This window comes from Ochotona princeps, chromosome 21, assembly GCF_030435755.1.
Source record: "Ochotona princeps isolate mOchPri1 chromosome 21, mOchPri1.hap1, whole genome shotgun sequence".
In the NCBI taxonomy this organism is placed as follows: domain Eukaryota; kingdom Metazoa; phylum Chordata; class Mammalia; order Lagomorpha; family Ochotonidae; genus Ochotona; species Ochotona princeps.
Genome location: NC_080852.1, coordinates 38,876,485 through 38,947,068, shown reverse-complemented (window position 1 = coordinate 38,947,068; position 70,584 = coordinate 38,876,485). Strand labels below are relative to the sequence as shown.

General features: G+C 55.6%; 1 protein-coding gene across 1 annotated transcript; it reads left to right on the top strand.

Annotated features, from left to right (window-relative positions):
• The first annotated feature begins 27,367 nt into the window (after positions 1-27,367).
• Positions 27,368-57,758, top strand: LMCD1 (LIM and cysteine rich domains 1). The gene is made up of 6 exons (XM_058678395.1): positions 27,368-27,524; positions 43,366-43,454; positions 46,086-46,341; positions 51,020-51,355; positions 56,317-56,532; positions 57,264-57,758. The coding sequence occupies exons 1-6, from the start codon at positions 27,483-27,485 to the stop codon at positions 57,420-57,422; spliced, it is 1,098 nt and encodes a 365-aa protein (XP_058534378.1). The 5' UTR covers positions 27,368-27,482; the 3' UTR covers positions 57,423-57,758.
• Positions 57,759-70,584: the final 12,826 nt, after the last annotated feature.

Here is a 70,584-nt window from a genome sequence, read left to right as displayed (position 1 = left end):
GAGACTGAAGGAGATCATGCACGTTGCCAAAGTGCTCAGCCTGTGCCCAGGCTCCTGGTGCCAACCACAGCCACCGTGGACACGTCCAGACTGATGGGCCGGGGTCCAAAGAAGCACCATGCGCTGTTTTCACTCATGGCTCCATGGTCTCGCAATCTGCTTTGAACGCAGAGAGAGAGAACTTGCCACCCACCGATGTGCTCTGCAAATGCCTGTAACATCTGGGGCCAGACCAGACAGAAGCCAGGAGCTCCGTGTCCTGCAGGGGAGTGTCAAGAGCCCAAGCATGCAGCAGGCAGGCTGTCTCCCGGGCACATTAGCAAGAAAGTGGATCAGAAGTGGAGGAGCCAGGACTGGAACCAGCACTCTGGGAGGAGACGTGAGGGCCCCGAGTGGCAGCTCACCCCCACTGCACCCCAATACCAGCCTCTGTTGAATTACACTGGATGCAATTCCAGCAGGATGTGAGCACTCGCGTGGCCTTAGGCACCCTTCTCAAACAGCACGGATCCAGAAAAAGAGGGAAGAGAGCAGGCATGAGAACATACCCGCACCCCACATTCCCACACTAACTGGATTCCTTTCACTCTTGTCCTATGCCCTCTGCCCTCACTGCCCCCGAGTGTCGGCGTCAGCCGTCAAGTGGTCCCTGGGAGCGCCCACACATGGGGGTAGGAAGCGGCATCTGGTTGGAGCCTGGGTCAGAGATGGGCGTGTCCTCGTGTTCATCTCCCAAGTGACCCGAGTCCGTGCCAGACCCTTCCACTTTCAGAACACAAACCCTCTGTTGTCGCTTGGCACTGCCTAGAACTGCCAGGGCTTCCCGACTTCAGCTCGGGGGCTGCGTCCACTTGAAAGTCCTGACCACAGGGCCAGAGGAGCCAGACCTGCTAACTAGCCAGACTTGTTCGCTCCCCTGGTTTCTGGTGCCTCGAGTCCCAAGTACACTTTTTTTTCCAGCATTCTGAATGTGCTGCCTTTTTCAAGCCTGTTTTGGTTGGAAGATCCTGGTGTTCTCATCGCAGCCTTTCCGATTTTACCAGACCCCAAGCATGCCCTTTGAAGAGTCCACCACTGCTGATTATCTCCCATGTGCTCCCAGCAAGGCCCGGAGAGATGCCCGTGGGCAGAGCAGGGGCGGAGAGGAGGGCAGCGCGGTGGCGACAGGGCCACGCCGCAGGCCGGAGCATTCCTCATCCTGTGAGCTGCCTGCTTGCAGCGCCGCCTCCGTTCCGGGGATTTCAGGCGTGCTTTCTGATTCAATGGGAAAATGGAAGGAACAGGTCGCTGAGACCTCTCATTTTTCTCATTCCTGTCACACAGACACCCAGAAACGGCCCTCACTGAAAACGCTACGAAGTCTGGGCAGCCGAGGGATATTTCAAGCTCACGGCCCAGCCACTTCTCCGTTTTCTGTGGCTTCCTGAACTCAGATCCAATGAAAATAGTTCTTCCCATGGCAACAACACATAGAGATAGGGTAGGCTGTTTGTTGTAGCTTTTTTTTTTTTTTAAGAAATTCTATTTACCTTGAAACTCAACCAAATCCTCCCCCATTCCCTCTCATTCCACAATCACACCAGGGTTGGCAGTCTCTCCTGAGGGCATCTGGGGACACTTGGCCACCCTGACCAGAAGTGCGGCTTTCAGGGCCCCTCCATTTCCTGTTGATCCTGTGCCCCGTAATCCACTTTTAGCCTTTTGGGCATGTGTCTCAGAGGCATGCTCGTGGCCATTCGGTTGCCCTGTGTATAGGTGGCCACTACCCTTCCCCAGCTTCTACATTCTTCCTCACAGCGCTCAGCCACAGCCCTCACGACCCAAACGCGCCGGGCCTTCTGTGGTCAGGCTGCCGCTGACGGCCCTGCGGTCACACACCGCATCATCTCACACACACACCTGCTGACACACGCACACAGGAACACAGGAATACGTTCTCCGTGGCATTCAATGGTAAAGGAGAGTGGGGGAAGGAGGACAATAGCAACTGTGCTGTGCACCACCGGGCCAAGTGTTCTCAGACACATTTCACAGCATTTCTTCCAAATTCCCTCCCAACAACAAAACCGTTCTAGGTCGTGTTGTTCCTCCTCCAAAAGCAATCCGGCAGTTGATGCTCCCCCGTCCCTCCTCCAGCTCAGCGGCCGTCACGGGATGCGGGGGCGGCCAGGCAGCCTGGCCGAGGGGTTCAACAAAACCCAACCAGACAGCTCCTGATGACCCGCACCTCAGGCTAGTCTCCACGTGGGAGCCGTGAGACCAGACTCAGGCCATCCCACCACGCCCAGCCCACCGAGGGGCTAGCATCCCACGTCCTGTCCCCTCTTCCTACAATGCCACTCCCGCATGGCTAGTCAGATGAAAGCTTTAAAGTGTCAAGACCCAAGTCAAGAATTGTCCTTAAAAAAGATTGCTTTTTCTGTGAGGCGAAGAGAGAAAGGGAAGGCCAGAGCTGGAGGGGCAGCTTTCCCGTGTGTAGACTGATCCCCACACGGATGCAACCATGGCTGGAGCAGGCCAAAACCAAGTCACCAACACCACGCTGACCTCTCACATGTGGAGCAGGGACGCAAGCGCTTGGTCACCTTCTACTGCCCTTCCAGGCATATCAGCAGGAAGCTATGCTGAACACTGAGCAGCCAGCAATCAAACTAGCAGCACAATATAGGACGTATTGCAAGTGGTAGCTTAACAAGCTTCACCACCACACCAGCCAAGCATCACCACATCCGAGAAACCTTGGGGGAAATTCAGACACATTTCCTTATCCAAGGGAAAGCCCAAAGTCCTGGCCGACCGCTGTGACAGCACTGCTCATGGTCTCTGGGTTAGCAATCGCTGTTCACCCTTTGAGCTCCTAAGACCTTCAAAGCGAAGTCTGCACACACCTGACTCCCCAGAATCAGCTTGCCACACAGGCCACGCTCAGTGTGGGCCACACACAATGACAGCGGAGCAGGTGTAGTCCTAGCACGCCCACCTCACTGACAGGCCTGTTCCAGTGATCACCGGGTGACACTCATGCCATTGTGGTCTGTGTAAACACTCTAGGATGTACACACAACTGTCCCCCTGTCCTCCAATTAACAGCCTCATTGGAACATATCCCTGCCACCCTGTCACAAGCAGTACATGGTTCTATTCCCAGGCACTGCTGGGGAGACACCAGGGGACTGGGGGGTGTGCTCTGAGCACCTGCCAGACAAGAACTCCCCTGGCCATCACCGGAATCCATCTCAGTAAGTGCTACTGTCATCCTCATCTGGCCCTTGAGTTTGCCCATCAGTGGAGTTCTAGGCCCAGACCTACTCAGCCCAATAGGCCTAACCCATACAACTTCCTCCACCGAGGCCCGAGGTCACACAGAGAAGTTCAGAGTGGCTCTCACTGCCAGCCCTGAAACTAAACCAAACAAGAGGACAGTGCAGAGCTGTGGCAGGTAAAGCTGCCACCTGGCTAGGTCGGCATCCCATATGGGCTCTTGCCTCTCCAATTCCTATCCAGCTCCTGGCTAGTGCATCTTGGGAAAACAGCCAAGTGCTTGGGCCCCTGTACTCACATGGAAGACAGAAGGGAGCTGTGAGCTCCTGCCTTCCCAGCCTGGCCCAGCCCTGGCCAGCGTGGCTATTTTGTGAGTGAATCAATAAATACAAGATCTCTATCTCACCATGCCTGATGCAGCTGCTCTCCATTTATGAGGCAGCCAAGGAGAACTGACTATGGCCAGGGTACAGGTGGCCGTAGCCACGGTGGAGGTGGCCATGGCAGGCAGTATGAAATGAGTTACTATGCACCTGTCTCCAGAACACAAGATACATGCCCTGCTCCCTGCCAGGCTGGGCAGAAGCTCATGAGACCACAGCAGCAGCCACCAGAGTGCACGTGGAAGGCTGGGAAGCTGCGTTGTAGGGGGAAAAAAGGAACAAAATCTACTTTGTCCCATGCGGGCCCCATGTGTGGAGGGCATGCCTAGCCAGACAGCAGCCACTGCGGACGGGGGCCCATGCTGGCAGCTGCCTGCTCTGGGTCTGCTCTCCCTCTAGGCACCAACCAGGACCACCCAGAGGTCGGGAGCCTGCAAAGACTGTAGCTGGAGGGCACACTCACACCCAGGGCTGTGCCTGCTGGCACCCAGGCCAGCGAGATGAGCAGTGCCTGGGGATCAGGTAGGGTCAGGGGTAATGGCCGCACTGCACCAAATGCTGGGAGTGCCTGGGCCCCGAGTGTCCACTTCCCTGACCACTGGGAAAGTCCGGTGACGCTTTGCTGATGCCCCTGGGGAGCTGTCCTCATCCCTCACAGGTCATTACAGTCACAACGACTGTCACCAGGCACCAAAGCTGTTTTTGAAGAGGAAGTGCAGAGACACAGAAAGTAAACCATCAGAGCGCAGCACTCCGGGACCCATGTCCTCCCCTGGCCCATCTCCATCGCCCCCGTGGAGGATCTGACTCAGCACCCAGGCGATAACCAGTGGGTCCGTGGGGTGGACCCCAGCATTAACAGGGGGCTGCCGCTTTCTGGGGACAAGGAGAGTACAGATTGAGGACCAGCTGTCTGGGGAAAGGCAGGGTGGTTAGAGCATCAAGAGAGGAGATGGAGAGCAAGGCAGACACCAGGCAGGGTGAGCGAGCAGCAGGAAACCACAGGGAACACCAGCCCAGGCTCAGGCAAGCTAAATCCCCAAGCCCAAGCCAGCCCTACTGCTCAGCAGGGCCAGCTAAGAAGCCCTCTGGGGGCCTTGAACCCACACTCCTGGGGGTCTCCTGCACCCTGCACTGTCTCCGAGTGAGAACCTCTAGCCTCACAGGCCTACTTCCATGTTGACTGCCCCTGGACACCCCACCTGACTCCCACTCAGCTGTCCCCAGCCTCTCCAGGACCTGGGGCCCTGCACCTTGAGCCCACAAGACTGGGCTTCCTCACAGCCGGCCAGGGCTGACAGGTGCAGGGGGAGTCACCCAGAACACAGCCTCCCAAGTCCCCAGTGCCAGTGATACAAGAGGGAGAGTCTCTTGTATCCCTGCTGCTCTTGTAGTCTGCTGCTCGCTCACCATGGTGCAGAACATTCTGTGTGGGGCGCCTGAGGAGGTGGGGAGACCCCACTGGCCTCGGGCCTCCCATAGGTAGGGCAGCAAATGCAGCTCAAGCCAAGGGTACAGAAGACACCAGGGGACACAGCAAGGTGAGGGTGACAGCCTCGCCTTGCCTTGCACCCTGTCCCCAGGGGCACTCAGCAGGCCCCTCTGCCTGCCCCCTTGCCACTGACCATGGCTGCCACGTGCCTGGCCTTGTGCTTGGTGAGGCTAGGGCTGCAGCAGCCGTGCCAGGACCCAGAGCAGCCTGCTCGAGTGGGAGGCGGCCATCCAGGATGGTCTGTCTTGGTGAGTTATTCTCTCCGGAGGCTGAGCACTCCCTGCCCCTGCTCTAGCTCCAGATTCCTCTGGCCTGTCTCGATTCAGTATTCCTCAAGTGCCTTCCACGGAGGTGCGGTCAGGGCACCTCCCACTCAGCTGCCTGGGAGTCGAGACGACTCGGCGTGTGCCAGCGCCTGCGGCGCAGCCCGGCCACACAGAGGAAGCCGGGGTTACTCCCGGTCGCCTGCAGTCCCCCACCCCTGCAACGCGTCCAGGAAGGGCTGAGGCTCTTTCCCAAGCCTGAGTGACAGTCAGGGCACAGGATGCATCCTGGGATGCCCCCCCCCCCCCAGTCCAGGGAACCAGCAAGAGTGTGGCAGGTCAGCGCCAGTCCCTGGGCCCAGCCGACGGGGTCTGCCCCAGCCCTGAGCCAGAACACCGCCTCTCCCAGACTTCTCCAGGCTGCGGTCAGCCGGTCCAGAGATTAAGGAACTTGCCCTAAATCTCCCAGGAAGCAAGAAGCAGAGCCCAGATCTGAACCCAAGCCTACTTCCCAAGCTTGCCTCTCTAGCCAAGTACCCACTCCTGACACTGAGAGTGACCACGCATCTAGGCTCAGTCACACTCTTCAAGGAGAAGCTGCAACCCCAGGGCATGTGTGACCTTGCTGATGTGTGTGACCATGGCAACCCCAAGGAGAGGAACGCTTTAGGAACAAACCCAGCTGTCACACACAGTCGAGCTGGCCCTGGAGCTCACCTTGGCCAACAAGTGGGAATGAAAACAATGACAGCAGTGGATGTGAACGACTGTCCATAAAAGTCGCTTCTTGGATGAGAACCATTAAAAATATACTGCGAAGGGTCACACACCCCTAGCTCCAAAATATCCGAAAATGGAGATTGCACAGATAAACTGGAACAGAAAGAACCACGCTGCCCAAGGGCTTCAGGAGCCAGCAGAAACATGGGAGGGGCCTCTGAATGGATGGGCCACGGTGCCATCCCTGAGTTTGAACCCTAACAAAGGAAGCCAAGGACTGCTCTCTAAACACCTGCTCTTCTGTTTGCTTGGCTGGGGTTCTGCGGCCTGGTGCCTGCTCCTGGTCTCCATGGAGGCTACCAGGACTTCCTGGAGGGAAGAATCCCCAGGTGTGGGGAGGAAGGCTCTGTTCCCATGCCAGGGGACCTGACTGAGCGGTCAGGTCTCCCCACACGGCTCCTGCCCTGGGCTCATCAATGACTGGCTTGGGGATAGCAGACAACTCGGCGGATCCTCTGCTAGGGCTCAGCAGCTCTGCCCTGCGTCCTGGTCACAGGGTTGCAGGTACATGCAAGAGGAAGTGGGAAGGTATGTGTGGAGCCACTGACTGCTGACCATGCTACAGGACCTGGGTAACCGCTGCATTCCTCTAGGACCAGAAAGGCACTGTAGGAGACAGGGTCTACTGCTCCGTCAGGGGATGGCAAACACCCAACTAACACCTCACCAGTGAGGGAGGCCCGGCAGAGGGGCACACAGCCCCCAACCTGGACTGGAAATCCAGCACCATGCTCTGGCACACCCCCTGGCCCAGGAGCATGAGCCATGTAAACCTCTGCTCTCTGCAAACCGCCCAGTCAGCGGCTTACGGGGCCTGGAAGTAGACGGACACCACACTGTCAGCCATACCCATCAGGATCTGCACATGGGGTGCTCCTCTGTGATACCCCAAACTCAGACACCACACAAGACAGTGAGATACAAGGTGAGAAAAGCATCAACCTAGGGTCTATCCCTGGAGACCAGCCTCCTCCGTCCTTGGAGACTTCACGTCATCCTTTGGTGAATAATCAGCTGTTTCGGGGCACAAGAGACCTAAAAGGACAGTCTTGGCCTCATTTGTGTGTAGCCAAAGCACGGTGGAGTCCCACAGCCCTGCTCCCAGCCCTGGCTCCAGCACTCACTACTGATACTTGGAAGGAGCTAGATGCTCCATACCCAGCTTCCTTGTCCATAGAAAGGAGCTGTTGTCAGCACCACCCTCGCCACCAGGTTCTGGGAGTATTCAACAAGTTATTATGTTCAGTCCACATCCTGCAGGGCCCAGTCCCAGTCTGGGATTCCTATGTCAGGGTGTCCTATCACTGGTATCAGCACAGACCTCAAGCATCCAGCCTGAGCACAAAGCCCTTGCCAGGAGATGATGTGTCCATCTCCCTCCATACAACTTCAAGCTGCAGGTGACCTCCTTAGCAACACCGACCCAGGGCCCTCTCAGGAGATGCCACGCAGGTGGCCCTGTGTGTCTGGCTGAAATCTGGTCACACCACAGGAAATGCTGTAGGTTCTCCAAGAAGAAGAGCGGGCCTCGCTCCTAGCCATGACCTGTTTCAGTGGAAGGAAACCTGGGACACCCCTACCACCAAGTGTCGTGGGACAAACATCCCTCCCGGGAACCAGAGCCATGCAGCTCCATCAGGGCCAGTTCTCACACAGCTGGCCAGCCTCTCCTGGTGAGGACCCCTTCTCCTTGCTACAGAGTCCCCCAGCTTCCTTGTACACTGCTTCCCATCTGGCTGTGAAGAGATACAGCGCCAATCTATTTCATTTCCACAGAAGTGCTGAGAGATCAAGTAAGGAGCACGGGGAGTCTCCCACTACACCTCCATACCTGGAATAAAGGGGAAACTCTCCAGGTCCCAGGTCCCCGGGGGTGCACTGTGAGTTGCTCCTGGCCCTCAGCCAGCGTTGGCGAGGACACAACCCTCGTCCACCCCACTGGCTACAGGAGAAGCACAGAGCCAGGGAGTGGGACAACAGTGGCCCAGACAGCCTTGGTCCTGGCCTCTGGTGAGCTCACACTGCTCACTCTCACAAGCAGCCTATATCCCTTCATCTCTACAGAACAGTCCCTACATCAGAACACGGAAGGCCCTACAGATGATGATGATGGTGATGGAACAAGGATACACACCAAGGGCTGCCGCTGTCTGGATTCATTCCATGCACTCACCAAACTGGTGATACAGGGGAGCCACTCTACGGATGGGAACACTGAGAACTCACAGCTCACTGGGAGAAGACAACAGTAGACCCAGAAATCAAGGTTCTGAGCCAGTATGCCTTGCCCGACCCCATGGGAGTAGAGCAGACCCAGTCCCTGCCTACTCACTGAGGAAAGTGGGCACACAGGGTCATGGCTGGCTCCCTGGCCATGACCTGGTGCTCTGGGGGCATCCATTTCAAGGGTGGAAAGTATGGGTGTCCATCAGGCCACAGCTCTGAGTTGGAAAGTCTGCAATGTGAAAACCAGAGCCCAGGAACTTTCGCCCGTCCAAAGCCGCCAGGTCCTCCACAGTTCCCTGCCTTTGCACAGCTCTCCTCTTCATGGAAGGGTCTGGCTCGCAACCTGCCATGGGTTATCCATGGTGGCTCCCACCAGGGCAGAAGCAAACAGGGCTGAAGCTTGCCTTGAAGCCACCTTGCCTACCCACCCCTCAGCTGCCAGGCAAACATCAGAGCGAAAGCCGTGAACATGCAACTTCCAGGAGCCATCCAGGACATCATGGCCAAGAGAGGCACTGAGCTAAGGGCCTGTCTCTCTACTTCTCAAGCCCAACAATGGGTACTCCTTGGGCCCAGCCTGTCCATGCTGGGGAGACTTCGAACGGTCCCAGTGCATGGTGTGGATCCAGCACACAGTAGGCCCACTTTGGATGGTCCAGGGACATGGCATAGACCCAAATGGCAGGCCCACTCCGAATGGTCCAGGGATACAGTGTCAACTTTGCATGCAGTAGCCCCACTTTGAGCAACTCTAGTACACAGTAGGCCCTGTGTGCGCAGTCACAACACACAGTGTAGGCCCAGCACACAATAGGCCCACTCTGGAGAGTCCCAGGGCATGGCTTGGACCCAGGACACAGTAGGCTCACTCTCAGCAACCACAGTCCACAGTAGGCTCACTGTGAGCAGCCACAGCACACAGTGTGGACCCAGGACACAGTAGACCCACTCTGAGCAATCCCAGTATACAGTAGGCCCACTGTGAGCAGCCATAGCACATAATGTGGGCCCAGCACACACTAGGCCAACTCTGAGCAATCCTAGTACACAGTAGGGCCACTGTAAGCAGCCACAGCACATAGTGTGGGCCCAGCACACAGTAGGCTCATTCTGGACAGTCTCAGGGCATGGCACGGACCCAGGACACAGTAGGTTCACTCTGAGCAACTCCAGTACACAGTAGGCCCACTCTGAGCAGTCCTGGCACAGAGTATAGACCCAGCACATAAGAGGTCCACAGTCATGGCCATCCCTAAGTGGCTGATGGTCACAGATTAATACGACTCAAAGGCAGCTTGAAGTTGGCCAAAGAAAGCAGCTAATTCCAACCGAGTCAGCCCGGCGGCCACGCTGATTTTTTGAATAAATGTAGTCTCTCGCCATCCCCAACTGTCCCAGGCCCAGGCTTTCAAAACTGCAGGCCTGGTGACTTCCAAAAGCAACCCTGTTCTGGCCAGTAAGCTCTCGCAGGGGCCACGAGGTCTGCACGTCCTCTCCCTCATGAGGCACCAGCAGGCTCGGGCTCTGGCCCGTGCTCCAGATGCCTCACACCTGGCCAAGCCGCAGGGGCCAAAGCGGCGGGGGCCTCATGGATGCAGCCCTCCCCTGGGGTGTGGGTAGGAGCCGCCGTTCCCCTCCCACGTGACACAGACAGCACAGGAGCCACTGCGGCCTGCTAAATCCTGCCAGGCTCCGAATACAAGTCGCCAGCCTTGAAAACATGTTTCTGTTTCCTTTGGCAAGCGGGCACATCTGGTCCTGGTTTCAGATCAAAAGGGAAACCGGGTAAGCAGAGACACAATGAGGGGCGCCTACCTTGGGCCAGCGTCTTCCCAGAGAGCCCCGGGCAAGAAAGGCTCCTGAAGTCTCTCTCCCCACGGGGAAGGGCAGCACTGAGTCTAGAACAATCTCAGAGCTTGGCAGGTGGCAGCAGGCAGCCCTGCTCTGCACCTTCCAGAAACAAGGGGAGCCTGGTGAGCTGGGCAGCAGGCACTTACCCACCTGACCCCCAATCTCAGCATTTAGAGAGAAGGAACAGTGCACAAAGAAATGGGTGCGGGCTCCTGTCAGAGCTCTTGGAAGCACAGGCTGCCTGGACAGGCAGCTAGCTCCCCACCTGTCCAGGAAACAGAAAACCATGCCCTGGCAGCTCTCTTCCTGGTGACATGGCCTGAGAAAGTGCCTGAGCCAGGCGTGGGGCTGGGCGGGTTGGGCTGCAGAAGACTAGCCTGCAACCGAAGAGCAAAGGGTGTTTCTCTCTCATAGGAACTGACAGACCCCATGAAGCAGTAAGGGACCCTAAGATTTGGACACAAGAGACAAAGAGGATGGTTGAAGGTGGCTCCCTCTGAGCAAGCCTCAAGATTTAGGGCCCCTGGTGTGTCTGAGAGCGGGTTAAGACAAGGACACGAACACCAGGGCTGCAGGGTGCAGGGGACTCAGAATGGAAAGGGCTGGCATGTGTTTCACTTGCTGCTGCACCCCCAGGTCTAGGACGCTGGGACATACCAGGTCCCCAGGACCTATCTGTCAAGTTGTGAAGGACCCAAATGACAGCATCCGCTCCTCTGGCTTCCTGTGGCCCCCAGGCCACTGCTGCCCCTCCTGACAGCCAGTGGAGGGGCCTGGACCTTGGCAAATGGTCACCTTCAGACTTAACTTTGGATAGTCCAGGAGGTGCCCACGGCTGTGCCTGGAATCTCAAGGCAGCTCCTGACCATTTGATCTAATGGGGCTATGGCCACTGTCCCTCTGAGTCCAGCAGCAAAGCTTAGGAAGGAAGGTGTAAACCAGGACCCTGGGTGCCAGGTTTATAGAAGGCTTCCGCTGTCTTTGACGTCCAGCCTGCTTGTGGTGTTGTTGATATTGAAAGCTAATTGTGTTGATGCTGGTCTCCAAGGTAAACAAAGCTTTACAGGGGAAATGTTTGGAACTGGAGATTCCTGTTTGCTCCAAGTATGGGCTAATGGCCGGAATAAAGAGCATTTCCATTCATTTCCTTTTAAAGTGCTCCTGATAGCAGTGCTAAAGGGCCCAGCCCCAGACCGTTCCTATTGGGCAATTATCAAAAACACTCCCTGGAACACAATCAATACCTCCCACTCCCATGGGCCTTGACTTCGGGAAAATGTGAGAAGGAGCCTCGGCAAAGGACTCCTATACCCTCCGTGAGCCAAGCCCGTGCAGTGAGAGAGAAGGGAAGAGAGGAGAAGGGAGAGAGAGAGATGGGAAGCTGGCATGAATACTGATAACATACCTGACCCACGGGCACACCTGTTCAACACACAGTATCCTTGTGCACCTGTCACAGCCCCGAGAGAAAGGTCTTGTTCCCATCTTACAGACAGGAAGTCAGAGGCTCAGAGCCAACACAAGCTCCCACAACAGACGCCACCACACTGGGACTGGAGGTTCTCCCTGGGCTGCACAGCCTCTGCAGCCTGCTCTTGTCTCTCCTCCACAGGGGATCCTCCCCCACAGTGCAAGGAGGTTCCTAGGCCACACAGGAACTCCTGGACTGGAGAAAAGGGACAGAAGTGTACTATAAAGCAGCTGACAATGTCTCCATCTGGGTCCAGCAAAGGAGCTTGGGGCGGGGGAAGGGGCTCCAATGGATCTGACCTTCCGGGAGGGGCCAGGGCAGAACTTAAAAGTCAGGAGGAGCTGACTGCTTGTGCCAACTCCCCTGGGGCCACAGGAAGCCAGACCTCGCTGGGCAGAGGAAGTTGTCTAGCCCGAGACTGGCACTGTCAAAGGGCTGAGCCAGGCCAAGCGCAGCCTCCTCATAACCCAGTCTGGGAAGCTGGCCTCTGTTGGGTTTGGCAGAGCGGAGCCTGTGTGAGCTTGGAGGCAGGGAATGCGGTGTCCCTGGCTCCAAGGGCAAGGATGTGCAGAAGCGAGACCTCAGCTCCACCAGCATGCAGGGCAGTGCCTTCTCTCCAAGCTGCCTTTGGCGGCTTTTTCTAATGATTTCTTTATTTGAAAGTCAGTGTTACAAAGAGAAAGAGGGAGACAGAGAGAAATCTTCTATCTGCTGGTTCACTCCCCTAGCAAAGGCTAGGGCTAGGCCAGAATGAAGCCAGAAACAACGTCTGAGTCTCCCACACAGTTGGCAGGGGACCAAGCACTTGGGCCATCTTCTGCTGCTTCCCCAGGTGCATTAGCAGGGAGCTGGATTAGAGGAGGAGCAGCAGGATTTGAACTGACAACCACAGAGGGGTGCTGGTGTTGTAGGCAGCAGCTTAGCCTGCTGTGCACAGTGCTGGTCCTGCATTGGTTTTTTGCTTTTTTGTTTTGTTTTAAAGATTTATTTTTATTGGAAAGTCAGATATACAGAGAGGAGGCGAGACAGAGAGGAAGATCTTCCGTCCTCTGGTTCACTCCCCAAGTGACGACCCAATTGACTGCCATGGCCGGCGCTGCACAGGAGCCAGGAACTTCCTCCAGGGTCCCAAGGCTTTGGGCCGTCCTCAACTGCTTTCCCAGGCCACAAGCAGGGAGCTGCACGGGAAGTGGGGCTGTCAGAATTAAAACCGGTGCCCATATGGGATCCAGGCATGTCCAAGGCAAGGACTTTAGCCGCTAGGCCATCGTGCCAGGCCCCCTTCGTTTGTTTTCTACCATGTGTGGTGGCATCACAGCCAAGGGCCATCCTTGGTATCCGGGAGCCTGGCGCTCTGGGAACATGTGACTGCAAACAGCCTAGAGAGCACACAGGTAGCCATGTCAGCCGGCTGAGCCTCAGGGCCACCCAGGCCTGCAGGCAGGGCCTGCATGTGATCCAGACCCGGGAGGCTGCTGCCAAGCCTGAGAATCCTGGCTGTGACCACCGAGTCACAATCTCTGGGTGCCTTTCTCAAATCTAACTTCCAAGCCCCCGGAATAAATCGGAGAGGCCTTGAAGAGCAGTGAGCAGGACAGGAACCTCTGCCTTGTAGCATCTGAACCACGTCTCCCTTGTCCACCCACTCCCCACACCCAGCTGACTTAGAGTGGGCACAGAAAATCCCACAGGCTGGATTGTAGTCCATCTGCCTCTCTTCCTTCGAAGACTTCTTCTGTGTGAAAGGTAGAGTGACAGAGATAAAGTCTTCCATCTGCTGGTTCACTCTCCAGATGGAGGCAGTGGCCAGGAACTCCAGCCAAGTCCCGCAGGTGAATGTCAGGTACTTGGGCTGTGTTGGCATGAACAGGGAGCTGGACTGCAAATGGGACAGTGTTCTGAGGAAGGATGCCAACATCCCAGCTTAATCCCCAGAAGTTCTGTGATCAGCAAGAAGCAGAGCAGGTGGCTGACAGCAGAGCAGAGAGAACAATGCAGGAACTCTTGGCAAGCACCTCCCTCCACAGTCGGGGTGGGACAGAGCTTTAAACCCACACTGGGTTCACGTTACTCTTCATTTTAAATTCCTTTATACTCTATGTATTTGAAAGGCAGAGAGGGAGAGAAAGATCTTCCTTCTTGTGGTTTATTCCCCCAAAGGCCTGCAACAGCCAGGGCAGAGCCAGGCAGAAGCCAGAGACCGAGAACTCTGCTCGGGTCTCATACAAGCACTTAAGCCATTATCTGCTGCCTTCCAGGGTGGGCACTGGCAGGAAGCTGGAGTCAGAAGCAGAGGCCCCAGGACTTGAACCCAGAATCTCTGGAATGGCGTGCGGGCATCCAAAGGAGCACCTTAGCTGCTGGGCCAAGCATTCACCCCTCATGCTATGAGATTTTTAAAGATTTATTTTTTTAATTTTTGTTGGAAAGTCAGATACACAGAGAGGAAGATCTTCCATCCAATGGTTCACTCTCCAAGTGACCACAATGGCCAGCACTGTACCAATCCGAAGCTAGGAGTCCAGAGCCTCTTCTGGGTCTCCCACATGGGTGCAGAGTCCAAAGGCTTTGGGCCGTCCTTGACTGTTTTCCCAGGCCACAAGCAGGGAGTTGGATGGGAAGCAGGGCTTCTGGGATTAGAACTGGTACCCATATGGAATCCCAGAGCATGCAAGGCAAGGATTTTAGCTGCTAGGCTACCATGCCGGACCCTGTGCTATGATTTTTAGATTGTAAGGTATGTTTTATTTTGTTCCTATTTTCTTGTCAAAAAAGAGCACTTATACTCAAAGACATGGATGACTCCTTGGACTGGTCTCTGGTTCCTGGCTTGTCTCTACTTTTTCCTCCCATGCTCAAGTTTTGTTCCCATGGGTGTGGTTGCCCAAACTCCAACCATACCCCATAAACAGCCAGCTCTTGGGTCTTCCTTGGGCCTACAGGTGGATGGTCATGTGGTTCATTCTTAGGAAGAACAGAACCCAAGAAGAGGCTCAGTTATTCTGAGGGATAGAGGGATTAGGACCTGGCAGGCAGGAAATTCCCCAGTCCAGGATCCTGACTCAGAAGGGGTAGGTGATCAGAAGAGGACCAGGACTGGTAGCTGCCTGGCTAATAGTGACCGCGATGGTCTCTACTTACTGGAGTCCCCTCGGAACTGGCAACCACAGGATATTCCCATTTTCCAAATATGCTACCAGATCCTCCAAGACAGAAGCCATAGCTGTTCAACCTAGAGAAATGAGGTTTACACAGAACCTCACAGATGCCCAGGCTATCCTAGAAGAAACTGAGAGTCTGCAGCGAAGAAAGAGACTCCTGAGGGGTCACACTGCAGACAGCAAGAGCAACGTGAGAGTAGTGTTCCTGCCGAGCATTGGCAAGTAAAGCACCTGCCACAGAGGAGACCAGGAACCGAGCAAAGTCACGTTCTTCCGAGTTCGTGCTGAAGCCGGACTCCTGCCAGAGGAGGGTGGGCACCGGTGTGCAGAGGACCACATGCTCGCAGCGATGCAGCTGCCCCTCCAGCCTTCAGGGAGGTGAGACAGCTGCAGACAGACAATGTGAATGTGGTAGGAAGACACGAGCTTGGAAACATCGATGTCGCGGCGTCATGGCCAGCTTAGAAACGCCTTGGATCGGCTCAGCTCCAGCCACTGCAGCTGTTTGGGAGTGAACCAGGGGATGGAAGATCTTTCTGTCACTCCTCTCCATAAATCTGATCCATATTTCCAATAAAAAAAATAATTCTTGAAAGGAGGGAAGGAGGGAGGGAAGGATGGAAGGGAGGGAGAAAGACCTAACTTACTACTGACAAGACCTCAGATGAATTAGTTTTCTTATTTGAGACTTCTTTGTGGCCTGAACACAATGGGATCCCAGACAGCAGTGACTACAGTCAGCTGAGATAAGGGTTAAGGACAGACAGCCTTCGACGAGCCACGGGCCTCGCGTCATAGCAGCAGTGGTGACCCCATGAGAGGAGTACTCACTGGCCAGAAGAGGCCACAGTAGGGAGTAACAGGAGGTGTGGGCAGGTTAGGTGGATTCTGGGGACCCCTGGAATGACAACTGAGATACCAGGGCAGAGGGATCTATTTGGGGAAACATCAAGTGTTCAGACTAAGCCCTCGATGACCACCTCGGAACTGCCAAAGAGAAGTGATGGGCAGACCCAGGCAGGCACGACTCACTGGCACCGTCATTCAGAATGTGGCCCAGCGTCAGCAGGACCCAGGGGCCCAGGGCTGTGCCAGGCCACACGGGGGACACCAGAACGAGCTGCTAAGGGAACTCACCTGGCATTCATGGCCGTGCAGACTGCACCTAGTCACTGTGGAGACTCGGCAACAGCTCAAAGGGTCTGAGTCGTCACTCCCATGAATAACTGCCCCCAATCCTGGCCAAACTTAGATGCTACTCAATGTAGATGAATCAGTTCTAAAATCAGCATGGAGATTTCCAAATTAGCGCAAAATGATGTAACATCTGGACAGGAGCTACATGCTAGTGAGTGGGGAGAAGGGGACATAAGGAGTGGGGGAAAAAATAGAGAGAAGACTATGTTCTTTGAGAAAACAATTTATTTTCTTTTGAAATACAGGATCTATTTTTGCAATACTGGCTGACTCACTTTATTTTTCTGCTCATTGAAAAGGAAAGCGGGCGCGTGTAACGGACTGCTTTACAGCCAAATAAAGATGTCATGTGGACATGAAGCTTTAAACTTGGTTTATATTATTCCGGCCACATCCAGGATGTACACACACATAAAACTGATTCATTTTTGGATCAGAATGCCTAAGATCTTTCTACATTTAAAAGTGACTTCCCACAAGACTTTCTCGTGCCTTCTGGAACACAGGGGCAGGGCTCATCCCAAAATGCTCTCTGACCTGTGCACTCCCAACCTGGTATTGCCCCACTTTGGGCAACTTTGGGGTCTTGGCTGGTTGGGCTCTCCTTGCCAGTTCTCCTGGCCTCTAGTCATGGTTTTTCTGGTTCTGGTGCTTACACGGCCATGAGCAAGAACCCTGCAAGCAGACAGACTGGGGTTGAACTGCTGCTGCCTGCCATGGCTGTGTTGGGCTCCAGAAAGACTGCTTATCATCTCAGAGGTTCAATTCCTCACCTGTAAGATGGGGACACTTAAGAGTCCTAACCCACAGGATTACTGACGGATTAAGTGTGACTGTCTCTGCGAAGGGCTTGGCCTGGTGCCTGGCTGCATGGCGAGAGCTCCATGGGTGTCAGTTCTGGCTCTTTCTAAGGCAGGAGAGTCTGGGCTTATTTATTTAGAGGCTGCAGAGGCTAAGCCCCTGAAATCCGGTGTTTTCAGTGACAGAGAACTGTAAACTCCAGCCAGACTGAGCTGCTTTTGCTCTGGGTGCATACTGCCCGTCAACACGGCCCCGTGTATCCTCTTTGTTTGGAATCACTCGCTTGCCGTCTGTCTCCCCTAGAACATGGGTGCTGTGTGTATATGTGTATATGTGTATGTGTGTGCTCTGTGTATGTGTGTGTTTTCACCACTACACACACAGCTCTTGAAACAGGAGACACACCAGTTACCAAATGGATAAAACACCCGTCAGTGAACCAACAGAATGGCAGACTGAATCACAGACTAAATGACAGACAGAATGACTGAACAGGTCAATGAATGAATAAATGAACTAGACAACTGAAATTGGCCATCTATATCCAACTGCAGCAAATGAAGGTGCTTTGCTGGTATGATGCTCCATACTGGGTTTTGACCTGGAAGCAGCGAGGTCTTTGGGGGAAGAAATGATAACTATCTGTAGTGTCTGGAAGAGTTCAAGTTTATTTTTGTTCTCACCAATGGGGAAAAGGTGGTCACCCCTACTGGAAAGCATTACTCATGCCACTCACATGGGCCTCGACTCACACATCCCTCCCAGCCTCCACCACAAGCCAGGATGTGTCTGACAGCTTCTGATCTTCATGAGTTCGTGTCAGATGACATCACTAGCAAGCCATGCGTCTTGGTCCCTGAGAACAGCTGGGGGAATCCACGGGAAGGTTATTTCTGATAACTAAGAATCTTTCCTGCTATCTCCCACCCTCCCCCTGCTCCTGGATGACCTCATCCAGTCTTTCCAGAAAGGCTGGTCAGCGCCAAGGCATTGCCGGCCTCCATCGGGGGATTTGGTGTCTTCATACCTTATTCATCAGCCACGGACACACTCATCTCTCAGAAGCTCTGGAATTCTGCCCACAGCCATCTGGATCATACTGCATTCCCAGAGGGCCTCTTAGGACACACACACGGAGCCACAGAAGCCCTGAACTATGTTTCTAAATCACAACATGCCTTGAATGCACACTTCCAATGACCGTTGACAACCCAATCATCCCAAAAATCATTGATTGTAGAGGGTACTGTTCCCACAGCTGAGCTGCCCATGAATCATGTCAGAGTGTGTGGATTCTACACTGGGCTTCAGCTCCTACTTGCAGTTCACTGCCAACACAGACCCTGGAAGGTGGTGGCGATGGCTAGACAATTGGCTTTCTATCACCACTGTGGGAGACCTGGCTTGAGATCCCAGGCTCCACCCCAGCCCAGCCCTGGCTGTCACAGACACCTGGGGAGGGAGCCAGGGGGTTGGAGTTCTGTCATTTTGTTGACATTGTGAGGTCATGAAATAAGCAAACAGCTTATTTAATGCCATGTTTCTGTCACAGAGAGAAAAGACTATTTTTTAAGATTTATTTTTTTTTTATTGGAAAGGCAGATTTCTGGAGAGAAGGAGAGACAGAAAGACCTAAAGATCTTCCATCCACTGACTCATTCCCCAAATGGTGCAACAGCCAAAGTTGAGCCAATCCAAAGCCAAGAGCCTCTTCTAGGCCTCCTGCACGTGTACAGGATCCCAAGGCATTCCTACTGCTTTCCTAGGCCATGAAAAGGGAGCTAGATGGGAAGTGGAGCAGCCAGAATACGAACTGGCATCCATGTGGGATCCCGCACTTGGAGGTAGAAGATTAGCCAATTGAGTCATTGTGCTGGCCAAGAAAGGACTTCTAATTTCAGACTGATGAAAGCCTCAAGGATCATGAGGAAGATGTCCTAGAAGAATCACACATGCTGATCACCAGTCTAGTATCCAGCAAACACCAATCACACAGCTACACTGCACCAAACCCCTTCCCCAGAGCCAGCACAGCTGTGCCTCTGCACACACGGACCCCGCACAGCAGTGGTGTGGCAGTGATCTTCCGGCCTCAGTTTCACGGGTAGCTAAGCTGAGGTCCCAAGCAGGTGGCTGACCAGGAAGTCCCTCCAGCGTCTCACTCCAAAACAGGTGTTCCTACAGGAGGAAGAAAGGAGGCCAGCAAGCAGGATGTCATGGTGGAAGGTCACAGTCAGAGAAACAGCATCGAGGCATGCAAGCAACAAGCCGCAGGTCTCCTGAGCACATGACTGGCTTCCCAATAGATCACCTGGCCTCATGGGAGAAAGGTTTGGGGATGCACACATGCATGAGATCCCAGAGAGCTCCACGTCAGCTCAAGGTCAAGGACAGGTGGGCCTGTCTGGTGGGGAAGGAGCTCTCCGACATGCAGGGTTTTCACACAAGAGCAAGCACAGCCTGTCAGCACCTCTGAGACAGTGGATGGGTGCCCTTGACCCAGATCTCTGGTGGTTGTGGCTGGCTGCTCACCACCTCGCACGCAGCTGAGTGCTGGCCCTGCAAGAACACATGGGCGGAACTTCTGCAGGGCCAGACCAGCCAAGGCCAGCTGCTGGGGGAAGAATCAGCATGGGCAGTTGCAACTCCTGGTCTGTTCTGGACACTCATGGAAGCGCTGGGAGGACCATCAAAGGGAGGGGCAGCTCCAGAGGGGAAGGCATCCGTGGGCACAGTGTTCTGAGCCTCAAGGGCTTACACTGTACATGCAGTCCCTCATTCTAACAGGGCATCGGGTGGGGGCTAATCACTCCCATTTTACAGCTGCAACAACACCTTTTAGAGCCTCCAACACCTTTGGCCCCACAGGGAACACACAAACACACCTTCATGGCTTGGCAGAGAGCTGAGCAACTGCAGTGCCCGGGTAACAGTTTCAGCAAGTTTTAGAAAATTAAAATGAAAGTCTAGCAAACATGCAAACTGGGATCGTGCAAGAAGATGCTAATAACATGTCACTTCCCTGCTTTGTATCTCCTCTGTCCTCTCTCTCTCTCTGTCAAGCTTTCCCAGGAAACAGAGGAGTTACAGTCCTTGCCTGTACCGCTCACTAATTAGAGATTTCCTCATGAGTTGAGCAAGCCCTATTTTTCCCATTATCTGGGTTGCAGCACATTACTTGGAAATGAAATGCTACTCTCAACACTCCCCATAATCAGGCTGCTAAGGACCACCTACGGTTAGCCCATAGAATGATAGAAAAAGTAATGTTTATTCCCATGCCAAGGTTGCAGGAACACAGTAGATACACAAGAAGTGGTTGTTGGTGTTTTAGGTGTTTTCAAGTTTTGTTTATGTTAAAGGCATGCAGATACATACATACATACAGAGAGAGAGAGAGAGAGAGAGAGAGAGAGAGAGAATTGGGTGATTCACTCCCCAGATGGCAGTAACAGAGCTGGGTCAGGTCCAAGTCAGAAGCTAGAACGCGCTCCAGGTCTCCAACGTGGGGAGCAGGAGCCTGATTACTTTGCCACCCCTGCTGCTGCCCAGAGGTGTGCACTAACAGGGAGCCGGAATGGCCGGAATGGCCTGGGAGCCGGAATGGCAAGCGGAATGGCCTGGGATTGACTCAGTCCCCGGATGAGAGGAAACTTCATGGTGGAGGGAGAATGCTTGCACTGGACGTGACTGCATACGTGTGGGCTGGTCATTTGTGACACAGGCCCTGGGGTTCTCTCCTGTGTCCCCTGGGCAAACAGTCACACCAGCAACAACTCCCACGTCTTGTGTTCTTAGTGTTACTTTAGACAGGAGCCCCCCACCTGCCCACCCGCCCCCACCTTTAAGAAGCCGCAATCCAGAGAAGGGGAGCCCAAAGTACAAGGGACCAGGTGCCTGACCTCACTGTCAGTGACTGAAATAGCACCCAGGGCAAGAGCCCAAAGCCCACCATGCCACCCAGCACCCCTCACTGGCTTTCCTATTCTGATTCAATTCAAACCTTTAAAGAACTTTCAATTTACACAACAGCCAGAGAGCATATTAAAAAATGCCCAGGGCAGTCCACAGCCTAGCAGATACTGCCACAAACAGCAAACCAGCAAGCCGGGCCAGGGGAGGAATCAGTTCCACACCGTCCACTCCCTAAGTCAAGGACAGTCCAAGGACTTGGCAACTCCCTCTCCAGGACATGGGGAGAGCGCTGGGCAGGCAAAGGGTCAGAACAGCAATTGTCTAGACTCAACAAGTGGCAGAAAATGAAATATTTACAGCAGACCCAAGAAAGCAGACAATATTGGACTGATTTTCTGGTCTGTCAAAGGACTGCAAGATCGCAGTTTAAAGCAATCCTCCCTTACCTGCCTTCAAAACCTGGCTCTGCTCCCCACCCCAGCTTCCTGCTAACACTGAGCCCGCCAGACAGCAGCAAACTTCAGACCCTGCCTCTCACGTGTGAGACCTGCTCCAGCTCCCAGCTGAGGGAAGCCTGGCCCAACACGAGCATCTGGGGAAGTGAATACTCTTACATGGATGTTCCTTGGCTTAAAATGGGGTATAGTCCTGAAAAACCCATCACCAAATCAAAATAAACCAAAGAGGCCCTGAAAACCCTTAACCTGCCCCATATCACAGCCCTGTGGCCTGGTGCAATGGACAATACAGCAGCTGCCCCATGTGAATGAGACAGGGGACAGCACAGCGCCAACAAAGACCCAGATTCACCACATGGGCTTTACTCTCACGTCATCATCAACTGAAAACTACAAGTGAGGTCAGGACAAGGAGACCCCTTGAACTGTATCTGTACCAACTGAAGCGCAGACACCTCAAGCCAGGTGCCATGCTCAGGATCCTCCACGTCTTGAGTGCAGGTGCCAAGGGCCAGGAGGTCCCCATCCCAGCACCCAGGAACCTCCTCTTGTACACAGGTCGCATGGTGTCTTCAAGGCAACAAGCCCAGAGGACAGAGAACTAGCGTCTCCTCACCTCCTGACGGCAGGTGCCCTCGGGCACACATTCCTGGTGATCAGCTTAACTGTACCTGCAAGCCCCTTCACCATTTCCTTAAGAATCAACATAGTTAGAAGCTGTAAAATCCCCAACACCTACAGCACAGCCCCTCCCCCCCCAGTGGAAACAAGGCCACCCTGCCACCCTGGAGGGGAAGACACAAGGTAGAAGGCATAGGTCTTCAGGGCCCATCTTGGCACTCTGCCCACAGTAGCAAGAGAAGGACAAGAGGGTTCCCTCTTCCTTGCAGGAGGAAAGAAGTCCACGATCCTCGGAGACTCAAGTATCCTGCTCAAACTGTCCACTCCCCTACTGCCTTACAGACAAGGGCACAGCTCCCGCAGGCCACCAGGCAGGGCACCTCTGACATCCAGGGCAAATTCCTCAGACACGTTCAGCCAGGTCGAAGTTGCCAGGTGCCAGCCTCATCATCTGCTGCAGTCCAGGGGCAAAGTGCGGGTCTGGGGCACCCGACCCATGGCATCCCACAGCCGGCAGACTGCTTCCTCACCTTCCCCCACAGGAGGCTGCCTTGGGACCAACAAGCAGATGCCTCAATCCTACAGAAGGCTGTTCTACACTACAGAGAAAATCAGGTAACCAAAAAGTAAAGTTCCTGAAAAAATGGCAGGAAACCAAAAAATTTAATTCATGAGCAATTCACACATAATGGTACCTCCAAACATCTATGAATGAATTAAACTAACATTTACCCTGGGGCCCAGCGCAATGGTTTATAGTGGCTAAATCTTCGTCTTGTACAAACCAGGATTCCCTATGGGTGCCAGTTTGTGTCTGGGCTGCTCCCATTCCCATCCAGCTCCCTGCCTGCGGCCTGGGAAAGCAGCTGAAGACAGCCCAAAGCCTTGGCACCCTGCACCCGTGTGGGACGCCTGGAATAAGTTCCTGGCTCCTGCTTTGGATCACCTCACCTCCGGCTATTGCAGCCACTTGGGGAGTGAACCAGAAGACAGAAGATCTTTCTCTCTGTCTCCCCTTATCTCTGTAAATCTGCCTTTCCAATAAATACATAAATCTTTTGGAAAAGCTAACATATACATTGACTTTGGTACAATACACTTTGAAATCCATTTATTTTTTTCTCATAGGTATTCTCCAGGAACATCTGGAAAACCCCTCCTCACTGCATGGATCTCAAGCTATACTGAAATAAACTTCCTTATTTCCATTTTCTACCAACTTTTCAAAGCAGCCTGACACATATGGTACAAATGATGGTGCAAGTTAATACAAATTTGAACACATCACGTGGCCTATGGATATTTATATCAGTTAAAGAATCTGCCAGGCCTTAAGTTTTTAATGAACACAGTATGGCTTCAACAATCATAAGCAATTGGAAGCCATCTTTCACACTCACATATTGAAACCAGTTGCGCCCTGCTTGCTATACTATAACAATAAAAACGTCACTGCGAGCCATGCTCCTTGGAGATTTATGAGAGCATCTGGCATGAGACCAAAAGGTTTATGTTCAAGGTCTTCCTTGCCCCTTCTGGCTTTGTGATTCTGGCCAAATCCCACAGCCGATCATCACTTCTCCGTTCCCAGCCTCTCCATCCCAATACTGCCTGGGGTTCCGTAAGCACCTCCTGGTGTCCCCACTGTGAGTCACACAGTCAAACACTGTCACTCCCCGCTCACGCCTCTGCCACTGCCCTGGCCCACTTGGGGGCCACTAGGGACACCTGACTCCTGGGCTGAGCTGAACAGAGCCAAACCACCCGTGCACCAGGCTTCGCAGATGTCACACCGAGAAAACACCACAGAACATTTTTCAGATCCGTCACCGGGGGCAATGACAGTGTTGTCCCGATGCTGGGTGAAACCCAAGTTTGTAAGCACAAATATCACCAAGCTCAGAACCGCCAGCGTGGCTTGCACTGTGCTCCATGTGGCAGGCACGAGGACCTCACAGCCCTCTTGTTCTCAAAGAAGCCAAACACCCGAGTGTGGCTTGCAGCACCTGGTGCGATCTGGACCCCTCCCAGCAGCCCAGGCCTGCCTTGGGGTCACTTCATGATTCCCACCTCCTGGAATATTCTCTGCTAGGTGACTTTGCTGGACCTCCCAGGACCACCCTGTGTCATCCTTGGTGCCCCTGCCATCCTGAGGGCCTCATCCTTGGGCCTGGTCACCTGTTGAACACCTGTGTCCTATACTGGACCTGCATGATGACAGTGAACTTCCCTGTCTCAGTCGCTGCTGTAGCCTCAGCTCAGAGTCCAAGTCAGTTTCCCTGCTCCCTCCCTCCTTCTCTTCCTTCACGAATAGTGAGAAAAGCTGGAGACTCAGAGCCAAAAAAGCCGGTTAGGACCCACCCAGGACTGTGGCGACAGCAGCAGTGCTGCCTGTCCCCTGGCATCAGCCCTGCTCAGTCCTGGCAGTGTGGAAGGGTGAAGGGACGTGCAGTCTAGAGCTAGAAACCCTGGGATTGAATTTCAGCTCCCCAGCCTGCCAGCCACATGACCTTGTCTAAAGCCCTTGACTGCTCACAGCTCTCATTCTCTGTGAGACAGGTTGGCTCAGAGTTCAAGCAGGTGCCAGCACTGTCGCCCAGACAGGCCCAGGGTTTCCCAAGGGGAAGGATTCCTTCTACTCATCACCCAGATGTCCCCTGACCTAGCACCAGGTCTAGCTTAAAGTGGGTGTCCACACAGCTTGGTAGAGGAAGGAATGCTGAGAAATAAGCCCTAGGACCACCCAGCAGTAGATCTTGGGAAAATCAGACCTCTGCAAAACCACCCTGTTTCCTTCCCAGGGGAAGCGGGAAAGACCAGAGCTCGAATGAAGCTAGTTTCCCTCTACGGCCCCAAGAGTAACCGCTTGCCCAGACGTGCCCAGGTGGCCTGCTGAGTGTGCAGGACAAGCCACAGGCTTCAAAGGCCACAGTCAGCCCTGGCAGCTGGGAGAGGGCTTGCCTGGCCCAGGCAGGTGGGCACTCCCTGCTCACTGCCTGCATCCTTCCAGAAAAGAGGAATAGGCCACACAGTCGGCAAGTTCTGAGAAGCAAACGCAGCCTTCGCCTGCTACTCTGGACCTGCAGCCACAGGTAGAACAAGAGGGCAAGGGGGTGACATTTGGAAGTAAGCAGTGGTGAAGTGAACATAGTCAGCGATTATTCTACAAACAATGATCTCTCCAGACAGGCAAGCAGGGTGTCGGGGGAAGCGGTGGGAAATGACCTCACTGGGAAGGCTCTCGCCTCGGTGCAAGGCACAAAGCCGGCCTTTGTTACACCCCTGGCTGCTGCGCCCATCACTCCACAGAGGCTCCTGGCCAGGCAGCCTGGTCCAGCACGGGGCTCCCAGGACTTGCTCATGAAAGGAGCACTCACACAGAGGCCGCCCCTCCCCCGCAGCCCATACCTACTCTTGCTTTAGTGTCCATTCAGGTTCTGCAACCACTGTCAGAGGCCTGCTAGGACCAAGCTTCTGACCACAGCACCACCTCTCCCTGTCTTGCTGGCCCACTCACTGCCAACTCAAGACCAGAATACAATTGCTAGTCACTCAATGCACGCCTGGTCTCTACGACATAGAGGGCTGAGACTAAAGCCAGAAGTGAGCAAAGAAAGGAAATGGAGCACAACTCCAAGAAAGAGGCCCCAGGACCGATGCTGTGGGCACCTGCAGTGATAGCACCGACATCCCACATGGGTCCAGATTCGGGTCCCCACTGCTCCACTTCTGATCCAGGCCCTGCTAGTGCCCTGGGAAGGCAGTGGAAGAATCATCCAAGTGCGTGGGCCCCAGAACCCAGACGAGAGTCTCAGGAGAAGTTCCTGGTTCCTGGCTTCAGCCTGGTCCAGACCTGGTCAGTGTGGACATCCGGGGAGTGAACCAGTGGATGGAAGACTGATTCTCTTTTTCTGTAACTCTACCTTTCAAATAAATAAATAAATAGCCTTTTAAAAAAGAAAGAGGGCCCGGCACGGTAGCCTAGTAGCTAAAGTCCTCACCTTGCATGCACCAGGATCCCATATGGGCGCCGGTTCATATCCCAGCGGCCCCGCTTCCCATCCAGCTTCCTGCTTGCAACCTAGGAAAGCAGTCGAGGACAGCCCAAGGCCTTGGGACCCTGCACCCGCATGGGTGACCTGGAACAAGCACCTGGCTCCTGACTGGCTCTGCTCTGTCTGTTGCAGCCATGTGGGGAGTGAACCAGAGGATGGAAGATCTTCCTCTCTGTTTCTCTTCCTGTCTATATATCTGCCTTTCCAATAAAAATAAGTAAATCTTAAAAGAAGGAGAAAGAAAACCTGCGATGTCATCATCCCACAGGAGTGCAGGTTCAATTCCCAGCTGCTCCATTTCCAACTAAGCTCCCTGTTAAGGTGTTTAGGACAGGAGCAGCAGCTGGCCAAATGCTGGGGCCCTGCTCCCACGTGGGAGACTCGGATGATGTTCCTGACTCCTGGTTTCTCACTGGCCCAGCCCTGGCCACTGCAACCATTTGGGGAGTGAACTAGCAGATGGAAGAGCTGCCTTTCCTGTCAAATAGATAATATCGTCTTAAAATAAATACATCAATATAAGTAAATAAAAGGTGAGTCAGAGACAAACTTTTCCATGGGAACGTGAAAAGGGGATCCCTGGCCAAGATGTGGGACGGCCAGAAACCAGGATGCATCAAGAGCTAAATCAGAAAAGGGAAAAGGAGCCTCAGAAGGAAGCTTCAGGCCAGGACCCCCATCAGGGGGGCCTTATCTCCCTGATGTTCCTGCTGGGGAACCCCTGACAACACCAGACAACCGGCAGGGCCGCTGGGGCTGCCAGAGCAGACTGACCTCAGGACAGGGCAGGCACCAGGCTGGCACAAACTCAGACGGAGGGTAGCCAGAAGCCAACTTGTCCACAGATAGCCAATGTCCAAGTTCGCCAACATTAATCCTGCCCTGCGCCTCGCTGAAGAATATGCACACGGGCCACCCCCTGTGACCACTGCCCCTCCTAGGGGTCACTATGAGGCTACAGTGGGAGAAGCATGCGCATGGCCAGAGCAACCAGGGAGAAGGCACCCCAACACCTGGAGAAAATTCATGTAAAAAGCAACCATGGCTTCTGGCATCTCCTGGCCCCATGCCAGCAGATAGGGCCTAGGGTGGGCAGGGGATCCCTATTCAGTCTCTATTTCTGGACCCAGCTTACTAAAAATACTTCAGCCCTCGCGTTTGATCTCCCTTTGACCTGAAAGGATCGCAGACCCGCCCTGTCCAGGAGAAGGGCGTGGGCACGGACTGCGCTGGCCACCCTGACGTCAGCCCAGCGCTGGGCTCCCAGCCACCGGCCTGGCCCTGGAGGATGGGCGGGAGAGTGGGTCGGGGGGGCTGGGCAACCTCGTGCTGTGATTGGCTGGCCAGGAGAGGCCGCGCGCGCGGATTGGCTGGCACGATTTTAGAGGGAGTCGCGCTCGCTGATTAAAGTGGCCCAGCGGCGCCCGCGCCTAGCAGAGCTCCCAGGCGCGGTGCGACTGTGGCCCCAGAGCTCCGCAACCCCGCCTGGTGCCTGAGCAGGAGCCTGTGCACAGTCCCTGAGCCCAGCGCTCCCCGCCTCCTGAAAGATGGCCAAGATGGCCAAGGATCTTCGCCCTGGAGTTCAGAAGGTGAGTGGGGAGCAGGCTGCTGCGCCACAGAGTTTCTTTCTCTTATCTGGGCCCTATCCGCATTTGTGCGCAGAAAGCCCCTGGAGGTAAAGAGAAGCGGGCGGGTTTGCGCATCCGTGGGAATTTGGGCTCCAGCAGCCGGGGGCCCGCACCGCTGTGCGCCCGAATCTTAGCTCTCGGGAGACATGTGCATTGAAACGGAATTCGGGCAAAACTTTTATTTCCTGGCATTCCTGTGGTCTGTGGTGGGAGCTGGGTGTTTGCTGTCCCGTTGGGTTCCATGCTTTTCCCCAGAGGGCTCCTGTGCTGCTGCCAAGACAGCAGCTTCCTCGCACCGGGCAACTTTTCTCCCCAGGGTCTGCATGGTTCCAACAAGGGAGCCTTGAGCTGGCCCTGAGCCCAGAGGGTCTTGCAGAAGAGAAGGCGGGAGGGGCCTGCATGGCTTGGCGTCCCAGCAGCCAGCACCTTGCTTTACCTGCATATACTTAGGAGTGAACACAGGCTGTAGCCTCTTGCGAGCAGTGGGACTCATCTCACAGAACCCCTCTCCCAGGGCAGTCACTGTTGAAATTCTGATGGGGGGGCTGTTTAGTCCTGCAGAGCCGTCTACCACCATCTGTGGGGGCAGAATGAGTGAGCACGCAAGGGAGAGGGAATGTAATAACAGTAATAAAGCACACGCAAGCCGCCCGCTCGTGGGCCAGCACCCCTTTCCACAGCCGCTCCTTCCTACAGACAGCACGTCCCCCGCCTCCCTCACCTGGCAGAGCCGTGAGTCCTCCTCAATCTGCTACCCAATCTCTTTCAATCTGGGTGTGTCTGGGCTGTGCCATGGCCATGGCCTGTCCACAGGTGCTCAGAGCCCTCAGGGCCGTGCACCTCGGCTCCTGTGTCTCTGTGTTCTCTGGGCTGCAGCACAGTGGGCATCCAGGAGCTCAGTGGGTCCCCAAGGCTGCCTGTGCAGCGGCCAGCGGGGTGTTGGCCTGTAGCACACTGCCTGTGTGAGTAATGAGGGAGACCATGTGTCTGGATGGCCTCCCAAGCCCAGAGCTCGGGGAGGTAAGGCGACAGAGCAACAGCATGCTGTGGGTGCTGGGAGAGCTGCGAACCGGCTAAGATACCACGGGGGTCCACAGCAGTGCTCGAGGGGCTTTGTGTTCCTCCTCTGCAAGGCCAGTGCGATGACCCGGATTAGGGGTGGGACATGCTCTTCTTGTCATTCTCCAGGGCCAACTTCCTTGGCCTGCAGAGGCTTGATGGCCCGTTGAGCTCCAATTGCAGGCTTAGAGAAAGGATGCAGTGGGTACAGATAAAAGGGTGGATTTTCTTTTAATGCTCCTGGAAATGCTAACGAGTACCAAGGTCACCAGTGTGTAGAGTACCCGGTGCATACAACTGGTGTGTACAATGGGCTGGCTGTGCTGCGGGTCTTGCCTGTGGGTTTTAGGTGCCGTGCTGTTTAAAATGCTGCTTATGAGAAGGTCCGATTGTGTATCTACTCTCAGATCGCCAACAGCAGGGGGTTTATATCATCTGGTCTCATGATGCATAGTCACACTTCAACATTTAGAAGCAATTTCATAGACTCCAGGAACAGCAAATGGCGTATTTGCAAAATGATAGATGGCTTTGCATGGACAGTCTCCACTACCCAGTGCCCAAAGCTGCCACAGGACTCCCCGTAGCAGCAAAGGCATCAACGTTCCCCAAGAGAGAACGTGAAGTCCCAAACTCAGGGCAGCCTGGGAAGTCAAGCAGCCAGCCGCAGGCAGGTGGACAGACTCGTCCAGCCTGGTGGCCCTGAGAGGCAAGCTCCGAATCAGCTCCTCCAACACCCTGCCTCGTGCTCAGCCGGACACTCCTGCTGGCTGCCTTTGGGCTGTCACTTGTTTTTCTGGGTAGGAGAGGGAAGTTTACTAGCACAGAGCATTCTCTGCAAGTCATGGAATTACCAGCATTCCTGGGTGACATGGGGCTTCGAAGGCCAAATGCCGTTCCCCTTGCTGGGGCCAACCACTGCTGTGGCTGTGCCCACTGTTTGCTAAGGAGGCTGCTTACCCAGACAAGCCGCCGCCTCACGTCTGGATCCAAATCCCAGCAGCTCTCCCACTTCCTAGCTGTGTGCAGGCAGTCGAGCTCAGGAACTTGCGGGTCTGTGTTCTGGGTTTGTGGAGAAGTGGCGGGGGGGGGGGGGTCAGCCCAGCTTCTGCCCCTGAGGGGCTGAGCCATTTAACAGCCCAAGGACTACAACAGGCCAGCAGCCCCTAGGACTGTCACTGGTGATGGTGCCGCCTCCCAGCAGCCACGTGCATGTTGGAAGGATGCCTGCTCAGGCGTGTCCACACTGCAGAGCCTATGTCTGTGTGAGCCACAGCCGTGCCTCAGCCCAGATACCCCAGGCCTCGCCTTCCTCCTCTGCCAGCACACACAAACCTGCCCACAGGGAACTGGGGCCCTTTCGGAACTCAGAGCAGGGGCGGATGTGTCATCCCCGGGGTAGAGAGAAGCAGGTCTAGCAAGGGGCTTGAAGCTCAGATACCTTGAGAAGTTGTTGAGGGGTGCCAAGGAGCCCATTTCAAGAAAACTGAGGCAGGCTCAGAGCAAATCGACCCCTACACCCTCACGCTGGCTGCATGCATGCCAGCAGCATGGCTCCAAAGTATTCTGGCATGCCCCTAGCTCCCACAGCGCCACACCCAGGGAATGTTCAGCCAGCACCCCTGGCTTTCCTGGCTTCCAGGTTGATCCCCACCTCTGTGCTCAGCCCTTCCTGCCTTGGCCTCCAGTTCCTGCAGGGTGCATGGCCCTGGGCACGCTTCCCGGGCAAGCCCGTCCAACATAAACACTGCTCCTCCAGAATTGTCCTTGGCTCCCTCCTTTATCTGAAAACAAATTCAGCTGTCACGGATCATAACAGCCCAGGCACTGGAGACGCGCCCACAGGTGTATGGGAAGCTTGGCTCCAAGGAGAGCCATGTCTCAAGGAAGGGGCACGAACAACAGACCCAGCCAGGCCTTCTTCAGGGGCCTCAGGAGGACCTGCATGGCAGGTCCTTGTCCTGGACAGGGGGCTGGGGCTGAGGATCAGTCAGCTCTCACCCAGGGGTCTACCTGGCCGGTCCTACCAATCCCACTGCACCCCTTCTGCAGCACACACACTGCTTGCACTCTCCAGGAGAGATGCCTGTGACCTGAGGAGAGCTGTGCTTGCTTTCTGACTCACACGTTCAGATCAGCTGGCAGGTGACTAAACAAAGACCAGCCGTGGCGAGTCACACACCCAGGTGGCTCCAAGTATCCCCACTGTGCCTCCACGGCTGTGTTCACTCTGGCAGAGGGATGGAGTCACTACAGCGACCATGGACTGGGTAGCCTCTGGGCAGGTCCCTTGCCTTGGGAAGGGGCGTAGTATAGAGGAGACCCAGGCTTCCATCTGCCCCTGACCCACTGACCTTTCCTTTGCATGAGACAGTCTTGCAAATAGCCAGTGATCACAGCAAAGGAGACCAGAGGCCCCATGCTTGGGAGAGTCTGCCAGAACCCCTGACACCCCAGCAGGGAAGGGGAGACAGCTGTCACTCTTGATGGCCTGTATTTGGAAACATGGCCCTTTCCTTTCTGTTGACAACAGGGAAAGGATTTGGCTACCAGCTGCCCCACTCTCAGCAGGTGCGGGCCCCAGCCACTTCCATGGGAGCCCCTGGGGATGCCGGTCTTCTGTGGGGTGCAGCAGGGAATGAGCACAGAGCTGCAGAGGCTGTAGAACCTGCTTCCTGGGCAGGTGTGATGGACAGAGTCACCAGCAAGTCAGGTCTCCTAGGTCTACCAGGACTGTCAGTGGCTAAACATTTATCAGACATCTAAGCAGAATTCCTAGATAAGGAGGCCGGCACCTTCACAAACAGAACCCGCTCCATGACTCGGAGCCACTCTAGCTCCCACACACTCCACGCTGTGAGACGCCTGCTCTTGTACAAGCCGCCCCAAAAGGCGAGTGTCTGCTCTTCCTCTTGCTATCTGTGTGGTTTCTTTTCCTCCCAGCAGCAGATCAGCCAGGGAGAGAGAGAAAAGCAGCCCAGTTAGGCGGGCACAGGCCATGTGACCTGCCCTGGCATATCAGGGACCTGAGCTGCAAGGACACCTTGCAGAGCAGTGAGGGAGGGGCTCAGACGGAGCCGCTCGGTGCCCCTCCCACCAGGGACACGGCTCCACTGTGGCTTCCGTAACTCAGTGACCTCGCTGTGGCCATCCTCTGACCCAGGACCGCGTGGAGTGTGGTCAGCCGCAGGGGGTCCTGTCACCCACACCAGTCCCAGCCGCGTCCCAGGACACTACTGGCCTTGTGCCTTAGCAGCAGGGAGCTCTCTGGCAAGAGGCTTGATGAGGGTAGCTTTTTAAAGGTGTCACACAAATTATCCTGACACTTCAGACACAAGCCTGGAGATCCCAGGCGGGGGCTTCCAGGAAACGCTACGCTCAGCTCAGCCTGTGCAGCCCTGACTCGTGCCCCGCCCCCATGCTGTGTCCACCTGTAGGGGCACCCCACAGCCCAGGCTATGGGAGAATGCCCAGGGCAAAAAGATGGAGAGGCTCCGGAGGGACAGAGGAGCAAGTGCTTGTCCATGGTTTTCTTCTTCCTTTCTCACTGGAAACTTCTGTGAGATCTGTGCATGGAGACAAACTGACAAATTGCTGTATAGGAGAGCTGAGTAGGATCTGGTCTTCCTTTGGGTCAATCTCTTTCTGTTGGCAGTAGGATGTGGAGGAGAGAGGACACATCCAAACGTGTGGTATGTGCACCTTGAGTGTTTATCCTTCCCTCTTCCCCTGCCACAGACATCCCAGCCTGACCAGCTCCACAACCAAACAGCAGAGTCGGTTTGTAAGAGTACTCCTCCCAGGTAGCACGTCTTAAACAGGGCCATGGGGAAGACAGCAGAGGCACTGGGTAGACCAGTTGTGTGGGATCAGCAGTAGCATCAGAAGGCTGTGTATTGAAGTGGTGGTGTTTTGGTGGTGCTGTTGTCAGGGACAGCCTAGGACAGAGGCATGTGGAAAGGGCTCCTGCTGACTGCTGTCCTTAAGAACAGAGCAGCTATTTGGGCCATATGACTAAGTAGCATTTCTAAGTACTGATGTATTAGAACGACCACACAGGTGACTGACACGGGACATCTGGCTGGCTGAAGAGGCGGAAGGAAGGTGGGGCTGAGCTCATCCTGGGCCACAGCCACCCCAGCCAGCCAGGCCAACCCATGTACCACCCAGCCAGTATTCCTGTTCAGGGGACATGGCCTTAATGGGCTTGGCAGGTCAGCACTGGGGCACTCCTTGGGCTACAAGGACGAGAGGGAGACATGGTGGAAATCCTGTCTGCAGACAGAAGGGAGGGATTTCATCAGGAATCGACACACAGAACTGAGGTACCGAGGAGCGCAAGTGCTCACTGCGTCTTCGTCTCCCATCCTCTCCACCTGACCTGTCACGTTTGTCATGACGGTAAATGAAGGCTGGGGTTGTGGAAGCTTCCCAGCCCCTGTGCCTTCGCTGCCCACACACTCCCTGTTGTCACATCCGCTCACCTGGCCAAGCTCCACGCTCAGTGTGTGATCAGAATCCACCTGCTCTAGTACCCCTGGTTCCAGCCATGCTAGCTGCTGTCCTTAGCCACGTGGAGGCACGTGTTTCTGATCACAGACCCGTCCATGTCAGCAGTCCAGCCATGTTGGAGCACCTGAAATGCTGTCCTCAGAGACCTCTATGTAAGACAGCCAGGAGAGCTGTCTGCCCTGAAGCCCTGAGACTGCTCTCACCATCCCAGAGGGAAACAGCATGATGTCCACAAGAAAAAAATGGTCAACATGGGTCATGGTAACTGTGATGGACAGAAGCAGCCAGGCAGGGAAGAGCACACTGTAACTCCGTCATCAAAGTCAGAGAAGGAATCCACCCCGACAGAAGTAGAATGGTGTCCCCCTCCTGAGTCGGAGTCATGCTTGCCCACCTAGCGGCTCACAGCAGTTTCTGGCCACTCAGAGACATGTGTGTGTGTGCATGCACACACATGTGCATGTGTACGTGTGTGTGTCACGGGGGAAGAGAGCACACAGAATCTGTGAGCTTTTCCTACAGGTGAACTTCACCTTGCAGACCTGCCAGGAGATAATACAGCACAGTGTTTGCTGAGCTGCTGCAGAGTGAGGAGTGCACAGGTGCCAGTGGAGGGACACAGGGATGAAGTGCCAGCAGAGGGACGGAGGCCCAGCCCTCTTTGTGGCACAGGTGACTCCATACTGGAGACCCTGTCCCAGTTTCTGCGCCTCATCTTCCCCCTCAGTCCTGGAACATGCTGTTTCAACCGAGTCTTCATCCCCAGGCACAGACAGATCAAGAGAGGCCTGCTAGCCCACGAACGCGCCTGTCTTGCTCTGCACGGCCCTGGACATCGGCAGGTGCCGTCTGCACACTCCTGGAGGACACGAGGCTTCACTGTCCTTTAACCCAGAGCACAGCAGGGGGGTGGAGTCGGGAAACAAGAGGACAGGCGTGCAGGCAGGCGAGGGCAGCTCCATTCTTCCTGTCCCCCAGCAGGACACAGGAGAATGACACAGACCTGACCCTCTTCTGGTGCCTGCGTGGGGCCCGTCTGGTGCTGTACCCACTGAGCAGGAGAACGGCAGGGGTGGAGTGGGGAGGGAGAGAGAGGAGAGCAAGGGCCTTGGTGATGGTGCTGAACCAGGCTAAGACACAACAGCGACTTCAAGACAGACCCTGAGCCAAGCGTGTCTGTGCAAGAGACTGCCTACCCAGAGGGGCCTCAGTGGAAGCTCTGCTTCCTATCCCCACTTTGGACAACTTGCTGGACCCATCCTGGCACTCCTGGCACAGGAACAGACTCCGGCAGTGTCCCCGGCCCAGACCTGATCATGAAGTCGGCAGAAAACCAGCCACCAAGTATTCAAAACCACACTTCGCTCAGGGCCTAAGCTCAGGGAAGTGGCTACAGCCTGATGAACATTTATGCCAAAACAGGGCCAGGGCAAACGCTCCCATCTGCACAGGTTTGAAAGCTGTGCCTTTCTTCAGCCACACTGACTGAACTCAGGAAAGAGCTAGAAAGTGCTCCAGTGCTTGCCAAGTGCACAGTCTTTGAAGTGCAAGAAATTCTGAGAAGGCCCAGCCCACAGAGCTCCCTGAATCAGAGCCTCTCAGTTCCATACAGTTTCAGCCAAGCCTCTGACAGCGTGCTGGCCACAGACACCCGAAGGAAGCCTATTTATTCTGAGTTTTGCTGGGAGGGAACCTACTTCGTTGACTGGCATTATAAAACAGGCTGCTAAAATCTGAATGGCCCAATTAATCACCTTAATTTTGCCCTTTCCTAAGTGTCTTCCTCTGCTTTCAACACCGACCAATACTGCTCAGAGCCCTGCCACCAGCAGCTCCAGCCCCGTGGTGCCCATGACTGGGGGAGGAGGGCACAGAGAAACCCTGCACACACAGCTGTCCCAAGGTCAGCTGCCCATACCCAGCATGGACCACACCCCAAGCCTTGGGCTACATCCCTTTCTCCTCACCTTTACAACCAGCCCAGTCTGTAGGTGAGAAGACTGAGACTCAGCGGGGCTGTGTGTCATAATGCACGTGAATCAGATGCAGGAAATGCAACCCCCAGCGCCTCTGTGCGGGCAGTGTTCCCAGTGCTAGGGAGGTGCTGTGAGTTTGGCCACAGGTGAAGGCAGTGGCTCCGTAGACACGCCCACCACTGAGCCATAGTCGCTGCAGCCTCTCCTCTTCCTGGCAGCCTCCACAGCATCACGGGTGTGCTATCATGGGCAGTTCTCGCAGTCAGCCCCGGGACCTAGCAGGGCAACGAGGCCAGGTGGCGGGTCCCTCACTGCGGCACCCAGAGCCTTCAGCAGCTCCAACGCCACTGGGTAACAGTGAGAGCAGAGGGGCAGGCTGAACCCATGTGAGTAGACATCTACGAGGAGCCGATGCCCCCATCATGGAGTGGGAGGACACAGCATAGTTGCCAGGGTGCTGAGTGACAAGCAAACAATCTAGGGTGGCTCCTGCTCCTCCTGAGGCCCCTGCAATACTGGTGTCAGACAGAGGATCTGGAACCTGAGACCTTTTGCTGCAAAAACGGTCAAAGGAGTGGCCTCAGTCAGCATTTCCTGAAGACCTACTGTGTGCTCAGGGCTGCACGAGGCACTGAAAGTAGGTGAGCTGCTTGGATCCAGCAGGAGGGGTGGCCTCTCCGCCGTGCACACAGTGAGGGTACCCCTGGGTGTGCAGGGACAGGTCTTCCTGAGTCCATGCAGGGGAGTGTTCAGCAGACAACAAACGAGGTGCAGGCCAAGAGCAGTGCGCGTGGGCAGGCTCGAGGCACAGGCGATGAGGCGCCTCCCCTGCGCTGGGGAGATAGTGAAGTGAGTAGTTCAGAATCCATTCAGGGGAGAATCTTCTGCAGTCACAGGCTCCTGTGGCTACCATTCTGTATTTCAGATCTGTGGGGTGAGGCGAACTGCAAGTGAGGCCATGGAGTGGGTGGACTTTCTAGCAGACTGACTCGTCATCTGCTGGTCTGTGCACTGCTGAGCTGGGGTTTAGGAAGTTTAGTTGGTGCGCTCCGTGGGGTCCTTCCTACCCTGGGGCTGTGATGTTCCTGCACCAAGAACCTGCCCCTGCCCACGTGTGGTCAGTCCAGCTGGGGTAAGCAGACAGGAAAAAATTCAAGCCAGAGTGAAAGGTTTGAGCTAGAAAGCACACATTTACTGTGAATTTCAGAAGCATACACCAGCAAAGGGGAGAGAACAGGGGAGACACTGTTGAGATGGGAAAACATTTTGCCAAAGCCACAACTGTGAAACACAGCAGGCAATTCATTGAGACAGCAGAGCTAGTGAGGGAAATTCCTGCCCATGTGTGTCTGTGTGAGTGTGTGTGTGTGTGCGTGTGCACATACATGTGTGTGTCTATGTGTATATGTTTCCATTGTCACACAAGTTTGAGGAATTCAGGTGTGAGATTCCCAGCTTGCATCATTTGCACAAAGTCTTCAGTTTTTTAATGGTACTGTCCTTTTACAGCACATTTCCTTTTAAGACTCAGGCAAGCAAGATGAAAAACCCACAACTTGGTTTGCTCAGGCTCCCCAAGTTCCAAAATTAGCTCCCATAAAAGTGTGTTGTCCTTGGAAAGAGCTATCATGCTGCAAATTTAGAATTCAGACACACGGACCCAGTGACATTCTTAGAGGAAGACGTTCTTAAGACATTGGGCTACTGAGACCCAGGGAGTCGTAAACGACCTTGGAGGTGTGCTGAGCTGGCAGGAGGCCTGGAGCTCCGTGGTTCTGCACTTGACAGTCTATGAACTCTAAGAGCCAAGAACTTAGACTGGAGGCCTGGGGACACCAACTGCTTGTTCCCATTTAGTAAATGGGGTGAGGAGGGGAAAAAGCAGGGAGTGCCCAGGGGGACTTCATTTTCTCTTATCTGACTTCCCCAAAGCTATTTAGTAAATTTGCAGATAAGATTCCCTGGAGTAGGTGACCAATTTGGGGCTAGTGGCACAGTATGTCTGAGACAGAAAAAACAAAAACCAGACAGTACTAGACCAGCCCTGCCCCCACCTCATCCTGGTTGGATCCCTTCCACAGCTGAGCAGCGCCTGCCCCTGGGGACCCTGCGTGGCCATAGAGTCCAGAGGTGGAAGCAGACAGAGGACCATCTTTTCACTGATGAGTCTAAGGCTGACTTTCCAAACTAGCATGTCTCCGCCCCCCAGGCTGGCTGTGTGGCTCACTCTTTGCACACTTCATGGTTTCTAGCTAGTTAAGAGGCAGCTGGCATGAGAGGAAAACCAACCCTAGGTCAGTCTTCAGACTCTGACATCTTTGTGGACATGATGGTGCATGGACACGAGCCCTCAGCTAGGAGTTGGTGGCCTCTGAGCCCAGTTCCTTCTTGCCCGCCCATGCCACCGCTGCCTTGCCAGCCAAATGCTAGACAAAGGCAGCTACACGCTGGGTCTGGACTGCTAGCACTTGAGAATTCCTGAGCACATGAGCCTCGTCAACCAGGCACAAACTGCTCAGCTTAGGGCCTGAAACTACGTTCCTGGTCCCCTACTGCTCTTACACAAAGTGACTGCAGCCTCAGCACCTTAGGAAAGAAAGAGCCGGGCTGAGCAGTGTCCCGGACTCCCCCTACTTCCACTCCCTTCCCCATCTTCAGCTCCTCCGGCCCCCATTGGAAGAATGAGCTCACAGCCCTTCTGTGGCTCTTCTGTCCCATGTCCCTCATATGGGGCCTTTCCAAGGGTTGCAAATCCTTGAAAAATGTACTGATTGGACTCTTATCATCTCTTGGCCCGTCTTTTGATGCAAGTGCTAAAAATATGAAAGTGAAATCATCCAAAAGTCAAATGGCAAGAAGGGAAAGCAAAGGGGAAGGGGCACAGATAATCCTGTCTGTGGGCTGGCCCAGCATGCCCGGGCTCTGCTGTGTGATGCCGGTTGACAGTAACCCGGGAGCACGGGGGACCCTGTCAGGCGCTGGGCAAGGCAGCCCAGGGGACGTCTGCTCTACGCACACTTCGCCGTCACCACCCCCTCGGCTGTCTGGCCCAGGCTAATCTTTTTCCAACACATACATACTCGCACAGAGCTTAATTTCTACACAAACCCATGACGGAACAACAGGCCGTGATAGGAGTGCCAGCATCACTACTCCCAGGTGTTACAGCAACCTCACTTGAACAGGGCACTCCGACACCACAGCACTCAGGCTTCCTCCTGTTCCCCGTCCCCTGCGGAGAGGACAGAGTGTGATGGGCCCCAAACCCAGGCCCTCCTACAGGTGACCTTAGAGCAAGAATCTTCAGGGACAAAAGTGAAGCGAGGGAGGGAAGAAGGAAGGAAATTGGAAAGGACGAAATGTAGAAAGAGAACTCCATTTCTGACGTAAGAGCACGAAAGCATGTCTTTGGTTCAGCATTTGCTCAGCATTTCATTTGGGACCCCCAAAACTCCTACTGTCTTGAGGCAGGTCCACCTGACTCTCCATTCCACTCAGCCCTCCCTACCCACCCCGGGATAAATCTTACACACCAATGTAACAAGAAAGTGAACCTTGACCCCAAGTCCTGCCAAGTGAGGCCCTCTGCCATCGGCCTGGCATCCACCAATTGTGTTTGCATCCTGTTGCTTTAAATAGGATTGAGCTTTAAACAAAGCCCAAGTTTCCATCGTAGAGTTCTGCGTAGTCAATCACAGGACTAATCTCTGTTTAGTCTGCGCACTTCTATCTCCGTTGCACAACTCAGGGAGAGAGAACCACACCAGAGGGGTTTCTTCACGCCACGCTTGTCCAGACGAAGGACAGACACGCCCAAGGGCAGCCACAGCTTGGGAGACTCGGGCATGCACACACACATGCACACTTGTACTTGAGTAGTCACATGCATAAACATGCACACATATGTGCACACACACACACATTTCTGCACATCCCACTGCTGTGGTCATTACACTGGGAGGCCAGCCACTTTCAGTATATGTGGGATCCGAGTTACAAGTCCCCAGAAAAGGCCATGATTGGGGAAACAGGGGTCTCATGGCCACAAGCTGCAGCCAGAACTTGGGGCAGTGGAGAGGGAGCTACAGGATGAACAGAAGGTGTCAGTCCCACTGGAGGCATGCAGAGAGCTCCCTTCATACCCCAGAGGACACCTGCCAGGGAATGGAGGCCCGGGAAGCATCTCTGTCTGCCCTGGCCACTCCCCGGTGGCCAGGGCTCCCATCCCTTAGGTCAAATGTGGGAGTGTGCCACATCCCCGAATCACCCAGCAACCACCACAGACACTGGGGCTGTGTCTCTGAGCTGTTGGAAGGAGTGAGTGAAAGTGGGCCTGTAGGTGCATCTGAGGTGTGCACTCCTGGGTGTGCATCCCAAAAAAGCCCACACTGTTCTCCATCATGGTTGCACTTTCTTACCTTCCTGGCCATGGCACCCAGGCAACAGGAGTGAGCAAGGATTCCCAACCAGTGAGCCCAGGACCTTCAAGTTTGAGCCGGAGCAGAGGAGGACCCAGTCTGAGGCCACAGGGGTCATGGGGTTCCCTGAGGAACCCCAGAGATGGTTGCTAAATTGGCCTGTCATGTGGCTTGGACCTTGGAAGCATTTCAAGGTTCCCCAGGAGTTCTAATTTGCACATAAGTTTAAGAAGCATGGCAGAGTTCCTTGCAACTCCAAGTGTGGTCCCTGGAACAGCAGCAGTGTTTTCCCTGAGAGATCAACAGGGCTGGGCAACGTCGCGCTTGGCCCCTTGCTGCCGAGCTGGAGTGTGCTCTTGTGCTGGTCCAGGTGAGCTGTGTGCTAACCAGTGACTCAGGAACAAGTGTGGCTATCGCCTGCTCAAGTGCAGTCCTTCCCAGCTCTCCCTTTCTGACTCTTCATTCATGAGTTATCTGGAAAACCACTTCCTGGCTTATAACTGCAGTGTCTTCTTTCAATTAAAGTGTGGATTTCAGCATTCACAGATGCTTGTATTCAAGCTTTCATTTGATTCCCGGAGAACTCTGAAATTTGGGGGAGCTGACTTGTCCTGGCGCCCTTGGCTTTCTGAGGACTAAGTCTGACATTCTGAGGACTAAGTCAGACAGTCACTCCCCCAGCAGCACACTCCCACACGTGTCTATGGTTGCCAGACTCGGGGTGTGCGTCAGAATCACCCACCATAGAGTGCCTGCTTTCCCAGGTCTGGGGTGTGGCTGGGGATCCCCAGCACCCACAGGGTGAGCTCAGGTCTAGCCCAGTGCCTGGAAAACAACACGTCCCTGCATGGGCATCCCTGCAGACCTGCAGGGGAGGGCCGCGCTGGTCCCACAGAGTGTGCAGTGCCACAAACCCAACTGGTCAAGGAAACAGGAGACATTTGGACACATAAGCAGGACCCTGTCAGCGAAGCCCAGTGACCCCTGTGTCCAGCAGCCTTCATCCTTCCTTCACAAGGGGTTCTGAACTGTGGCACCAGTGCCCCAAATCCACACTCCTGGGAAGCAGGACTAAGCCTGGGAGTGACTTGCCTCTTGGCCATGGGCTCCGCTCTTGTTTTTGTACTCAGCAACACAGCAAGGTTCGTGCCCTCAGCAGCTCGCTTCTCTTACCGATCTCCTCAAATCAGCGAAAACCCACTGAGGCATGGGACTCCACATGCTTTGCAGACTATAGAGTGCCACGCCTAGGGTGACAAACATCACGGCGGATCCAACAGAAGCAGCTGCCCAGTGTGACAGCCTGGCACCGCAGCAGCGTGAGGCCTCGGCTTCCTCATCAAAGTCCTTCTCTCATAGGGTCCCCCACAGCATAAAGGAATTGTGAAGGTCGTGTAAAGTGATGGGAAAGATGAGTTGCTTTTTGCTTCAATCAGAGTAGATAGAGGAGGCACTGCCCCCCACTCCAGCCCCTGGGCACTGATGGGCAGCCCACTTATCCACCCTGCATGTCCACTCTCAGACCTGTTGGGGAGGAGCAGCAGTCACACCTGCTGGGTATCACACATCCCAGGTATCCTTGTAAGTGAGAGTGCGTGACAAGTGGACTGGCAGCTGCCACTGCGGGGATCACTGGCCTACCTGACTTCCAAGTTTGGGATCGTTTTAGTGACAGTAAATACCTCAAATAGCTACACCAACCCTGCTGATGCAAAACAGTCATGAGACAAGAAGTCACCCAGGAGGAGGAGGCTGGCTGGGAGCTGTTTTCTCTAAGCTCCATGCTGCACGGCGCCATGGGCCCCTCGCCATTCCCTGCCCCTGCCCTGGCTCTTGGCGATGACTGTCCCTGTGTGTCTCTCCAGAGAGACAAGTCCCAAGATGGAGCCCTGCTCCGTGCACCACTCAGGGCCTCTCAGTGCAGCCCTTCCAAGTCCCTACCAGATGAGCCACATCCCACCATCCTGAGCAAATGCCCACACAGTGCTGGGTTGGGGGCTGCATTCCAGAAACTTCTTCCCAGGTCTTGGCTCCTGGGAAGGAATGATGGTGTGTGTGTGTGTGTGTGTGTGTGTGTGCGCGCGCACACACACACGCACACGCAGACAGAGCCTGCTGTTTATAAACCTGCATCTCTGGTTTTGTACTGCTTCTGGCTGGAGTTCCACCCCCCTCAGTAAACAAGGCCAAAGTTTTCTCTGTGGGAGATGGCGGGCCTGTCTGGCTGCTAAGTGGAGGGCACATAGTGGACAAAGGACTATTCACTGGGTCACACAGCCAGCCAGCAGGGTGGCCTCACAGCTATGTCTACTGCTTCCTGGCAAGGTTACATATTTTCTTGTCCCCTGCAACTGTCCTCACAGGACAGAAGCCAGAACCCCTTGGGCTCCCAGCACCCATGTGGAGTGTCCCGCCAGTCTCACCTTCTGCTGCTGGCCTGTGGGCTCCTGCTGTCTGCTGCCCTCGGGTGACAGGAGCAGCTGGCTTCAAGGGCAGATGTCTGGCTCTGCCAGCCGGCTTGGGGAGCACCACAGCAAGTCCACAGAACATGCAGGCCTCTGCTTGCTTGTGTTTTTCTACCCTTTATTCTTGTGTTTACACGTGAAAGCCTTCAGAACGGGCATGGAAAACGGTACAAGAAAACCTATGCATGGATTTCAGATTTTTTTGTACCACACTAAGCTTAACCTTGTAATCCCACTTCCCCTTTGAAAAGTCCCCTGTGCAAATGCATAAGACACAATTAGCAAAAGTCCTGGGAGGGTCAGGACAGGAAGATACATCTTAAGGACCACCTATCCAGGGGGCCTCATGAAGTGCCTTTCACAGGCATGATGACAACGCTTGGTGCATATGTGCACCCTCACCCTTAGCAGTGCAGACTCCGTCCGGCCCGACGCAGGTGCAAGAACCACAACGTCACGTCCACGTACGGCCGAGGCGAGAGCACACGGCCACCTACTGTGCACCTCCCCTCTCCAGTGCAAGCCTGTCACGAAGGCTTGGGAACGGTCACACACTGAGCGTAGCACACCGCTGACTGTTCACAGGATGTGAGCAGCCCAACTTCATCTCACCGGGTGCGCCAGACGCCGCTCCTCCCCCCGCCAGAGGAGAGTTAGGGATGTGCAGATTCCTGGCCACTGTGTCCAGGTGCTACTCCACCTCGTCTCTCAATGTTAATGGAATGGGATCTGTGTTAAAACACTAGCTCTGAATCAGCGGGGCCAATGTGGGCCCCACACTGCCTGCAGGCTCTCATGGGGCGTGCTGATCACCATGGCCCGTCTGAGAGCCATCTGGGTTTGACCACAGCACCAGTGAGTGCTGTTGACTTTGGCTGGTACGGGACAACAGAAGCCACCTCACTCACTGCTCAGCTTCCAAAGCTGTCCATGTGTGAACAGCGTGAACTGCACTTCAGGCTACACCGTTCAGCATCACACACACTTGTACCTGTGGCTTTGGTTTAATCATACCTTACCAGTAAATCAGGAATAAATTAGGAAGAGAAAACACCAGAAGATTCCATGGCAGCAACAAGTGAAGGCAGGGAAGGGCAAGCCACCAGCCTTGGTGTTTGTGACAGCGCAGGCAGCTAGGCGTGGCCACCATGCAGTTTCTCTGGGCAGGATGGGGCCACTGGGCTTGCCTGCCCCATGGCCCCATCTGTTCCCGGACAGTCCTCCCTCTGCCTGGCTGGCAGTGTCAGCCCACAGCTTTTAGTCCCTGCAGCCCCACACAGTGCTCTGCTGGCAGACCACGTCCTTTAGCAGTCCAGCATCCTGTCCAGGACGTGTGGAAGGATAACACCCTTTTTTCTGCCTCCTCTTCCAGATGTCTCTGGGCCAGCAGCAGGCAGCAAGAGGCGTGGCTTGTCTGAGATGCAAGGGGTCATGCTCGGGCTTTGAGCCACACTCATGGAGGTAAGAGATTCCATCGGCCCTGGAAAGGGAGGCAAGAGGGTGCTGGCAGCCCTGGTTCACCTGGCAGGCCCGATCAAAAACAAGGGCAGGGTCCTGGAGAAGCAAAGATCAGAAGGACAATCTCTCACTTCATAAACCGTTTCTGGGTAGAGGCCAGCAAGCCCAGCCAGCCAGGGACTGCTCCAGAAAGACGTGGGCAAGCATGGGCTGGACCCTGGGCTGGGAGCCCCTTCCTGGAACACCAGCACAGTGGTGGGTGTGGAGAGCAGAAATGAAAGTCTTTCTGTGCAGGGCCCTTGCACAGCACTTGGATCTGTGGTGTTTTCTTCCATCAGCTAGGGCGAGAGTGTCACATTGCACAGGTCTCCAGTGTCCCTATGCTAGCACCCCTGCGCCTGTGAAGGAGGACGTGGGTGCCCCCAGTGCCATGGTGTCTGGGCTGTCAGGTGGGGAGCACTTTGGGAAGGATCCTCTCAGTGATCCTGCCTGACCTCCACTGAGACTGCAGGAGTGGCTGTTTTTTAAAAAAGTTTTTTTTTTTTATTGGAAAGTCAGATATACAGAGAAGAAGAGAGATGGAGGAAGATCTTCCGTCCATTGATTCACTCCCCAAGTGGCTGCAACAGCTGGAGCTGAGCCGATCCAAAGCCAGGAGCCAGGAGCTTTTTCTGGGTCTCCCACACGGGTGCTTTTAAAGAGTTTAACTGTATGTGGTTGAAAACCAGAGGCACAGAGAAGTCTTCCATCTGCTTGTTCACTCCCAAATGCCCACAACAGTTGGGGCTGTGCCAGACCAAGCCAGGAGCCTGGAACTCCACCCAAGTGACCCATGTGGACTTCAGGGGCCATGAAAGCCATCACCTGCTGCCTCCAGGACTCAAATCAGCAGGCACCTGGGTCCGAAGCAGAGCTAAGCCTCAATCAGGCTCTGCCATACGGGATGCAGGTGTCAGCCAACATTGTAGCTACCAAAACAAACATCCATTTTTTTCTTCCAGTTGCTGGGAAGATATTTTGGTGCCCAGACTGCCAGCCAACTTGGCTGAACAGGAAACTCCCCTCTCGGCAGCTCAGGGCAGGCAGGGCTGACCTGCAGGCTGACCTGCAGGCTGACCGTGCCTGAAGGCCTCTGAGTGTCCCCCACGGTTCCCATGCCTGGAAGAGTGAGCTGGATGGGAGGGGCTCTCCCGCAGCTACTGAGTCCCAGCAGGAGCAGGACGCACTGGAACAGGAGGAACCGCTCAGGATCACCTGGTCAACCTGACCATCTCCCAGTGCATCTCCACAAGCTCGCCCACAGCAGCCCACACTCCTGAGATCTCAGTGGGTCAGGAGTGGCTTCCACGTCTGGTTGTGCCCATGGGAGGTCAGACCTGGCATCACAGTGGTCCCTTGGGGGGCCGATTCTGATGTTTCTCAGTTTACAGCCCAGTGAACATGACCTTGACCCCATGAGCCATCCCCAGCACATTCCTATGCCATGCTGCCCACAGGGTGCACAAGAAAAATGTGCAACCCATTGTGCCTCTGTGCCCCAACCATAAAGGCCCAAGGCACCTGGTCTGGCTCCAGTCCTAACCTGGCTTCCTCTGCCTCTCCCACTCCTGTGCCAGCTCCTATGGGCTTGTGCGTGATGGCTGAGGCCTTCTACACCAGCACAGGGACCTGGGCACCTTGCTCATGTGTAGGGTTGCTCTGGGCAGCCTTTGGGAGCCAGCAGTGCCCCCCTTCCCTTGTGTGACCATCAGGAACCTTCCCAGGTGGCTCTGCCTCATTTGGAAACTCCTGCTGTACCCTATCGCAGGTGGACCCCACTCCATCCCGGCCTAATCAGCTCATGCAAGTTGGGCTCCTGGCTGAGATCCCCTCCGCCCGCTTGCCGGCCCTCCCTGTGCTGGCAGTCTCTCCCAACTCCCTCACTTCCCTCAAGCTCTGACAGCAAAGGCACTGTAGCAGCCGACATGCAGCACAGCGACCTCACCACCCTTAGCCTCAGCAGCAAGAGGGCAAGTGTTTCGTTTCATCACTGGCAACGTCGCTTCAGGAGGCCTGTCCACAGCCCTCCCAGGACCCTCACTGGCTGCTTCCCAGTTTACTCCCCCAACCCCATCCCCCAGCGCATCCTGTCCACAGGTTTCGGGACAAAAACACCACCCTGTACTCTCAGGTGCACGCTAAAGAGGTTGCAAGTGGCTGAAATGCAGACTCCTAGGTCTCAGGAGATAGTTCTTTAGAGCGAGGGTTAGCAGGCAGTTTTGGTCAAGCGCCAGAGCAGGGAGTAAATACGTAAATGCACTCGGCTCCACAGCTGTGGGCCCAGAGCGGTAACCAACGGCACGGCCCCAAGGCACACCAGCAGCAGCTGGAGTGTCACAAGCTGCTCCTTCTACCCACGAGCCACATGTCCCACACTGCCCCCGGGCAAGCAGTCTGGCACAAAGGCTGCTGCTTCTCAAAAGTGGTGTCCTGGCCCAGAGCCTCTTCATGTCTCTGCCTGCTGCTGATCTTCCCAGGGTGCAAAAGCCAGAAGCTGAGTCCTCTTCCACAGCAGGGCAGAGGCAGCCAGCGGAGACCCTGCCTCTCTCATCCAGAGGGCCATCTCATGTGTTCACCTCCTCTCCTCACCCCCAGGAAGATCTGCAGGTCGTGCAAGTGCAGCCAGGAGGATCACTGCCTGAGCTCCGACCTGGAAGACGATCGCAAAATCGGCCGCCTGCTGATGGACTCCAAGTACTCGACCCTGACGGCCCGCGTGAAGGGCGGGGACGGCGTCCGGGTCTACAAGAGGAACCGCATGATCATGACCAACCCCATTGCCACCGGCAAGGACCCCACCTTTGACACCGTAACTTACGAATGGGCACCCCCGGGGGTCACCCAGAAACTGGTAAGACACCCGCTCCCTTACCTTAATAAGTAACAGCCACCTGGGCGCTCCTGATCCTTAGAGATGAGGCAGTGGGAGGGCAAGGCTAGGACGGTGGAAGGGATGGCAGTGGAATCAACCCTGCTAGCTGGCTTCAGTCTTCTGCACCACGCACTGGGCACAGGGGTCTGTGTGACTCCCCAGGGCCTTCCAGCCCTCACACGTACATCCCCCCCCCTTCCCTTCTGAGCAGGGCTGGCTAATCACTCGGAGGGGGTGTCTCCATGAACAGGAGGCTGATTTTCCCCACAGAACTGGGATGTGTCCACCACCAGCCCACAGGAGAGCAGAGGGGCCTCTTCAGTCCTTCCGAGAAAGGGAACACAAACAGCTTCCCATGGCAGGAGTCGGGGGCAGATGGGAGGAGCAAGTGCCTCACATGGGTCCCACTGTGCTACTCTCCAGGAACTGTGATGTCATGACAAGTCCCTGTGCTGGGCCTGGTCCCACAGACACCAGAAGGGAGCCTTCCAGTGCCGTCAAGGGGACCCCAGCAGCAGGCCCCTTCCAGGGCTGTGCTCTGGGTCCATGCTCCTCCAGCTGCAGTCTGTACAGCCATCACTGCCTTGAAAAAGGGCAGCCACAAGGCTGAGGGCTGACCACTCCACAGTGGCCAGGGCAGGGTGAGGTCAGGAAGTTCCACAATTCCAGAGCTGCTGGCAGAGGAGGAGGAAGGGAGACCATGGGGTGTGCAGGCTGTGCCAGGGGGCAGCTTCCCCTCACTAGGCACTGTGGGACCAACCTCGTGTTCTCCAGCCCCAGGCCTCTGCCCTCCCCACAGCCTCCCTGCCAGCATCTTTGCCCTGCTTTTTCCTACCACTCCCTGGAACTCTCGGGTCCCCCATGGTCCCCTACCCTACCACCATGCGTTTTCTTGCTGTTCTGTGTGACCAGCTGGAATGAACCCTTGTGAACTCCTGCTCCATGCTGGAGAGAATTGAAGAGCAGACCACGTCTGTCCCTGAGACTGACCCCCAGCCCCTGGTGCAGGAGCAGCACATGCAGCAGGTGTAATGACCTCCGGTGTGGTATGGCCTCTAGACCAGAGATGCCAGGCTCTCAGAAGGTTGTGGCAAAGTTTTGAAGTCCGTGCATGGTTGTAGATTACACACATCATCCAGGGAGTTCCTAAAGAACCCTCATATTCCAGGTGTGGGCTGTGGACTGAAGTCACTCCACAGTTGAGACAGGTGCATGATGACAACAGTTCAGAGACTGAGAAATGCTGGACAGGGTAGGAAGGTCCATTGTGTGGGTAAGCCAGGTGCTGCCTCAGGGGTACCAGCAGTGACTCCCGGCCAGCAGGACAGGAGGTGTTAGCAAGCCACACTCCCACCCCCACCCCAGGCAGTCCAAATCCCAGATAGCCACATGGGGGAGGGAGTGGAGTCCTTTCCAGATGCAGTGAGGACAGGCAGAACTTTAGCTGTCTGCCGTGAGGCGCTCACCCAGCCTCCATGTGGGGTGGGAACTGATTCCTAAGGAGACCAAACACAGGCCTCACTGCCTTCGCCAAGCGCAGGCCACGGAGGGGTCTCAGACAACAGAACCCACATCCAGTCCAGAAGCCAGGCCTGGGACACCTCTCGGGCAGGAAGTGGAGCCAGGGGCTCCAGGAGGAGCCCACTGCAGGCTTAGGGCGCTACCAGCCAAAAGTCGCCCTAGGAGTCGGTGCTGAGCACCGCCCCTGCTCTGAGCTGCATGGCCAGGAAGAGCCCTCTGGCTGCCCTGCCTGGGCTACGGACGCACACCATTCCTGCCTATCCCTACTCTATCACCCAGCAGTAATGAGACTGATGGTGTGGGGACTGGGACTGGCCCTCATCTCTCATTCTGCGAGTAGGCGGGGTGCTCACCGCATACCAGCAGCACCATCTACTCGCCACAGGGACCCACCTAGGGGTCCAGTGCTGCTTTACCCAAAGAGGGGCAACTGAGGCTTGCAGGGCCTGGACCAGCCAGTTTTCCCACAGTGGACATGAGTGGCCCAGCCAGGTCCTGAATGCAGGGCACTGACTCCCAAGCCTAAGGTCAGGCCAGAGAACCTGCAGGAAGGGAGGGGAGGCAGGAAGGAGTGGGTGCCCTGGGTTAACAGTTTTAGGGAACATCTTCCAAGCACAGGGAAGAAGCTTGAGCCAGGACTGGAGGGTGAGGGCCCATCCCCTGAACGCCTCACCCCTCCCTGGTGCTGAGTGAGTCCTGGGTGTCTAGGCTGCTTGCCAGTCTGTGTGGGGGCCACTCCCTCAGCCCACCTTCCACCCCAGGGTCCATCCCAGCACAGCCCTGTAACAGGCTTCCATTGCTGGGGTCGACCTGTGCAGCTGAGCTCCTCTACCATCCAGGGCTGGCAGCAGGGGCATGGGGAAGAGAAAACTCGGGCCCTACCCCCTCCATGTGCTTCTGAAGCTTTCATGGCTGTCCTGACGAAAGCAGGTCCTGCCTGGGAAGCTCCCAGCCAGGTCGGTCCCTGCCAGATGGCGGAGTAACAGAGAATGCAGAAGTGCCTGGAGGCACAGCACCGCCCCACCCACTTTCCCAGGGGTCCAGCCTTGGGAGCTTCTGCTCAGACCTGGAGCAGCCTTGACAGAGTCAGAGCGGCACCCAGCCTCCCTAGCACTGGCCACCCCCTTCTCAAGTCCCCACAGTTAATCCTGATGTCCCAGGGGGCTGTGCACAGGGGGTTTGGAGAAACCTACGAAGGGTCACTTAGCAGTGTCTGTCCCAACTGTGACCAGGGAGTAAGGCTAGGTAGGTGAGACCAGCTGGAAGCCTTGGTCGCGACACCAGAACAGAGAGACAGCCATGAACACCCACAGTCAGAGCAGAGCCAGGGGCAGCTGTACGCGGAGCAGCAAGTGGCAGACAAGGCCAGAGGTGCAGCCCTGAGTGCCGGGAACCCTGCCCTAAAGTGATGACAAAATGAAACCCCAAAGACTGTCCTGGAAACCACCCCTGCCCTGTGGGCAACAGAGAAAAGCTCACTGCCCCGGCGCCAGAGCTGACAGCTCTGTCACACCTGCTGGGCGACCGTGGTGACACCACTGAAACTGCCCCACCTCCAACAGCAGCATCTGTCCCTTAGATTCCTCAAAGTCCCAGCGTCCACAGCCACCCTCACTCTGAGTCCCACAGGAACCCACGGCACCTGCTACTCCTTTATTTTTAAGATGCATTTATTTGAAAAGACAGAGTAATGGAGAGGAACTAGAGATCAAGATCTTCCCTTTGGTGGTCCACTCCCCAGTGGTTACAAGAACCAGGGCTGGGAGCTAGGGGCTTCCTCTGAGTCTCCCACGAGTGCAGGGGCCCAAGGACCTGGGCCATCTGCCACTGCTCCCCAGGTGCATTAGCAGGGAGTGGCTCAGAAGTGGAGCAGCTAGGAAGAGAACTCATTTGGTGCCCATATGGATGCTGGTGTCGCAGGCAGTGCTGAACCTGTTAACCCACAACACTGGCCCTTGCCTCTCCCTTTTCTAGAGCACGACTCATATACCACACGCCCCAGCACTCTGAAGCAGCTCCCTCCCCAAGCCTCTCCTCCCAGCTCCCCAAGACCAGACAGCTGGAAATGACCACTGTCATTCGGAGCCACCAGTCGACTCCTACAGTTCCAGCTGAGTCCAGTCCCAAGAGACAGCAGCAGGCAGGTTCAGGGAGCTGCAAGTGGCAGTGGCCCTGGGCCAAGGGGCACCTGGCCGGCTGAGGACCAGGATCAGGGACCTGACAACATGGCCACCCAGGTCAGTTTGTCTCTCACAGCTCCATGTGCTGTTATCTGCTCCTTCATCTGTGCTTGGGACCCAGGCTGGAACAAACTGCCCGCAGGGACAACTAACATTCATACTCAGCCATTCACATCCACACCCACGTGGAAACACTGCTGACTCAAGGCCCTGTCGACTGCAAGGAGGATCTTCTGCATGTTTTCAGAATGATAAATTATCAGACCCCGGTGCCCGTTACGATGTCTCCTGCCAATACTACCCCCCGTAACAGCAGCAACAGGGGTCTTTTCCCCAGAACGATGTCGCAACAGGAAGACAGCGCTGCTTCTCCAGCTAGCGGGGAACCAGCCAATTGATGAGCAGGTGGAGAACACAATGGCAAATGCAGTGTCTCTCACATGTCAGAACCACATGTCACATGCCAGGGGCATGGGCTGTCACCACCACTGGGGACACAGAGCCACCGAATGGGGCCTCGTTTTAACCAGCATTCTCACACACATAAAGAAATCACATCCAAATTAGCTTCGGGAAACACAGAAAAAACTCCAGAAGGAGAAATGCAGCTCATTGCCATGGGTTAGGGCGTCACCTTTTAGAATGTTTTTGAAATCAGAGTCTGGAGCACATGGTGCAAGTGTGGATGACCTGTAACACCCACACTTGCATGGCAACAGCCACTGTGATGGAGACAGTTTCCTGCACACTCAGGGGCCGAGGCTTCTCCCACATTCTCATGCTCATCCGTGCCTTCTCAGTTGTGATGGGCACGGATTACCACGCCCAGGCAAAGCACAAAGGCTGTGTGCCTTCCAGCTGCTGATTAGATGGGAAATGCCACGGCCTGGGCTCCAGGTGGCTTCTGGGCAGCCCTCCTGTCCACTGATCCAGTCTCCTTCCCACCTCCTCTCTAGGGTCTACAGTACATGGAGCTCATCCCCCAGGAGAAGCAGCCCGTGACGGGCACCGAGGGTGCCTACTACCGCCGGCGCCAGCTCATGCACCAACTCCCCATCTACGACCAGGACCCCTCCCGCTGCCGTGGACTGTCAGAGGCCGAGCTGCCCCTGATGGAGGAGTTTGTCAAGCAGTACAAGAGTGAGGCCCTGGGCGTGGGAGAGGTGGCCCTCCCTGGCCAGGGTGGCTTGCCCAAGGAAGAGGGCAAGCAGCAGGAAAAGCCAGAGGGTGCAGAGCCAGCAGCACCCACCACCAATGGCAGCCTGGGCGACCCAAGCAAGGAAGTGGAATATGTGAGTGTCTCCTCTTCAGGGGTCAACAGTGGGTGCTCAGGCACAGGGGGACATGGCTGGGTGGCTGGGCTCTGCATTCGCCCCTGCAGGCTGGCACTGAGAATGCACCTGCTGCTCAGTCATTTGAGCTCCAGTAAAGCACCATTCTTGAGAGGCCTGCAGGAGGTGGCTGTGGGCAACTACACTGTCACAGCTTAGAGGGAGGGCATTTGCACTTACTATGGGCTCTGAGCCCGGGCCACAAGGAAGCAAGGGCCCAACTGCCCCCAGGAAGAGCAGGCAGTGGGTCCCAAGGCTTTGGTTTTCAGTGGATATGAGCAGGTGTACACGGAACTCAGAGCTGCAGGAGGCATGGGACAGTCAGAGGCTGGCTGACAGTGTGGTATTGGGGCCGGGGCACAGGGCTGGGAAGGGGGATGGAGCAGGGGTTCCCTAGAGCTGGGCTACCACCCAACCATCCTTCCCATCTCATCTGCCAGGCCCAGGCCATCAGAGGGTGATGTCCTCAGAGTGGAGACTGCCCTGGGCTTTCATCATGGAAGCCCTTGCTATCTCACTGCTGGAGGGTGTCAGATGGGAAGGAGTCCTGATGCCACTGGGACTTTCCCCAACTGCCATTCCTATGAGCAAGCCAGTCTGAGACGGCTCTTATCCTTGTGTGAGCTTCACAGAGTTGTCCGGCCTGGAACTGGAGCAAAGGCTGCTGCAGCATCTTCCCTCTCTCAGGGGACTCTGGGAAGCATCTAAATGGCTTTGGGAGCCAGGCGATGGCAAGCTCCCGGGATGGGAACAAGCGGGGTTCTGGGGACAGCAGCGTGATGGCTGGGCTGGCTTCCGGAACATGATTGCTTCCTCACCTGCCTTGTCCTCACGCAGGAGCTAACTATGCCCTTATTGGATTCATGTTGGCCATCTGGTCCACATTCAAGGACACTGTCGTCTCACAGATGTGACCTGAGCTGGATCCTGGAGGCTGGGAGCATCTGGCCATGGGCCTGCAGGTGGTGAGAGCACAGCTGTGTTGCTGTTGGATACCTGCTCTGGCCCCGATGGCCAGGGTCTACATGCTAGCACATGCCTGAATAGCCCCACCCTCCAGGGAAGGAATCTGGGCATCAGGGCACTGAAGACTCCAGGAGCAGAACCTATGCCCAGCTTTCTTCCTGCCACGTGTTGTGCCGAGCCACCCAGCCCTGGCCTGCCCTGCCAAGACATGGGGTCAGTGCTCTACAGTTTGCAGTCAGCGTGGGCACCAGCCTGCTCCTGGGTGGCACTGTAGTCCCCAGGGGTGGCTGCAGGAGGTGGACATGTACTGGCCATCCTGTGAACCCACACTCTGTCGTTTCTCGGAAGACAGCCAGGCAGAAAGCCTGGGGACTCACCAGCTCAGGGCAGTGACCTTGTGACGAGGAGTCAGGGCGTCCATTGTGAGAATGTGGGTGTGCTCAGGGCAGCAAAGAACTTGGCCTGATACCCTCAGGCTCAAAGGGAAGAGCGCTACATGGTAGTATGCAGCACCTTGCCAGGAACTCCTGTGCTGGTATTTGTGGTCATGGATATCACTACGAACATGGCAGTGCCTGGGCACCTAGGTACCCCTCTGAACACTCTCACCATCCAGTGCCACAGCAGGCTACAGGGCTCAGCATGGGGATTCCACCACGTGAGTTTATGTTCACTGCTGTCCCTATTCCCACCAAACGGAAACACAGGCAGTAAGAGGGCCTTGTGGCTTAGAGGTCTGAAAGCTGCCAGTGTGAGCCATGCTGTGTGGGCATAGGACTGTCAGCCTTCACTGGGCTCACGCGGCAGCTGGCAGAGGCTTATTCACTACTTTACCCATGCGGAGTTCCCTCCCGCAGGTGGCCCCACAGACCCAGAGCCCTCCTCTCTGAGGGACAGGCTGTCCCATCAGGTGGATGTGCAAAGTGCAGTCCCCTCCCCAGAACCTCAGATGGAAGAGGACAGGAAGCCCCCTGGTTTGTCCCCGAGGGAGGAGGCATGTGGCAGAGGCTCCATCTCCATGGCTTCATGACAGCAGTGAGTGGGGCTGGGGCTAATGTACCGGGGACAGAGGAGGGACCTGCACTGCAGGGAAGGAACCAGCACGCCAGTGGGTGCAGGAGCGCAGTGTCCAGCCCAGCTCCCTGGAGTCTGGCAGTGCTGGCACAAGGCCTGGATGGCAGGCCCCACCCAGCTGGGACACATGCATGTCTTTGTGTTGGCCAGGGTGAGGGCAGCATGTGGTGCTGCCTCAGCCTTTCTACCACGTGCTAAGCACTGCGGCACCCCGGTTCTATGCAAGGCAGCTTCTTCAGGGCTTGGCAAGCACTCGTGTTTGGGTCTGGTCAAAGCCCCCACGTCCCACCTCCTACATCCCTCCTGGACACCACCCGTGGTCATCATGCCCCAATGCTTAGCAGTTCTCCCCAAGTTTGGAGGCCGTGGACTGCATATTTTCTCGGAAATTCAATATTCAGATCTCCCTGGGTCTGGTCATCTTGCCCAGGAATTTCCGCCCTTCTACACCCGGGCAGAGTGAGGACGCAGCCTCTAATGTCCCCTCTGCTTCACTTGTGAGGGTCCATTGCCACACAGGAACCCCTGCACCCTACCCCTCTGCCTCTCTGGTGCAGGGGAGGAATGAAGGTGCCCCTTTCCATGGGCAGGGCCATGCCATCTGGGGGCTCAGAGCCCACAGCAGCAGGGGCCAGCCAGCAGTCTGGCTTCTGCACCCCCATCTCCCCACAAGAATGCAGGAGCGGGGAGGGCGCGGCAGCTCTGGCCCAGGTCTGCTGTCCACATGGAAGCTTCTGCAGCTGGTGGCGGGGTGGACCAAGTGGGAATGTGGAAGTGTGTGAGTGAGTAGGTGTTTGACTGCAGCCCAGGCTGGCTGCCTTTCCCGCCAGTCGTACAGGGCAATCTGCTGCCACTGGCCCTGCCTGCGCCCTGAGCCCTCTCTCCTGGGACGGGTGGAGGCATGGGGAAGAACCTGCCGCTGCCCAGTGTCACCACGGTTACCAGGCCCCCAAGAGCCGCCTGCTCCCCACTTGATAGTAATTTGTTGGCGACACTCAAGGAGATCTTTTTCCAAGGAAAATTCCCTCTATCCCACTTTGTATGCTATAAATGCTTTCTCGTGTGGCTGCATGGCCCTCGCTGTTCTTCCTCCCTGGGGGCTACGTAAGATCCCGCTGACTCACGCACACTGGTTGGCTCTTTCGGTCCAGGGCAGTTACTGAATCTGGAAGGCTGGTGGGAGGGGATATGGGGGAACCTAGGGCCACTCCTCAGCTCAGCCCATGAAGCTGAAAAGCTGCCACAGAGCAAACCCCATACACAGCCACACTGTTCCTATGGAACCCCAAGACAGGCATGGGCCGGAGGTGGCTGCCGACCAGGGGCTGTGTGCTAATCAAGAGGAACTGTGAGAGATGGTTTTAGCCTCGAGTTAGTTGCTTCATGATTACAGGTTAGGTAAGGCACAGGAGGACCTCACTGACTATCACACCAGGCACCCTGCCAGAGCCTACCTGCTGCTGTCCCACCCCAAGCTTTGTGTTACAAAGACCTCCTGGCAAACAGTGCTACACTCTACCAGCATGGAGCTAGCAGCCAGAATTATTTTTAATTTAATGACAACGACAACAACAACAACAACAAAAAACCTGTTTCAGGACCCCCCAGCTCTCACCTGCACCTATGGCCACAGTCTGCAGCACCTTTCCAGCTGCCACACAGCAGTAATGGGAAGACGTGGGCTCTCCGTCCACCCTCTGCAAGGCGGGTCACACACCTGCCCTCCCAGGGGACTGAGGCGAAGTCTGCACGCCAGGTTATGCAGCCAGTACTGGAAATATGTTTCCAGACTGGCTCTGACCCCACAAAATCAGGAGCGTGTGAAGAGGCCACGGCAGGCCCCATGTCACGGGGGAAGGGGCCCTGGGGCGGGCCACATGAGGTGTCTTAAAAGCAGTCTGGGGTGGGAGCATTCCTGGGATTCTGCTTGGCTTCTGTTGTAAGGGAGCCAGAGGGTGATGTCATCAGTGCCGAGCAGCCACAGAAGGTCGTGTTTTGACGCCTTCCAATAGCAAGGCCTCAAACTGTGGCTCCCGACCATGTCCCAGACCTGGGGGCCTTATCAATTCCTGTGCCCAGACTTTTCTATCAGACGCCAGGAGGGCAAGGGGCAGCCTCAGTTCCAACAAAGCCACCAACACCCTGAGGCCCCACCAGGGCTGGGAGCAGGGGGAGCCACTCCATCCCTTGAGGGGGCTGAAGGAGGGGCTCACGCTGAATGCCCAGAACCACACCTTGCCTTGCACAGGTAGGCAGAGTGATCCCTGCCGGTGTCACAGGACGAAACCCAGGCCTCCAACACTGCCCACCTTTGTCTTGGGAGGGTAGTTCAGCCCTCTGGGCCTTAGGGCTCTATTCTAGCCCTTACAAATAGGAGATTTTAGCCAATCATAATTGAGCCTATAAAAAAGCCCAGGAATCTCAGATTCTCACAGCATTGAAGGTCAGGGCATCCCACAGCCGTGGTCTCTGGGGCCTGCATTCCCATGGGCAGGGAGAGTGGAGTCAGAATTCTAGAAATAACTGACATCCTAGAACGAAGTGCTGGTGCTCGCACAGATGATCGGCGCGTTCACTGAACTCTCGCATTTCTAACATGCCGTTTCTCTCATGGCAAATGTCATCAGTTGGCACTCACATGGACCTCTGGGGGTCTTGGGCACTGGGTCCTACGAGCAACATGGGTGACACTGCACTCAGTAAATCACCTTAGTCCTCATGAACAACTCACCAGGAGCAATAGTGTCAGTCCATTTTACTAAAAACAGAACACCCAGGTGCAGCCACCAGCCCCAGGCCATGCAGGAGGTGGGGCTAGGGTGTGGGCTCCTGGCACTGAGCTGACGGCCTCTCCTGGCCTGGTGTTCTTCCCTACCCTCTAGGTCTGTGAGCTGTGCAAGGGGACAGCCCCAGCCGACAGCCCGGTGGTCTACTCGGACAGGGCGGGCTATAGCAAGCAGTGGCACCCCACCTGCTTCGTGTGTACCCAGTGCCGCGAGCCACTGGTCGATCTCATCTACTTCTGGAAGGATGGCGCACCCTGGTGTGGCCGCCACTACTGCGAGAGCCTGCGGCCCCGATGCTCGGGCTGCGATGAGGTGAGGACCCCAGCCCTGCTCCCAGCCTCTGTCTGCTGCCCTGTCTGGATGGGGGCTTAGCCTGGTCCTTGCTCACTGTGCCATCAGTTTCCCACCCCCACAATGGCACTAGGAATGGAACCTGGCCTGCCCCCACAGCAGCTGGGGTCCCAGGGTCCAGCATGGCATGTAAAGGGAGGGGCATGGCAGCCAAGGGGAGGCCCTGTGGGATCAGAGCAGCGAGGGACTGTCAGCACCGAGGCTGTCTCTCCGATGTCCCAAGGCCTCTGTGTACAGCAATTCCCTCAGCACAGGTCAGACCCCACGGGAGAGGATGCCAGAATCCCAGACCTGGGGACGAACATCAGCCCATTTGCTCCATCTGAGGCCCGCTGGCCGGCATGCTGGCCACTGCCTAAGGTCACTGGGTTCCTGGTCCCATGGGACCTCGCAGCTGTTGTTCCTGCCCATACCCCTGGTGGCTCATTCACCTTGGAGCTGCATTCCCAGGGGTGTGTGACCCCCGCTGACACATCCCCAACATCTCAGGTGCTGGGACAGCAGAACATCCCCCAGCAAGGAGGAGCCTTTTTTGTCTAAACCTTGGGTCTGAGTCAGGTGTCACAAGGGCCCACCAGGTCATAACCAGAATGGCAGGGGATGGGAGGAGCCTACCCTGTAGCAGTGGCCACTGCTGCCATATCTTCTGAGTGGCATATGGAAGTCACGCGTGTCCCCCTCCCCGCTCCCAGATCATATTCTCAGAGGACTTCCAGCGCGTGGAGGACCTGGCCTGGCACCGGAAGCACTTCGTCTGTGAGGGCTGCGAGCAGCCACTGAGCGGCCGCGCATACATCGTCACCAAGGGGCGGCTGCTGTGTCCCACCTGCAGCAAGTCTGTGCGCTCCTGAAGGCCCACCCCCAGCCACAACCCACAGGAACACCCCCCCAGCTTTGAGAAGCAAGGCCAGGCCCACTGAAGCGCCCCAGCCACAGACAGCATCCGTTCAGGTCTCTGTTGGAGGCTGGGTGATGGGGGCTTCTCAAGGACCTGAGATTTCCAGTCCAGAAATATGCTGAGAGCCGAGGACCGAGTGGGGTGTGCAGGTGCCGGAAAGGCAGTGACCCCAGGAGCAGCCTCCAACCCCAGGAGCAGCGTGTAATCCCAACTGTGTCTCTTGTTGCCTCTTGTCCTAAGTGGAATCTGAATTTTAAATAAACAGCTCTTTCCGGCCTGATGAGCATACCAATAAAAGTTTCACGAGTGCACGTGCACCATTATCTAATTCTTGACGTCAAAGCAGATCTGGCAGCACCCACTGAAGCCCAGGGCTGCAAAGGGCACAGTCAAGGCCACTGACTCCACACCCAGCCGTCACCTAAGCCAACCCCTGGCAGGCAGGACACTCCCAGCATGCCGCCTGCCACATGCTCCATGTCACAGCCTCCCAGGAACAGCAGAGCCACTCTTTAGCAGGGACTCCTCTCAGCTGCCCACGGCGCTTGGAGCAGACAGACCTGGCATCGTTTGGGATTTTTCTCCACCTTTAAGTGTTGCCAGCAGAACACAGAGCAAGCCCCATAGGAGGGCCTGGGGACCAGATTCTCTCTTCCCGTTCTGATCTTGGTGAGAATTGGTTCCCTCACCACAGGTTAAAAGGAGGGCGGCAGGGGAGGGTGGACTGCTCTGGGGGATTTAAGCACCCAAAATGCACAGGTGCACCCGGCCTCCTGTCCACCCCAAAGCCTCAGCTTTTCTCTTGCCGCCTCTCACCGGTGGAAGCCCCATCCCTGGGCTCTGACGGTGCTGCCACAGCGCCTGGCAGCCATGGAGACAGCAGGGCTGGCCCTGCACCTGCAGCCACTGGGCTCTCCGGTGCTTCTGATCTGCAAGAGAAGCCGCAAGCATGGCCCCACCCCACTGCCCAGCGAGTTGCAGGGCAAGCCCCTGACAGGTGCGTCCCTCCAGACCCAGCCCTGCTGGCCGCAGGACCCTCCACTTTCCCCCGATTTCTCCCAGACTGGCACAGGATCCCACTCATCAGTCCCGCCATGTTTGGCTAAGCAGGGGCTGGCTATCAAAGGCCAGCTCCTCCCACCGAGGCTCTGTGCTGCCCCACTGCACACCTCCAGCAGCCTCTGCACTGCTGGTCTCTCCCAGGCGCACCAGTGGAACCTGCCCTGCTCATTTCCCAATTCTCCCCCGAGGGACTGCGGAGCACACAAACAGGAGTCCTGCCCCGTGGACTCCTCCAGTCTGTAGGAGACACAGGCCTCAGACAGGTGCTTCTGCAGCTTAGTGCCGACTCACAGCCCTCAGCCCACGTGTGTTCCCAGAAAGCCTGCACGACAGCCCAGTCATGGAACATCGAGAGAGGTCCCCAAGACAGCAACACCTGTATCAGCACAGAGGGCAACGATTAATGATGAGCACCAGAAGTGCCTATGCAAAGGCCCTGTACCCTGTCTCTTCAACACCTGCCTGCGGCACGGGAGACACAATGGAGGAGGTAGCTTGTGTCTGGGGCTGCAGCAAGGCTGAGGCAGCCGACACTGTGCTGCCAGACATGGCGGAGCCAGCCTCCTGAGCTGCAGGACAAGGCCTCGGTCCCGGGAGCCACAGGGGATCCCAGACAGGGACACTGCAGGACACATACGCTCTCCTCTGCAGAAAGGCCAGCATGGCACTGGGGGACTTTGTCCATGGGGGTGTTATAGTCACAGGCTGGAGGCGTCTCAGGCAGCAGACAGCCCCGGACTCCACCTAGTATCACAATGCTTGCACAGAGAGCATGACAATAATGGTGGGTACCCCCAACCCTTGCCCTCCCCACCACCGCGGGTCCCACAGCCCAGGTCTCTCTCCAACATTTCTTCACATCCCTGAGGTTCAAGGCAGAGCTCACCTGCAGCATCTTCTGCCCTCACTGACTCCAGTGTCCTAGTGACCCCGGCATGACCTCACCCTCTGCACACTCAGGCCAGGCCATGCCCTGTCCACTTCCAGAACCATGAGGGCCTGTGCACACACCCAGACAAGCTCGTGCCCTCTTCCTCTCAGGCCCTGCTTCCTTTCCCTGCCCCAACCTCAACACCGGCCCTCTGCCCTGCTCCCCTCTGAAGCCAAGTGCAGTGTCCCCCTCCCCCAGGCTGCTCCCTCTCCTAGCAGCTCCCTACCCTGCTGCCTCCACCAGGAGGCTGCCAGGATTTGCTGTGCTAACACGGGGGTTGCACACTAGCCCCACAGCCAGGCACACCTGCACACCTCCTTTACAGGAGTGCCTTGGCTCAGTCCCAGCTCTGTCCCCATTCCAGCTCCCTGCTGCAGCCCAGCCTGGGGCAGTGGTGACAGCTCCCCTGCTGCTGGAAAGCTTGGATGGTGCTTCCAGCCCTGAGGCATTTAGGGAGTATTCGAGACTTCTCTTTCCTCTCTCTACATTAGGAAATTTTAAAAATGTTTCTGAAAAGGGGGTGCTTAGTGCTAAATGTGAACCCTCACAAGACTTCATGCTCCTCACTGGCCAGCAAGAAATGCAGCTGCCACTCCCTTTGCCCCCACTTTCTAGAGACCTCCCTGGCCTCCTGAGGCATCTCGGTCACCCTCTGTCTGCACAGATGTAACACCCCCGAGCTTACCCCGGTGCCTGCATTGTTTTCACAGCGCTACAAGTGTTTACTTATAAAGGCTCTCGCTGTGAACTGTCTCAGGCTCTGTATACAGTGGCCACACAGGCTCTATTTACGGGGTGTGCTGCGACGACGTTCTGGCAGATGTTTACTGCATGGGATGAGCTGTGCACGTCCTGGGGATAGTCTGGCAATCCTACCCCAGGTGCCTGTGACACCAGGCTTAGAAGCCCAGTGACAGAGCCAGCAACCGGGGCTCCCAGCGAGCTTACCTCTGCTGGCTCTCCAGGCTGCACGATGGAGACGCTCAGGGCAGGGTGGATGCTGCGAGCACCATGCTCCCCCTCTGTGCGAACCGCTTTCCCAGCATCCCATGCACGAAGGGAAAGGGCCGGGACCCGGGGCTGGCTGCAGGAAGAGACCTCTGGACAAAGGGGCCCCACTTGCCCTGCCTTGGCCTCCTCACAGAATTTCAAACTTCAGACAGAAGGCTTGAGAATGCAACCCAGAGCAAGCTGCGGCTGCTGCTGGCTAAGCACCCCAAGGCTAGAATATTTTAGGGTACAGTTTTCGCTCACACAACCATGATGGAACCATCAAAATCAGGTCAACAGATAGGTCTCCACCATCGTATCCTTGGGTCCAACTCAATAGCCACACTTGTCCCAGCTGGGATTGCTACAGCCAAGAGAGGCCACTGAGCAGCACGCATCCTACTCAGCCTGCTCTTCAGTCTGCGGAATTAAGTGTTCCTTTTTTTCAAGATTTATTTATTTATTTTTTATTGCAAAGACAGACACAGAAAGACACAGAAAGTGCTGGCTCACTCCCCAAGTGGCTGCAATGACCAGAGCTAAGCCAATCAAAAGCCAGGAGCCAGGAGCTTCTTCTGGGTCTCCCAAGCAGGTGCAGGGTCCCAAAGCTTTGGGCCGTCCTCTACTACTTTCCCAGGCCACAAGCAGGGAGCTGGATGGGAAGTGGAGCAGCGGCGGACGCAAGGTGAGGATTTAGCCACTAGGCTATTGTGCCAGGCCCAAGTGTTCCTTGTTCTTTCCCTAATACCCATGACCTTGATGTCTTAGAAAACAAAGGACTGGGCCCAGCGGCGTGGCCTAGCAGCTAAAGTCCTCACCTTGAACACACCAGGATCCCATATGGGCGCCGGTTCTAATCCCGGCAGCTCCACTTCCCATCCAGCTCCCTGCTTGTGGTCTGGGAAAGCAGTCGAGGACGACCCAAAGCTCTGGGACCCTGCACCCGTGTGGGAGACCCGGAAGAGGTTCCTGGTTCCCGGCATTGGATCGGCACAGCACCGGCCGTTGAGCTCACTTGGGGAGTGAATCATCGTATGGAAGATCTTCCTCTGTCTCTCTTCCTCTGTGTATATCTGACTTTGTAATAAAATAAAAAATAAATCTTTAAAGAAAACAAAGGACCAAGCGTTGAGTTTAACATCTAAGTGATTTGGTTTCTATGATGTTTCCTCTGAATTCATGTAATACATTTCAGCAGGCACACCTTTAAGCAATGCTGGTTTCCTTACATTGCATCCCATCACCTGGCACCAGGGTGGGTTGGTAGGTTCTGTTACTGTAGGCCTTGATGTGCCAGTCTCTGAGAGGTAGTTTTTCCATTATAAAACGATTCTTCTCCTCCAACCCCGTGTCCTTTGTCCTCACGTTGGGGCTGCCAGCTCACAGAAGGGACTTGAAGTCACAAAAGGAATGAGTACTATCCGGGTCTCTCATAAGTCAGGTGAGTCCAGGCCAAAGTAGCTAAAACCAAAAAGGAGGGGAGAGGCCATCTACCTTCAAGAACTGACTTGTCAGTCTGAGTTCACACGAACGGCAGCTGCAGGAACAGCCGCATCCAGCAGCCCAAACGCCCAGTGAGGGCTCCGCCTCTTCTCTCCCTTTCTCACCTGTTCTCCACCAGGCTGGGTTCATTCCCGGGCAGAATCGTGGGGCAGCAGCTGCAGGGGCCCCAGGAGTCGCCAGGCTCATGTTCATCCTGGGCGTCCATGAGATCAGGGCAAAAGCAGGGGGACTTCCAGGAAGTGCTGCCCACATGGGCCCCGTGCGCTTCCCAGAGCCTGTGTCTGGAGCTCTGGCCACACTGACCGGCAGCGGCAAAGCTTGGTCATGAGCCACCTGGCCAAGCTTTGCAGCAAGAGAGGAGAGAGGGGATGCAACAGCCACATCCATAGATGGAAGTGAAGAGAGACCAAGGGCTCCTGGGAGCAGCCCAGTTCCCACAGAGCCACAGGGCAGCACAGGTGGATACAACAGGAGGGGCACAGCACGTGCAAGGTGCAGTCAGAGAGTCTACCCAGGGCCCAGGACCCAGCGCTCCTCTCTCCTGTGACAGGGCAAAGGGGTTCACACACTGGCTGCTGCAAGGAGCCTCAGCAAAGAGACAGAGTGCAAGGCAAGGGGCCTGCCCCTCCTGAAGTCAGTGCAGCACCCCAAAAACTCCGGCCTTTCTCACTGCTGCTGGAGCCCAGCCGCAGCCTCGCCCCTGCTGTGCAGGACCCACAGCCATGAGGTCGGAAATGGCCAGTTCCAAAACATGAAAGTGAGCCAACAGTTCATGATCCCCAGAGGCTAGACGAGGAGGCTGCTGGCCCCAAGCCTGCACAGCTCCTAACCAAACATGTAAAAGATGAAATACGGACATGCAGCCTGCAAGCCGTGGCCCTACAAGGAATGGTTTGTGCTGCCCTTGACAGGAGAGCTCTGGGCAGCTCATCTTCGGCTGATAAGGGGACCTGGGCAGGCAGCAGATGGACAGGCTTCCTGGGGACTACCAAAGGCAGATGGGCAGCGGGTTTCAACCCCAGCTCCAGGACACTGCCTGTGTGGCCAATCCCAAGCCTGTGGCCAATCCCACCCTGACAGTATCCCCTCTGTTCCCTTTGCTTTCGGGAATCAGGTCAACTGCCACCTCCTCCAGGGAGCCTTCGCCACATCTTCCCCAGGTTCCCAGGGCCTGCAGTGCCTATGAGCACCTCAGTCCATGAGCAGATGGCCCCTTGGACAAACTCTGGGGCTTGTCACCCCCTGCAGCAGGCGAGTGGCCCCTTAATGCTCTGACTCTGTGGCCATGGAAACGCTGGAGACAAGGGACAAGGTTGGTGGGGTCTTGCCCCAAGGCAGGGGACACCTCTCAGAGGACACAGCCAATTGCAGTCTGCTTCCAGTTCAGCCACACCTGAGTCCCTTCCCAGGACACCCCACAACTTCCAGACTACAGGTGAAGCATCCCCTCTCCCTCACCAAGCAGCTCTAGCATCAGAGACAGCCTCAGTATGCCTCTGGGCGGGCACACACACACACACACACACACACATCCTTCCAAAAAACACTTTGTTTCCAACATCCTCCCAAAATGGGGACAATGACAGCAACGCCTTACAAGGTTGTCCCGGGAGCTAATGGCACCAAGGTGAGGTCAAAGGTTATGAACACTCCTGGCACACAGCAAGTGCTCAGCCAGGAGTGGCCTCTGTCTGCATCATTGCCCCAGGAATCCCAGGAGAAGACCCTGACTCAATGTAGGCTCTTTCAAACAGCAATGTTTTGGTTTTTTGTGTCTAAGATTCCGGAATTAAGATTTGGAGACTGTACCCCGCTAAGTCCCCAATCCACTGACTGCACTCCAGGCCAGTGACTGCTACAAGGTTAGGGTTAAGGTTAGCCCCCTGGTTCCCCGACTGGGACTCCACAGGTCAGGGTCAGGCCTGAGGCTGCATCTGTACACACTCTGGGTCATGCTGCTGCCGCCCTCTGACTGCACCACGTGGAGAGGAAGGCCAGATCGTGCAGGAGATGGACCACCCACCAGCTGACCTCCAGTCTGCCCAGGGGCAGGAGTGGGAGCAGCCCTGGCCACATCGAGACCTGGGCCTCCTTGCCTGGAAGCAAGGGTCCTTCCTGACTGAGCAGGAGCAGGCTTCGCTCAAAGCACAAGGCATGCCAGGTGGCCCCAGTCGGGGACACGAAGCTGCCTGTTCCATCTCCAGCAACGCACACACATCCAAGGCCATCACTATCCCCCAGGCTGACCCTGGCATCCCTCATAACCAGAGCAAGGGAGTATTCAGACCCTGGATACCACATCATCTTGATCACAGCTCCTTGGTTCCAATCACACAAGGCCAACATCAAACCACAAACACACCTGTGGATGTGACCACGTTCCCAAGAAAGCTCAGTTACAAAGCCAGGAGTGGGCCGATTACGGCAGGGGACCAACACCTGCTGACCCCTGCCTTAGCCGATGAGGATGGAGGGTTGACACAGGACAGAGTTCATTTCTAATCATTTAATTTATTTATGTTAGAGGCAGCCAGATAGAAAGCAAGCACTCCATTCACTGGGTCACGTGCTTGAGACCCTCAGGGAACTTGGGAATTCAATTTGGATCCCCCACATGGACGGTAGGGACCCGGGCCCTTGAGCCTTCACCCCTGCCTCACAGAGTATTGGCAGGAAGCTATAACAGGGAGTGGGCTGGGACTCAAATCTGGGTACTCCCATTAGAGGAAGGTGCAACACAGCCTGTGTGTGTGAGGGGGAACCTTGGGAGCAGCCCAGGATTTTATACCACAGGGTCCCAGCCTTCCCCCTAAGGAAGACAGGCACTCCAGAAAAAGCCCGTCTGCAGGACCCAGTGGCCCACTCAGCCTAATCACACCAGGAACTAACACTTTGAGATGAATCTCACCTTTCAGACATCCAGCAAAGCCTGGGTCCAGAAGGGTGCGGGCAGAAAGCAGTAAGTGGACCCCACTCCCTGAGGGCCCCAGGGTGTAGGTGGGCTGCACGCTCCGCCCACTCACTGCTGAGAGGCCCACCTGCCTGCCCCAATCCAACGGACGCCATACCTTATTAAAACTCTGCTTCCCTGCTCCCCACTCCTGTGTCTCACGCCTGAGGACACTGTGAGAACCTGATCCTGTACCCCACCTGTCTCTAACACGCTGAGGGGTCGCAGTATCTTAACTTGCAGGCCAAACACACACGCGCAAACCGTACTTTCCAGGCCACCCAGCCCCCAGGGGGGCAGAGGGCACAAAGCCGCGGGTCTGAGGCCCAGACACTGGGTCATGGGAGGTGAGGGGGACCCCCGACATTCGAGACCTCTCCACACCCCAGCACTTCGATGTGCCAGGCACGGGGAGCTCCAGGCCGGCCCACACCACACAGGGCTGCTGCCTGGCCAGCGCTGGGGCACACAAACACAAGGCCAGGAGAAGCCCGGGACGCCCGGGCCCGTGTCCTCGGGCCTCCTTCCACCGAGGCCAGGAGAAGCCCGGGACGCCCGGCCCGTGTCCTCGGGGCCTCCTTCCACCGAGGCCAGGAGAAGCCCGGGACGCCCGGGCCCGTGTCCTCGGGCCTCCTTCCACCGAGGCCAGGAGAAGCCTGGGACGCCCCGCCCGTATCCTCGGGGCCTCCTTCCACCGAGGCCAGGAGAAGCCTGGGATGTCCAGGGCCCGTGTCCTCGGGGCCTCCTTCCACCGAGGCCAGGAGAAGCCTGGGATGTCCAGGGCCCGTGTCCTCGGGCCTCCTTCCACCGAGGCAGGAAGCCGGAGCCCGGAGCCCCTGCGCACCCAGGACGGCCAGAAGCCCACGACCACAGGCCAGGCTGCCATCCGCGGCCTTCCCTCGCCTGCTTTCGCCCCCCACGCCCTACACACACACAACAGCCGCTTAGAAAGAAGGAACATGGATGGCACTCACGGTTCTGGAGATTTCGTCCACAAGACGGGGCTGTCCAGGCTGTGAGGGAGAAGCCCGCGCGGCAAGGCTCCTCGTGCCCTCTGACCCCCGAGACCACGCCCCAGGCGCACCAGGCACTTCCGGCTCGGGGGCTTGGCGTCCACCTGCAGGCAGGCGGTGATCCTTCGGAGCCCAGGAAGGCGCCCTGGGTCCTGACAAATGCCAGAAAACTTGGAAATGGGGTGTCCACACCTTCCCACTCCTCCCCACCTCCTTCCCAGTCATTCCCGTTTGCAAGTGAAAAAGCGAACCATGACCCAGGAAGGTTGGGAACAGGTAATCCAGGGCCACACTGCCCCAGCCGGCAGACCTGGCTAGGGGCCCCTGTGTTTGGCAGGTCACCAACTGAGATAGAGTCAGGGCTTGCTCGTGACCACGCAGCTGGCTACCAGCTCCCCAGCCTCTCCTGAGGTCGCCTAGGAGAGTCCACGGGAGCAGAGGCAGCAGCCATGATGAACGAATGGCAGTGCCTTCCCGTCCCTTTCTTTCTTTTGGATGGCTGTAGGAGAGTTGAATTGAGGCAGGCTGGCAGAAGAACCACTGCACTAAACTTTGTTTCTCTTGGTGTTTCACTGCAATTCTTCACCTGGACTCCGCCATCTCAGTGCAGAAGCAATGCCTACTGCAACCACTCCCCATTACTACCCCACACTGAACGGGGGCTCTCTGCTGACAGCACTCCTGGGACAGACGGCATGGCAGCTGCCCCTACAGTCACAGGAGCAGCAGTTAGGGATGCCAGCATCCCATGGTGGAAGGCTTAGGTTCAAGTCCTGATTCTACTCCCAATGCCAGCTTCCTGCCAGCACACACCCTGAGAGGTGGCAGGGGATGATGGTTCAGGGACCTGGACCCCTGCCAGCCACATGGGAGACTTCACTGAGTTCCTGGGTGGCTTCTGCTTGGCCCCGTCCTGTCACCCGGTAGATAGACTCTCTCTCTGCCTTTCTGACAGATGGAAGCTGAAGTGTCAGCAGATAACCTTTGAGTCCACACCTCTGTGTACTATGAGATGCTTCCCTAAGAGACTCAGCTGCAGTGGCCCAAGGCCACAGCACAGCAGACCACGCTCGGGGAGTCTTTTCGTAGTTGGCTGTTACAGCTGTGGAGAGAGACAAGCCTAGGACCCAGGACCTTCTGCAATGTGCTCCCCGGGGAAGAGGGGACTCCAGGGTACAAGGTGGAGCTTGACGTGCAAGCCTCTGGACAGGGCCCCCGGCCTCCCCATGAAGCCCTCTGCTTGCTCACTCGCTCACTGCTGCTGCCCTCACACCAGCCACTCCTGTGCCCCAGGTGCGTACCTCGGGCTGCACCATGTAATCCATCCGGATCCGTAACCTGTGAAGTGACATTGCAGCTAGCACCCAGCCTCAGGGCTCTGCCAGCCAGCTTGGTGGAGTCAGACAGCTGCACTCCCTGTGGCAGTCTGCACCTTACTGTGAGCGGCCAACATTCATGTGTCACTAGCCAGAGAATGTGGAACTGTCCAGGAGGCCCCATGACCCCAGCCCTAGGACACCTGTCCACACCCCAACAGACCCCTCATCTGTCCGTCCTGCCCTCCTCTCTTCAGTCTCCCTCTCACTGCAGAGACCCCAAGAGATTCTACCCCCATGTTCTTGCCACAGGAATCTTACCAAATACCAGCTTGACATGTCAGAGCATGCCCTGGACCCAGGTGCCTCCTTTTGTGCTTCTATACAACATAACAATTGTGCTGGAGCTGACATCACAGCACTGCCGGTTCAGCAGGCACCTGGGATGCCAACATTCCATGTGAGTGCCAGTTCAAGTCCTGGCTGCTCCACACCCCTCCAGCTCCCTGCTAATGCGCCAGGGAAATCAGCAGAAGGTAAGTGGGAGACCCTGATGGAGAGCCTGGCCCCTGGCTTCAGCCTGGCCCAAGTCGCTATTCCAGCCTTTTGAACAGTGAACCAACAAATGCAAGTTTTCTTTCTCCTCCCTTCCCCAAACCACCCATAACTCTGCCCTCCATGTACATAAATCTTTTATGAAAAAATGGATAACATCTTCACGCCTCCCTAGGACCTTGCAGCCCTTCACAGCTCAGTCTCCAGCCACTTGGTCAGCCTCACTGCTCTTCATTCACTGTGATGCCGGCTCAGTCGGCTGCATCCTATGGAGGCAGAACAAGGCTTCAGATGAGCTAAGGGGACCCAGAGGGGAGTGTGTGATCCAGCTCTTTGTGGAGCCATCCAGAAAGGCTGCCCTGAAGAGGTGGCCTATGAACTGAGACTTGGAAGGACAGAAGAATTAACGCCACAAAGGCTAAGTCTTGTGCATTTCCATACAAACTTCAAACGCAGCTCATCTGTTTCTATCCAAGAGTCTTTGGGGGATTTTTGAGGGATTGTGTATTAAAAGACAGGAAATATGGAGCTTCCAACCATGGATATGGTATGCCCTCCATTTATTTAGTTGTTTTGGTTTTTTTGTGTGTTTTGGGTTGTTTTTTTTTTTTTCATTTCTTATTCAAGATACCTTCCATTGTAGAGGTTTGGGCATCTTTCATTGAATTGATTTCCAAGTTGTAATTTTTTAGAAATTTGATTTTCTGGTTGTTTGTTGCCACTGCTTACAGATGTTCCCCTGGCCCCCGCAGTCCCAGGACCAGGAGTCTGTCCATAGGTGAGGGCTAAGGACAATGAGGTAACATACAGTGCAGACAGTTAGCAGCCTGAGAAACAATGCAATTGGATACGACACTTACCAGGCCTGCTGCAAAACAGCACCACTGGCAGCAGAGGAGTCACAGACCCTTGCGGTCCTGCAGGTGCAGCTGTGAGGTCACAGGGAGGGCAGGGCTAGTTCTTCCTCAGGACCACAGGGGCAGGATCCTTCCTGTAGACTCCTTCTCCCTGTGTCATCCCCTGTGCGTGTCTGTGCTCACTGTCAACCCTCAAGGAGACTGTACTGGATTGAGCACCAGCCCTTGTGCCCGCAAAGACCCCCTCCCCAAAGAGGACAACATCTTGAGATATGAGATTTTAAAAAAAAACAGATTTGTAAAAATATGTATTTTTTAAAAAGTGGATTTAAAAAAATCCATTAAAAAGAAAGGAGCAGGGCTTGGTGGTGTGGCCTAGTGGCTAAGGTCCTCGCCTTGATCCCATATGGCCGCTGGTTCTAATCCTGGCAGCTCCACTTCCTCTCTGTCTCTCCTCCTCTCAGTATATCTGACTTTGTAATGAAAATAAAATAAATCTTTAAAAAAAAAAAAAAAAAAAGAAAGGAGCAAATAAAATTTCTCATCTGAAAATTCATGAAGCTTCTACTTTTCATCTTTCCTAAAACATGAGAATTTTAATTTTTGGTTGCTTTCCTCTACCTTTGAGTAATGTTCCTCCGGGAAATGATACTGACGATTCTTCTGGGATAAGGAGCAGGTTATTAAAGGCAAAATGAGAAACAGAAAATGGCTTCTGGACAAGTCTTTAAGAAATGAGATTACAGTCGGCTTATCAGCTGAGCCCAAGGCACCAATAAAGCAGACATGTAATCTCAAGAGTTTGCTAGAAATTTCCAAGATGGTCAGCTGGGTGTCCTTTCACACCTGTGAAATAGCATTTTCTTTGGGGCAGCAGACATCGCAGGCTCATCTAACTCTGCACCAAATGCTCCATCCTGTGACAATGTTTCACAAAGTTCATGGGAAGTGGAATCAAAACATCAGTGGATTTTAATGTAAAAAAAATATTGCAATCCTTGCATAACTTTTTCATAAAACACATTTTTTATGTACTTTTCAGTGGCCCCTAGAATGAATGTTCAGTTTGGGGGATTTTTTGGGTTTTATGTTTTGTTTTGTTTTTGCACCGAAACACACTGATCTCTGTGTCTCCCCCGAATTTCTGTCTTTCAAATACATAGTTTAAAAAGAAAAAAAAATAAATGCCACTATCGATTATGACCTTGGGGGTCCAGCACTGTGGTGCGATAGCTTAAGGCTCTGTCTGCAGCACTGGCATCCATGTGGGTGCTCCACTTCCCGTCCAACTCCCTTTGAGTGACCTGGGAAGGCAGCAGAGAAGGGGTCACCTCCCTGCACCCACATGGGAGACCCAGCAAAAGCTCTTGGCTCTTGGCTTCAGATTGGCCCAGCTCCAGCTGTTTCTACCATTTGGGGAATGAACCGGAAGATGGAATATCTCTCTGTGTGTCTCTCCTTCTCTCTGTAACTCTACCTCTCAAATAAAAATAATCTTTAAAAAATTATGACCTTGAACCTGTCTCAGCCTCTTTGAAGGTCCATACTCAGGCAACACAGCCAAGCATTGGCCATCACTCATAGTCTGCCCCGGGGCCAACCCTTCCTCCTACTTGGATTTTTTCCTAGTTCCTTCAGCAAAGATTAGACACTGTTCTCCTACTGTGTCTCTGGGAGGCGGTCCAGAGCCAACCATGATTCAGGCCTGGAAAAAATGAAGAAATCCCCCGAGGGGTAGCCATTCATTGGGTTGCAGATAAAGATGTAAGGAGACTCATTAAAGGCTTAGTGTCTGAGGCAGGTTCTGTTTGGAAAACTCCATGACCAAAAGCCCTGAGGAAAGGGGTGCAGCATCTCAGGCAGGGGGCCAGTAGAGAAAACAGCCAAAGCAGAGGTAGCCTGCCTTCCAGGGTGTGGGGCAGAGGAGCCAGGTGGGGG

Coding starts and splice junctions, on each gene's coding strand:
- LMCD1 (XM_058678395.1), top strand. CDS start 27,483: ATGGCCAAGATGGCCAAGGATCTTCGCCCTGGAGTTCAGAAG. Junction 27,525..43,365: donor TTCGCCCTGGAGTTCAGAAG/GTGAGTGGGGAG, acceptor CTCCTCTTCCAG/ATGTCTCTGGGCCAGCAGCA. Junction 46,342..51,019: donor CGGGGGTCACCCAGAAACTG/GTAAGACACCCG, acceptor CCTCCTCTCTAG/GGTCTACAGTACATGGAGCT.